Genomic DNA, 72089 nt, shown 5'->3' with positions numbered 1-72089 from the left:
TTGTCAAGTCGGTAGCTCTTAATTACGTCCAATTGAGTTGTTTCGGCGACCTGCTAGGTTGTTTAGAAAGTAGTGTATGATGTTGTATTATCGACAGTTGTTACTAATCTCCTGCCCTTACAGAGTAATTTTGCATTGTACTAGCATGATGCTGTGAGCTACGTGTTGAATGGAATCGAATGGAACATTTGTGATCCTTAGCACTACTTTTTGTACAATTTTATGAGAAAGCTTCGACGCACATTAGATTTGTTATGTGCAGCTTTGTTAGAGGATTCCCGTTTCGTCACTGTTATTGCACTTCATAGGTTTTTCAGTTGTCAACTGCTGCTATTTTGTCACATTACTCATTTCACTAAAACGCTGTCACGTCATCCATACATTACGGTAGGGTAACTTCCAACGTTGACACTTGGTCGCCATTACCTCGCTCGTTGCTTTGCTTCTTCTATGAAGTTGCCAGGCTGGGATGTTATGTTTTCTTGGGAGCGACATCTCATGTTTTAAATGCATCAACCCTGATATCTCAATGAATATACACACTAAATTTTCGCAATAGGTATACTTATTGGTGTGTTGGGTAATACTATGGATACAAAAATCACATGCACAATGTTTGTCATTTCTGGAGGATCCACTCCGCAAGCTCGCCACAGTGTGTATTCACAACAAAGCACATACAAAATAGTGTAACTAGGCTAGGAGCTTACAATTAGATTGCAAGTACAACCGAATTTGGTTCAAATGGCTCTGAGCGCTATGGGACTTAACTTCTGAGGTCATCAGTCCCCTAGAACTTAGAACTACATAAACCTACCTAACCTAAGGACATCACACACATCCATTCCCGAGGTAGGATTCGAATTTGGAAAGCATGATCAGAAGATCACATGACTGGACGTGCTACCATAGTGTAATTATACTGTCCAGTCACATTAATGTCACCACCTACCAGAAGCCTGAACAACCACCTTTTGCAGTGCGGACCACTTTGAGATGTGTAGTGGGCTAACCATAGCGCCATCTGGTTTCCCTCTTCAAGCTAGACGAGTTTCGTTCTTTGTAGTGTTTTCGTCTGATGCTTATTTCGTGAGATATTTGGCCCGGTCACTATCAATGGACCACCCCGTATACTCAATAATTCTCAAGGAGCTGCCTTTACCATTCCGTCCAGCAATAAGTTAAGCACTCCTTGTGAGTATGTGTGATTGTATTTGTGTGTCATTTGAATATAAAAAAATTGAAATGCCGTGTGGCTAGGGCCTCCTGGTGGGTAGACCGTTCGCCTGGTGCAAGTCTTCCGAGCTGACGCCACTTCGGCGACTTGCGTACCCATGGGGATGAAATGATGATGATAAGGACAACAAAACACCCAGTCCCTGAGCGGGGGAAATCTCTGACCTAGCCGGGAATCGAACCAGGGCCGTTAGGTATGACAGTCCGTCGTGCTGACCATTCAGCTACAAGGGAAGACATTTGAATATGATTCAGTTTTAAACAGTTGAAATGAGACAAGCATTTTGCATGCCAGTTTCAACAATAATTACAATATATTTCGTTCTGAAGCAGACAACATAAAAAATCAATGCAAAGAAAATGATTTTGGTGTTATAAAGAAAGGTGACTGGCAGCAGCTCCATACAATTTCCATATCTCTAGTTAGTAGCCTGGTGATAGTTTTTAATGGATTGTGAATGACTATGGGGTGCGTGTGAATGTGCACAGTAGTGGACGTGAGAGAGAGCAACAGTAAATGCTTCGGCCAGGCAGGTCAGTGATGGATGTATGGAACCGAAGCCTGGGTGGCCTAAGATTCTAGGAAGTAAGGTCGTCTCGAAAACCACAGGGAGCAGCAAACATTGTCCTCCCACACGACTGATGGCTGCTAAGGTCCGGCCAAGGGCGGTACGGCGCCATGTGCAAGAGTCAGGGGCGCCTTTCCGTGTTTTCTGACTTATATTGATAACTTTCTTCTGCCGCTTGTAGAAAGCGATGTTAACAGGATGCAGACTGAATCCTTGTAACGGTCCTCCCTGAATTCTTCAAATCCAGTTGCTAGGTTATGAACATTGGTGGGAGGACGTGTGGTTGCCATAAATACACTCCTGGAAATTGAAATAAGAACACCGTGAATTCATTGTCCCAGGAAGGGGAAACTTTATTGACACATTCCTGGGGTCAGATACATCACATGATCACACTGACAGGCACATAGACACAGGCAACAGAGCATGCACAATGTCGGCACTAGTACAGTGTATATCCACCTTTCGCAGCAATGCAGGCTGCTATTCTCCCATGGAGACGATCGTAGAGATGCTTGATGTAGTCCTGTGGAACGGCTTGCCATGCCATTTCCACCTGGCGCCTCAGTTGGACCAGCGTTCGTGCTGGACGTGCAGACCGCGTGAGACGAAGCTTCATCCAGTCCCAAACATGCTCAATGGGGGACAGATCCGGAGATCTTGCTGGCCAGGGTAGTTGACTTACACCTTCTACAGCACGTTGGGTGGCACAGGATACATGCGGACGTGCATTGTCCTGTTGGAACAGCAAGTTCCCTTGCCGGTCTAGGAATGGTAGAACGATGGGTTCGATGACGGTTTGGATGTACCGTACACTATTCAGTGTTCCCTTGACGATCACCAGAGGTGTACGGCCAGTGTAGGAGATCGCTCCCCACACCATGATGCCGGGTGTTGGCCCTGTGTGCCTCGGTCGTATGCAGTCCTGATTGTGGCGCTCACCTGCACGGCGCCAAACACGCATACGACCATCATTGGCACCAAGGCAGAAGCGACTCTCATCGCTGAAGACGACACGTCTCCATTCGTCCCTCCATTCACGCCTGTCGCGACACCACTGGAGGCGGGCTGCACGATGTTGGGGCGTGAGCGGAAGACGGCCTAACGGTGTGCGGAACCGTAGCCCAGCTTCATGGAGACGGTTGCGAATGGTCCTCGCCGATACCCCAGGAGCAACAGTGTCCCTAATTTGCTGGGAAGTGGCGGTGCGGTCCCCTACGGCACTGCGTAGGATCCTACGGTCTTGGCGTGCATCCGTGCGTCGCTGCGGTCCGGTCCTAGGTCGACGGGCACGTGCACCTTCCGCCGAACACTGGCGACAACATCGATGTACTGTGGAGACCTCACGCCCCACGTGTTGAGCAATTCGGCGGTACGTCCACCCGGCCTCCCGCATGCCCACTATACGCCCTCGCTCAAAGTCCGTCAACTGCACATACGGTTCACGTCCACACTGTCGCGGCATGCTACCGGTGTTAAAGACTGCGTTGGAGCTCCGTATGCCACGGAAAACTGGCTGACACTGACGGCGGCGGTGCACAAATGCTGCGCAGCTATTCGACGGCCAACACCGCGGTTCCTGGTGTGTCCGCTGTGCCGTGCGTGTGATCATTGCTTGTACAGCCCTCTCGCAGTGTCCGGAGCAAGTATGGTGGGTCTGACACACCGGTGTCAATGTGTTCTTTTTTCCATTTCCAGGAGTGTATGTATGACGTCAGATTGCAGCGTAGAAACTAATGCATTTTGGTATTAAGGGAGAGTCTCATGTTGTCATTGGAAGGTGGAAAAGACGTGCAATTTTTGCAGGATTCTCTGTTGGAAGGAATCCTCGTGATGGGCCGCAGTGGTTCGTAATTCTGCTATTGTCGACTGGCACATTTTGGCGGCAAGGAATACGCAGGGCGTAAGCAAGCGCCACAAGATAATCAATTGGCGGTAGGAAGCGAGGGTGCCCAGTTCGATATTCCGGTAGGGCGCGAGTGTGTCCTGATCGACTTGGCGTAGCAGCGCAATAGAGGCTGTCATATCTTGGAGTCTCACAAAGGTGCTGAGAACCCCTTCTTCGCGACGGGGCCAGCATGGTTGCAGCACACAGCTTGGCGCAGTCTAGTCACACTTGAGTTGGGCATAATTCGCAGCACTTGGCAGATTAGTCCAATTTGAATTTGCACTTTTGGAATCCAGGACGGACTCCTGTCTCGTCTCCTTTTGCAGTGTTAATGAATGTGTAGACTTCTCTGTTTTAGTCACCAACTTCCACTCACTGTTCCAATCGAGAATGACAGGGTTAAATAGTTATCGGTTATCGTGAGCATCGAGCGTAAGAAGTAATTTACCCGACAGGAGAGTGACACTGCTTTCCATTTCATCTTCATGCAAATTTCGGCAGATATAATTGTCATAGGTTTTTGAGTATTCAGTTTCTATATTGATCCACTAATTGTGTTTATGGATAATTGGGAGTATTGAATTCAATCGTTGTTTCCATTCGATCCCTTCACCTACTTCAAGCTGCAGGCCTGTAATCTATGACTGGGATGGTATTAGCAGTCGATTCAGGTTCAAAACCAACATATTACTCCAGTCAGATAGCGTTAGTCAGAATGAGATATTTGTTTTCTAATTTCCACCCTTTAAGAGCTACGCCTAGGGCCGTAATTTTGGCCTTATCCATGTAACTTTGGGCACGAACATATAGATGTTAGTTCATAAAGAGATGGCCTGCCTGGAGAGTTAAGGGAAATTCTACACCGCGGAGTTTTGCACAGTAGTGTAACAATTACTTGAATTTTGAGATATTTCTACTGGCAACAGTTCTATTGAAAATTGAAACTGAAATACAAAACTAATTATTGCCAACTGCTAAAAAGCAAATTTCACCAACTTTATCACATGTAAAAAGTACCACTTAAATTACACACTTATCCTTGTATGAGGGGCTACCCAAAAACCACGTAATTATTTTTGAAAAGCTATATATTTTCAAATACTCTCCTTTACAACTAATACATTTGTCCCGCCGGTGCTTCCACTGTTCGAAACATTCCCGTAGACTTTTTAGAAATAGCTGACAGCTCCTCCTTCACTTTTTTTTCCCTTGACTTCTTCAATGTTGTCAATTCGGTGTCCTTCCATGTCCTTTCTCATGCGTGAAAATAAGAAAAAGACGCACGGAGCCAGGTCAGACGATTACGATGCGTGGGGCAGCGGAACCATGCCATCTTTAGCCAAAAACTAAGAGAGACCATTTTTCAATCGAGCAAACCACTCGTATTACCGAGCCAAAAATACCAGAATTAATTAGGAAAAACTATGAACTCATGGAAGCAGAAACGACTAAACTTTTATTTGCTGTGCAATGCCAAAAAAAGATGCAGAGACAGAGCGGAAGAGATGATGTGTTTTGTATCCTTTGCACATAAATTACTTTCTTAGTAAATGCAGTATTTATAGCCAGAACAGCTAAGTCATCAGCAAGTTATGAATGGCTGTTTGTATTGTTTCTTTGTCATTCTGCTTTTGACTGCCATTGAAAGCATTTAGTGTTTTGTCAGATGATAATGTGCCACAAAGAGATCCTGCTATGTGTATATCATATTTCCTTTTGTAGTCTTCAGTCTGTTCAAACTTACATTCGACATGATTCTTTTGAAAATTTGGTGCTTGGACTTTTGTCTACCCTGTGTCTTTAATGTTGCCTAACACATCATTACATGTTGCTGTTGTTATCATATTAAAGTGCAATACTAATTTACTTGAAGACTGACTATACTTCCCCTGTGCTTCCTGTTTTCTGTTAACTATATCGAACTGAAATTTTAATTACAAGGATTTTTTAAAGTTAATAAAAGTAGAAACAAATATATCTGCAGATCTTTTAACTCCATGAGAACAGAGCTTGGTTCCTGCTGATTGTTTTGTAATTGTGATATACATTGTTTTGCATCTAGATCTACAAAGTTATTAGCAGTAAGCTTCTGTTGCATGTAGCTGAAATATATGCAGAGATTTTCAAGCGCTATTGTACTATAAGCTTATCGTGATGTAGTAGTGTGGTATGTTCGTTGAAAATGGACAGTGTGTCTCTAGACGTCTACGAAAGATACGAAGGTACTGAAAAAATAAAAGTTGATTAGATATCACAGTTATAAGAAATAGGGCAACTCAGCTTATATCGAGCCTTGTTAACTCTGCCATATTACATTGAATGTTCATACTGCGACTGTGTACCTCACATACCATCATCTTGGTAAGCTGTTTCCGACATTAAAACAGTTTCAGCAGCATGTTTACCGAGTAGAAAACAAAGTTTCACAGCTGCGCGTTGTTCACTTAAACTTGCCATAACAAAAAACGAAACATGAACAAAACAGCGCTAGCAAAAACAATGGCAGCAGATGAAAAGAAAAACCCAGGTCGAAAGCAAAGGTGGCACTAAACTGTCAATGAGATGCAATATAGACGCTTAGTGGCAGAAATACGTACTACATAAGCTCCGCCCACGGCAATGTTATTCGGGCTTTTCCTTGGTTTTGAGGGGGGGGGGGGGGGGAATATAACCTCTCGTATAACTAAAAACTGTGTCTGATAGCGAATTACCGATTTCAGATTTGAATGTCTCGTATGAAAACCCTTTGGAAACATATACTTGAATATGAGAAAATGACCCTTTACAGCAGTATTTTTGCGTGCATGCTCAGTTTTGTTACAGAATAGGGCTATTTCTGGGTACAGTGGTTTGTTTATTCAGTGCAACTGTTCCATAGCACTCAGTGGATTGTACATATTATGGTACTGGTACCTATCTCCAGGTCATAGGAGCAATATAATCGAAACAAACGTTGGTATATTTTCTGCTAGACTGCTTGTGTCTTAATCTGATTTCCTCTTGTATTGTGTTTGAACCCTTGCTTCTGCTGGCTAATGTCGTTATAAATCCCCTTTGAGTACAAAGTCTAAATTATTTTGAGAACTTGTGAAAGCATTTGATCATTTTCTCGTATTTTCAAATTGCTTCGATATTGGTTATACCCGGTAATATTGTTAGTAAATTAAAACTATCTTAATGGCCAGACTGTGTATGTCATAATTTAGTGCAAAGTTCCATGTAAGAGATGCTAGTTGCAATACTTATTTTGAATCTGTTATCTATTTCAGATTCTTTTGATTATCGTACTTATTTTGTCATTTTATTGTTGCAGTTGTTTTAAAATTATGTGGATATCTTTAGGATCTGTTCAATAAGCAATAAAGTGACATTGAACATCAAGAAAACGAATGCCATGAATTTCAGTTTGAAGAGGAAAAAGGACAATGTTAAATTAAATGTAGATGGCACCTCTACAGATTGTGTAACAAATGCAAAATTCTAGGAATGAATATTGATTCTCAGTTGAAGAGGTGTGAACACATAAAGGTACTTGCAAACAGAATGTCATCAGAATATTATGCCCTTAGAATCCTATCATCAGTGTGTAACATGTAGTGTCTTTCAGTTACAGATTATTCATATGTACACTCAATTCTTAGCTATGGCATTCTTTTTTGGGGAACAAATGCACGAAATATGAACACAATTTCAAACTCCAGAAAAGAGCCATAAGAATAATAACAAAAAATACTAGTCGAGTTCATTGTAAAGATCTGTTCAAAACACTTGGGATTTTAACTGCTCCATGTGAATACATTTGCCAGCCATGTGTACACATCAAAACTAACAAATTTCGGAAGGCGTTCGACTCAATTCCTCACTGTCGCTTGCTACAAAAAGTGCGCGATTATGGTCTATCCGATGACATATGCGGTTGGATAGAAAGTTTTCTAACAGACAGGGAGCAGGATGTCGTCCTGAACGGGGTGACTTCAACAGATACAAGCGTAACTTCAGGTGTGCCCCAGGACAGCGTAATAGGTCCCCTACACTTTACGATTTACATAAAGCTTCTGCTTGATGGTATTGACAGCGGCCTTAGACTGTTTGCCGATGATGCTGTAGTCTACAGGAAAGTAGTATCACACGAAAGTAGTGAACAAATCAATGAGGATTTGCAGAAAATAAATGCGTGGTGTAATGACTTGCAGTTATCTCTAAATATTAGTAAGTGTAACCTACTGCGTATAACAAGGCGAAAATCCGCACTAATGTACGAGTACAAAATAAATGCCCAGTCTTTGGAAGCGGTAACGTCCGTCAGGTATGTGGGTGTGACTATTCGAAATGATCTCAAATGGAATGATCAGATTACACAAGTAACGGGTAAGGCGAACCCTAGTTTGCGGTTTATTGGTATAATCCTGAAGCGGTGCAGTCCTTCAACAAAGCAAATAGCTTACAATACGTTAGTTCGTCCAGTCTTGGAGTATTGTTCGTCTTAGTAGGGTCTGATTCAAGGGATTGAGAAGGTCCAAAGAAGAGCAGCAAGATCCGTGCTGGTACAAATCGCGAGAACGTTACAAATCTCATAGAATGTTTGAAGTGGGACACTCTTGCAGATAGACAGAGCGCTAAACAGAAGGGGCTCCTCACTAAATTCCGAAATCCGATCTTTACCGAGGATGAAGAGCATGTATTATTAACACCAACTTTCAAATCGCACAATGATCACGATTCAAAGATAAGGGAAAGAAGAGCTCGTACTGAGGCGTTCAGACAATCGTTTTCCCTCGCGCGATCCGTGAGTGCAACCGGGGGGGGAATATGACTTTGGCGCGAATTATGCCCTCCGCCACACACCGCTTGGTGGCTAGCGGAGTATACACGTAGATGTAGAACATTGGTAATTACTGCACAAACAGCTCTGTCCATGACCATGCAACAAGAGATAGAGTCAACTTACATTTACCAAGAAAAAATAAACATAAAACTCAAAATAGCATTTTCTACCAAGGAATAAAACTATACAATAAATTACCAAAAGAGAATAAAGAAATTGCAAAAATACACTTATTTAAAAAGGTAGCTAAAAAGTACCTGTTATGCAATACATTTTATACATTGAAGGATTACTTAGATGAAACAGAGTAGGGGTTTCATAAAAAATGTTATACAAATAAATAATAATAATTATTATTATAAAACATCCGTCATTCCACATAACACCTTCACTTTATGTTTTTTCCCTTCTTTTCTCCTTTCTAGAAATACTTACCCCCAAGCAATGCATAGCACAATACTAACACCTCTTCCTCTTTCTGAGGTGCACATCTCACTCATTATGGAGGGATGCTGACTCAGTTTTTCAGGATAGCAAATGGGAAGTTGCGGTACAGAAAACGGCCCAGAGTTCATCAATGTGTGTGTGTGTGTGTGTGTGTGTGTGTGTGTGTGTGTGTGTGTGTGTGTGTGTGTGTGTGTATGTGTGTGTGTGTATAGTGAGTGAAGTGTTATGAAATAATGTGTGTATAGCGTGTCGAGTGCCTGATAGTGAGGTATGAGTTAATAGTGTGGCATTACATTATTTAATAAGCTATTTGTAAAAAAAGTATCGTATACCAGGAGTAAATCTAATGATCGTCTCTAACTAGAAATTTGTAAGTATGTGTGTATCAGAATTAGTTTATTTAAATTGATCTAAACTTGTAAATACTTTGACATGTCGTATATCATTGTAATAAGAGATCTATGGCTGAATAAAGCTACTATTACTACCACTACTATTTCTGAATTTTTTCATGTTTATTGTAACATCTTGGAATTTTGGCCTGATTCAGAGACTATTAGCCTATTAACAATGTTGAATGTTACTTGTTAAAAAGCAATGTATTTTTTTTTAATTGTGGAAATTTATTATAAAACTGTTTCGGATTTTTCGTTAAATGGAAATTTTGAATAATGTGCATCACTCACAGATTAACCCAGTCCTACCACCCCCTGTAACAGCACATATAGTATGTTGTTTTAAGAGTCCAGCCACTCAAAGGCTTTGACATCAGTTTTATGCTGGCGGTGACGGTAATTGTTTACAGTGTGGACGTCTTGTGTGTGTGTGTGTGTGTGTGTGTGTGTGTGTGTGTGTGTGTGTGTGTGTGTATTTTTGGTGTTATTTACAGGTCTGCTATGTGTACTCTTACAGTGGCGTTGTAACTTTAGCTCGTTTGTACCTGGATCGAGACAATACAATGAATTAGAGTAATGAATATTAAATATCATACAAACTCTCTGCGCTTGACCATGGACTTTTTTTTTGTTAAATGTCCGTTCTTGTACTTTTTAACCGTGTATCTTCTCTCTGTGTGTTACTACACTCGGACTTCGTAATAAGACAGCACCCAAAAACGACAGTGGATCGAGCTGGACGACTTTTTGCTTAGAAGTACAGAATCTTTTTCCATGCCAAGTCACCCAACAATCTTACAATGACTAAAGATACAAAACAAAACATACATGGGTTAGTAAAAACAGAATACTGTGAAATGAAACACAATTACGACACTCACATTGAGACATGAATTATGCAATTACGAGTGCCGTTTAGTTCCAACTCGCGAATGTATTAATAAAATAAGGTATTATTAATGGCAGTGTGCCAAAATACGTCCTGTTTGGACAAGACCTAGAAAACAAAAGGGCGCCTCTTATTCTGCTAATCATCTGACGATCAAAAACCTTCAAATACTTCCAGCGGGTGCATACAATATTTATACAGTTTTATACAGTTAAGGACCACATCTATGGTTCAAAATGTTTATTCATTTCATTACTCATAACTACGCCAATAAAAGCTCAGCATGCAAATGTGCCTTTAAAGCGTCACACACTAATCATGCAGGAGGATGTTGACTTGGTATTTAGCATGAGTGTATGTTATTAAATAATTCATTTCAGGAATTGTTGTACACTGATGTACCTGTTTTTGGAATACTGAGTGGTCTTCATGCTTTGGAGTGGCTACAGAAAATGCTCAATACTTTGCTGCTAATTGTGTTAATTAAGATATGAAACTTGAAGGCAACCATTTTGGACCATTTATTATGGTAATATTGGCAACCAATTTAAGTAGGATAATATTCTGTTGCAAAATGTGCCTAGAGGACTTATATTTTTACCATTTTTGCAGTTAATGAAATGATGTCATTAATTTATACTAATTCAGTCACACACTGTAATGTGAAAGTCTCTTTCTTCATAAATTATGGTAGTATTTGCCACCATTATTAAGTAAGACAACTCTGCTGCTGGTGATCCACTCACTATGGTACATGGAACTAGAATGCTGAGATTCACATATTTGCTCTAGTTATAAAAGGATGAGGGGGAAGCAGAGCTTGATTCCTGTTGTTGTTGTTGTTGTTGTTGTGGTCTTCAGTCCTGAGGCTGGTTTGATGCAGCTCTCCATGCTACTCTATCCTGTGCAAGCTTCTTCATCTCCCAGTACCTACTGAAACCTACATCCTGCCTAGTGTAGCCATCTCTTGGTCTCCCTCTACGATTTTTACCCTCCACGCTGCCCTCCAATATTAAATTGGTGATCCCTTGATGCCTCAGAACATGTCCTACCAACCGATCCCTTCTTCTGGTCAAGTTGTGCCACAAACTTCTCTTCTCCCCAATCCGATTCAATACTTCCTCATTAGTTATGTTATCTACCCATCTAATCTTCAGCATTCTTCTGCAGCACCACATTTCGAAGGCTTCTATTCTCTTCTTGTCCAAACTATTTATCGTTCATGTTTCGCTTCCATACATGGCTACACTCCATACAAATACTTTCAGAAATGACTTCCTGACACTTAAATCTGTGCTCGATGTTAACAAATTTCTCTTCTTCAGAAACGCTTTTCTTGCCATTGCCAGTCTACATTTTATATGCTCTCTACTTCGACCATCATCAGTTATTTTGCTCCCCAAATAGCAAAACTCCTTTACTACTTTAAGTGTCTCATTTCCTAGTCTAATTCCCTCAGCATCACTCGACTTAATTCGACTACATTCCATTATCCTCGTTTTGCTTTTGTTGATGTTTATCTTATATCCTCCTTTCAAGACACTGTCCATTCCGTTCAACTGCTCTTCCAAGTCCTTTGCTGTCTCTGACAGAATTACGATGTCATCGGCGAACCTCAAAGTTTTTATTTCTTGTCCATGGGTTTTAATACCTACTCCAAATTTTTCTTTTGTTTCCTTTACTGCATGCTCAATATACAGATTGAATAACATCGGGGAGAGGCTACAACCCGGTCTCACTCCCTTCCCAATCACTGCTTTCCTTTCATGTCCCTCGACCTTTATAACTGCCATCTGGTTTCTGTACAAACTGTAAATAGCCCTTCGCTCCCTGTATTTTACCCCTGCCACCTTTAGAATTTGAAAGAGTATTCCAGTCAACATTGTCAAAAGCTTTCTCCAAGTCTACAAATGCTAGAAACGTAGGTTTGCCTTTCCTTAATGTTTCTTATAAGGTAAGTCGTAAGGTCAATATTGCCTCACGTGTCCCAACATTTCTACGGAATCCAAACTGATCTTCCCCGAGGTCGGTTTCTACCAGTTTTTCCATTTGTCTGTAAAGTATTCGCATTAGTATTTTGCAGCTGTGGCTTATTAAACTGATAGTTCAGTAATTTTCACGTCTGTCTACACCTGCTTTCTTTGGGATTGGAATTATTATATTCTTCTTTAAGTCTGAGGGTATTTCGCCTGTCTCATACATCTTGCTCACCAGATGGTAGAGTTTTGTCAGGACCGGCTCTCCCAAGGTCGTCAGTAGTTCTAATGGAATGTTGTCTACTCCCGGGGCCTTGTTTCGACTTAGGTCATTCAGTGCTCTGTCAAACTCTTCACGCTGTATCGTATCTCCCATTTCATCTTCAGCTACATTCTCTTCCATTTCCATAATATTATCCTCAAGGACATCGCCCTTGTACAGACCTTCTATATACTCCTTTCATCTTTCTGCTTTGCCTTCTATGCTTAGAACTGTGTTTCCATCTGCGCTCTTGGTATTCATACAAGTGATTCTCTTTTCTCCAAAGGTCTATAATTTTCCTGTAGGCAGTATCTGTCTTACCCGTAGTAAGATAAGCCTCTGCATCCTTACATTTATCCTCTACCCATCCCTGCTTAGCCATTTTGCACTTCCTGTCGATCTCATTTTTGAGATGTCTGTATTCCTTTTTGCCTGCTTCATTTAGTCCATTTTCATATTTTCTCCTTTCATCAATTAAATTCAATATTTCTTCTGTTACCCAAGGATTTCTACTAGCCCTCGTCTTTTTACCTACTTGATCCTCTGCTGCCTGCACTACTTCATCCCTCAAAGCTACCCATTCATCTTCTACTGTACTTCTTTCCCCCATTCCTGTCAATTGCTCCATTATGCTCTCCCTGAAACTCTGTACAACCTCTGGTTCTTTTAGTTTATCCAGGTCCCATCTCCTTAAATTCCCACCTTTTTGCAGTTTCTTCAGTTTTAATCTACATGTCATAACCAATAGATTGTGGTCAGAGTCCACATCTGCCCCTGGGAATGTCTTACAATTTAAAACCTGGTTCCTAAATCTGTGTCTTACCATTATATAATCTATCTGAAACCTTATAGTATCTCCAGGGTTCTTCCATGTATACAGCCTTCTTTTATGATTCTTGAACCAAGTGTTAGCTATGATGCTTGATTCCTATTAGTCCAGAAAGGGGAGGGGAAGAGGAGGAGGTGGTCTTTAATTACCACATACAATTACTTCAAGGCAGGACAGGAAGTTCTCGGGGGCAGGAGGCTGGGGGTAACTTGCACATATCTCACACAATTGCCTCAGGTGTAACATGATACCCCAGAAGTCTTATTTCTTCCATGACCTTGAAAAATGTCCTCTTTCTCTCACTGTCGTACTACTTGCAGCCGAGTGCATCCAAAATTGTGATCGATTTACACCTGGAGGATGCGTGTAATTACTCGCGAATGTAATGGACAAATGAGAATCGCCTTTTTTTTAGCTGGTAACATCCGTTTGCACGCTATATTACGACGGGACTTGAGAAAGTATGTTACACACCTCATATCACGGTACGACCACTACGCAACAAGAGTGGCGCCTTGTCATAAGAGACTACATGTGGTGGGTTACCTGCAGGGACAGTTGCGCAGTGGTACGGATAGCAGGTGCGGAACAGTGTGCGAGTGAAATACCGTGGCACCTGGAAACGTGTTCCAAAGTTGAAGTACGCGAGACAGCACGATTCTTTCAGGAAAAACGTATAAACTGCACAGATTCACTGCGAAATTCTGGCGGTTTATGGACAGAATGAAATGTTGTGTCAAGCCGCATTAAAATGGTGCCAAAATATTGATCAAGGCTGCGCAGACGTCAGTGATGCCGATAAAGAAGGAAAGCTGTTGACGTCGGTCATGGACTACAACGTACAGGCAGTCGAGGAACTGATCCATAGCACTCACACATTTTCCGATGGTGAGGAAGTAACACCACGATTGTCGAATGACTCTATGACCAAGGAGTGGACTTCTATCGTCGAGGAATTGAACGAATGGTAGAACGTTTCGACCATTGTTTACAGAGACTTGGTGTGTTGGTAGAGCACTTGCCCGCGAAAGGCAAAGGTCCCGAGTTAGAATCTCGGTCCGGCACACAGTTTTAATCTGCCAGAAAGTTTCATATCAGCGCACACTCCGCTGCAGAGTGAAAATCTCATTCTTGAATTTCATACTTAGCTCTGTTATAGATCGCTTCGGATGGTAATCCCAGATATCCTGTGCATAACAACACTTAATTTGCACACTTCCCAGGCGAGAACATATCACTTCCGTTGCATTGACACATTTCACCTGGACAGAAATTTCAGTTGGCAGATCTACTTATCAGTGCTCGTTAGTTCCCACTGGCGACTAATCACAGTGTTACATCTATGATAATACATCGCAGAAATTCCGTTTTAACTTCGCTAGGGACTACTAGTTGTGAATTCATCAAGTACGATTTGAAACTTATCGTATCGCAACTGCAATCGCAGTTGCCGAAAAGTATCATTCACAGGAACTACTGATATTGGAAAGCCACAGTTTAGCCCATCCCTAAATTATCATGCTGTAGAGTGCACTCAGCACACGTGCGTCGAAAGCAGGTACCCAGCGATACAATTAGCAGTGATGTAGCGGAAAACTGACAGTCACTGGTAGTCAAAGATGGAGAATGGTCTCTGTCCTCAACACACGCAGTATTGCGTAATACGACAAATATTGTTACTGAGGGACACCGCAAACAGAAGTAACTGATATGCTGCGGAAAAGGAAGTACACCTACTTGTAGAGAATCTAGAAATAGAACTTCTCGATCCGAAAATTCATTATAAGCACGTAGTAGAGTAACAATGATAACGGCTTGTCGACCCGACAGTTTTGGTCTATTAGTTGTAGTCTATTAGAAGATATTTACTTCAGAAGATATAATATAAACTTATTTACGGGGAAATAAATAATAAGAATAAAATTAAATATGAAAATTACGATAGAACTGTGAGAGACGTCACCAGTCTAAATGTCGAGTAGGAAGAGGAGACAATTTCCTGCAAGAAAACACTATATATACATGCTTGTCAAATAGTTTACATAGGTTTTTTTTGTACGCTTAATTTCCACAATTGTGAATAGCACTAAACACAGTCATTGTCTTGAAGCAATTAAAGTAGCATATAACATTTATATTTATTTTTATGCACAGATGGCGCCCACGCATCGCCGCTTACAAAATTTGTGAAAGATGCTCTATCTAAATATATTGTATTATACTGGTAATATGCTTCCTGATGAAGATGTGTGATGTCAGATACCAGGGGGAATTAGGCTACCCATAGGCAAGAATCTACGAGAGATGAAGGCAACTTCCAGCGGAAACTCAGACAGAAAGTCCGGCGGAGATAGCCGAGTTTGTTGGACTCCTTTGCGTTGCGGAAAGCGTCAGTTCCACGCGCAAAGTTGAACAGAAAATGGCATCGCGTGGACGAGCCTTTTAACGCTGTCATTTGCACTTAGTATGCAACAAACTGACGTAACTGCTAGCTAACGCTCTGTCCAGGAGAGCGGCGCACGTTCGCCCACTCATGCTGCGTCCACGCTTCGTGACGTATGGTATTTACTACTCGAATACTCGACGTCGACCTAATCTTATCTGCTACCCAACCTCGGGCACAGCTAAAGTCGCCGCGCCAGTGCCAGCGCCGAATTAAATTAATTATAGTGTACAAAGCTCTGACGAAAGCACGAAGAGGCGGATACCATACATAAATCGTTAAACTCGTGCTGAGATGTGCGACATCGCTTCAACACAGTCATTTCTTCACTACAGAAAAAAAGCTCTGTTACGAAATGATGCTAAATGGTAAATTTAAACTTGCCACTGGTGGAAGATCGCAAGTAATGAAATCGCAATCGATACTGCGATAAGCAGGAACCGACAGAGCGCGAATTCGATTTTCATCGTTGACGCGTAATGCTTTCATATATGGTGTCTGTTCTTTACAACTCACCTTCCTTTTCTTCAGTATGAGCTAAACATCGTAACCTACCTCGCCCTATGTTTTTACCGATTCTTTACTGAAGCTTTTTTTTTCTTTCTTTTTTTATAGGAGTCAGAACATACGTAAAGAATAGTGAAGAAAGAGACCACACTTCGTACGAAGCCTGACCGTATTGCCTAATGAAAGTATGTGTCTTTTCCTTACAAACATTAAGTCTTTAGTTGTTCAAACTTAGGAGGTTGATTTGAAAGGAAAACAATACTGAGCTCGTAAGTAGCGTACTTCCTAAGAATGGCGAGATCCAGCCACGCACTGTATAGCAGTTACAGTAAATTCAGCTCTACTTTTACAGTGCAGTTTGCAATTGCTGCATTGCTTGCCCATACTAAACTATCACATTATTAAGATTCGTGGTCGGTTAAACAATTGTTCAAGCGTTACGAGGGGACTTCAAAAAGCAGCCGCCCGGGATTAGACGAGCGGTCTCAGGCGCTGCAGTCGTGGGCATGGGTATGTGTGTTTGTTCTTAGGATAGTTTAGGTTAAGTAGTGTGTAAGCTTAGAGACTGATGATCTTAGCAGTTAAGTCCCATAAGATTTCACACACATTTGAATATATATATAATTCTTTTTCAAAAAGTAAGTTACACAGTATTACGGCAGGCCAGATAACTTTTGTTGAATGCTTACGCTACACTTCAAAGGCACACAGATAAAATACACACAGGTTTAATTCCTCCAATACCTCGTCTCCTACCTTCCAAACTTCCCACAAGCTCTCCTGCGAACCTTGCAGAACTGGCACTCCTGTAAGAAAGGATATTGCGGAGACATGGCTTAGCCACAGCCTGGGGAATGTTTCCAGATAGAGATTTTCACTCTGCAGCGGAGTGTGCGCTGATATGAAACTTTCCGGCAGCACAGGACTGCTAGTTCTGCAAGGTTCGCAGGAGAGCTTCTGTGAAGTTTGGAAGGTAGGAGACGAGGTATTGGCGGAATTAAACCTGTGAGGACGGGTCGTGAGTCGTGCTTGGGTAGCTCAGTTGGTAGAGCATTTGCCCGCGAAAGGCAAAGGTCCCGAGTTCAAGTCTCGGTCCGGCACACAGTTTTAATCTGCCAGAAAGTTTCAAGTATGAAATTAATTGTACGAAATACAGATGCTAGACTGAGATACACTGGGAGAATCCTAAAGTGGTGCTCACACGTTGATGTGTACGCGGACTGAACATACAATGTCGCGAGAGACGGCGCCGTCGGTACACAGGAAGAGCTTATTTGGCTCCCAAACCAATCAGTTTCTTTACGAAAATTGACGCGCGTAAAATAGCTGCGTTAACTCTGTTAGCGACTGTCGAAGAAGAGCGTAGAAAATCGCGAAGACAGTTCTGGACTCTACGATGGCTTGAACAGCGAATTGCTGGCACAGGAACAATGCATACTAATGCTGTACAACGATAAGTCATACGTACTAGCAGAAGTTGTTCATTAACGCAATTGAATTTTCATCCCATTTTCAGTTTTAAATTGAATGTAGTTTAGGTATACTGTCTAATGACAGTTTGCGTATGCACGGTAGTCATATTCTCGATGTTGCACTGACTGTCAGCCCTCGGAAATAACGTACTTCATCAGATAGATTTCAGGATCGAGATTCGTTTAGCAGTTTGATTCGAGTGGAAGTGGAGATTTTTTTCTAAGCTGCTCACCTTCATTTAAGAAGACGTTTACAGGCAATATACAAACATGAGCCAGTCCATAAAACCGGACATAGGCTAGATACACGATGTTCATTTTAACTGAAGATGTTGAAATATCTCAAAACTACACGTCAGATCAAAAACAGTTATAATTCCGATTTGCCTGTCTCGGAAGGGGACATCCAATGAATATACAATGACACATGGGATCTCCACCTCCACGCTTTGAGGGTAGGACAGAGCAGTATTTCATAATTTCGAACTGGAAATTCCATTCGCGACGTTGTATTCCTCTGATATGTGGAACAGGAGACTACTGGGTGCGTCACTGTGGCCATAGCTCGAGGCGAAACCTACTCTACTTTTCCAGTTAGAGGAAGTGTTCAAACGCAGAACCGCCAACTTCAATACACTTAGGGACCAGCTTTTCAAATGACCGTACACAGGACAGAAGTATATCTCCGAGAATGTCAGCACAGGCGTTTCTGATGCGGTAGACCATGTTTTTATGGCCTGTTGGCACTTGCTGGTACACCTAATCTTTTAAATATTCCGACAGGAAGAAATCCGGCGACGTTAAATCCGACGACCTAGCGGGCCAATTAATAGGGCTCTTCTGCCGATCGACCGAACAGTGTAATGCGCTGCACAGCCTCGCATTCGGGAGGACGGCGGTTCAAACCCGAGTCCGGCCATCATCAATAGGTTTTACGTGATTTCCCTAAATCGCTTCAGGCCAATGCCGGGATGGTTCCTATGAAAGGGCATGGCCGATTTCCTTCCCCATCCTTCCCTAACCTGATGGGACCATGACCTCACTGTTTAATCCCCTCCCCCAAAGCAACCAACCACATACTTCTAGGGCAAAATTCTGTAGAAGTACCTGTAGTTCCAAAAGCGTTCGACAGTTGCATCCATTCAACGTGTCATCGATAAAATACGGACCAATGTGTTTGTTCCTCACGATGCTACTGCATACGTTAACCGACGAAGGATGTTGATGGTCAACTTGCCGTAACCAGTAGGGACTGTTTACACTCCACTAAAGCATGTTATGCCGGTTAACGCTACGATGGTTTTTGAATGTAGGCTTATCGGTAAACAGTACTTCAGCAAAAAAGTGGGGTTCGTCTGCATTTGTTGACGTGCCCATTCACAAATCACTACTTGGCTATGGAGTTCTTGATGCGGTGACACGTGCTATGGATGGTACTTATGACGATGAAGTATTGTAACAATACTACTTACGGACGTTCCGGAATCCCGGTGTAATTGCCGGGCGCTTATCCTTGCCGGCAATAAACACTGCGCCAGTATTTTAATACTTAGAGAAGGTATTTGCTGTACGTCTGCACGATGCGTGAGCCACGGTCGCAATGCACTACCGCTAATACGGCTATTTCATTAGTTTCTCCTGTAACACGTTTGGTTCGTTTCCTTTTGCCAGTCTGTACGCTGCCATCAGACATAGAGTAGTCCACAACTTTGTAAAAGAACGAACGAGAACGAGTTTTCTCTGGAAAACGCCCGGCATACAAGGCAACGGCAGCCTCAAATCTCCCTAAATGACGGTCATTTCAGCTTTTTCTTCTGTGGTTGCAACATTCATCGTCCACTCGCACGTCTGTTCTCTAAATGATAGGTAGGTGTGCAGGCAATAAGCATTTCGCCAGGATTGTAATGTTCAGAGAGGCTATCTGTTCTACGCCAGCACGATACGTGAGCTCCGGTCGCAATGTTATGATACGCCATATTTCGCTACACGGCCACTGTGGAGGCGTCGAGTACTGCTCTGTTCGATATGTCGGAGGGATAAAGCGTCGCGAATGGGGTCCCCAATCAGAAGTTATGAAATACTGGCCTGTTCTACTCTCGTGGCATGGAGGTGGAGTTCCACGTGCTATTGGATATTCAAGGGCCATTGAATGGCATGTCGTAAATTACGCCTGTGTACCCATTTCTATTCCTCCGATTACAGCGCCATCTTTGGCGAAACCAAGAGACTGCTTCAGGCAAAACGTATGTAGGTTTTGCCGTAGAGTCGTAATCTGCAATAAAAACCAGGGATTTCCACTGAAGATTTCAAAATCGACACACGCCACCCACGCACGGGGCGGTGGGGCGAGTCGAGTGTGGTGTCGTTGCATGTACCCTTCCGAAACAAACAAATTGGAATTATAAAGTTTTTTATCCGATGTGTAGTTTTCGAGATATTTCAATGTCTTCAGTTAAAATGAACATCCTATATATTACAGAAAGTTTCATAATATCAAAAAATTCCAGGGTGTAACTCGTCTTTATTTTCAGACATAGACTGACACTCTCATTAAGATTTATGAATATGGGGAAACATTCCAGTCATTGGCCTTTGCAACAAGAATTGCAGCTGGTACATTATTTATAATAAATAACATCGAATTTTGGGATAATACTTGTATTAAATGAATGAGACAGACGAAGGTGAAAAGGTCACTTTTTCGAAAGAAGTGGACGCGAACCTACAACTTTTGTCTTCCAGCACCAGAACCCACAACGCTATCAACTGTATCACAGCCTTGACGTTCCAAACCATGACCCGGTAAATGACATACTCTGTACAAAGATTGTATCTACAAATGTCATTATTCGATATCTAATACGTAAATTGTACCAAAAAGAGGTGATTTTGATAGATCATCATTGTGCCGCAGCATTGAAGCCGGCATACTTCCGTAGCACGCAAGCTATAAGACTAAGAACATCAAGCGTAGGAAGCTTTCACCTACCGATATGTAGTTCCCTGTAATTTTATTATAACAGACCGTAACTAAAACGATGCGCTTTCGAGAAATCCTCAATTTTCTGATGATTTGAAATGGCTTGTATTCATACCATTTACCCTACGAATAAGAAAACCCTCCAAATACAGGGTTATTATAAATGAATATCGGGATTTTAACGCATTATAATATTTATTATATTAAACTTACAGTTGTAAATTATGTGTCAAGTGAAAGAGCAACTCAAACAGTTTACCAACAGTTTTAATGAGAGCACCATTTGTCACACGCCACACATCAAGTCTATAGGCGAGTCCTACTCAAACGTTGATAAGTATGTCTTCAGTGACTGTAGCAACCGCTGCTTCAATCCGGTTTCTTAATTCGGGGAGGTCTGCTGGTAGCGGAGGCACGTGCACACGATCCTTGATGAAGCCCCAAAGGGAAAAAAATGGCATGGCGTTAGGTCGGGTGAACGTGGAGGCCATGCAAAGCAAGCCCTGTCATTGGGCCCCTTGCAGCCTATCCAGCGCTTGGGTACAGTGAAGTTCAACCAATCGCGTACTTCGCTATGCCAGGGGTCACACTGAACATTTATAAGGTTCTTGGCGAAATTGCTTGAGTTGCTCTTTCATTTGACATAGCATTTACAACTGTAAGTTTAATGTAACAAATATTATAAAGCGTTAAAACCCCGATATTCATGTATAAACACCCTGTATTATGTTTAACGCCATACAATATGGCGGCTCCCGTGTTCTGCTTGTAACACAAAACGATGTAGCATCTCATTGGCCAAGTTCCTCTCCACGAGGCAAAAATGTCACGTGCCAGATTCTTTATATCACGCCCCGCAGTGTAGTGGTACGTGGAATTCCACGCTGTGACGTCATCAGTTCCTCGTCTACGTGCGTTTTCATGTCCTGTGAGAGGAAGTATGAGCTCAACCACGAAAGAAGCGGCTTGCAAGATACTACTTCGAACGATTCTTGATTATCGCTCCTCAATCTGAGACCTTAGAGTAGTTCTGATTAATAGAGGAGATAGAGAAGTTCAAAAGATCTACATCTACATCTATATTCCGCAAATCACCTTACGGTGTGTGGCGGAGGGTGCTTTGTGTACCAGTGCTATATTCCCCTCTTCCTATTCCAGTCGAATATGGTTCGCGGGAAGAACGATTGCTGGTAAGCTTCTGTGTGGCCTCGAATCTAATTTCATCTGCATGTTGCAAATACGTAGATGGAGGCAGTATATTGATTTAAACTTCCTGGCAAATTAAAACTGTGTGCCGGTCCGAGACTCTAACTCGGGACCTTTGCCTTTCGCGGGCAAATGCCCTACCATCTGAGCTACAAAAGCACGACTCACGCCCCTCGTCACAGCTTTAGTTCTGCCAGTACCATGACTTCTACCTTCCAAGCTTCACAGAAGCTCTCCTGCGAACCTTGCAGAACTAGCACTCCTGAAAGAAAGGATATTGCGGAGACTTGGCTTAGCCACAACCTGGGGGTTGTTTCCAGAATGGGATTTTCACTCTGCAGCGGAGTTTTGCACCGATATGAAGCTTCCTGGCAGATTAAAACTGTGTCCGGTCAGAGACTCGAACTCGGGACTTTTGCCTTTCGCGGGCAATTGCTCTACCATCTCACTCTGGAATATATTGGTTGACTAATCTAAGATTGTACGCTCTCGGGAATTTAACAGTTGACCATGAGGTGATGCAGAGTGCCTGGAGTTGGCTAAGCATGTCCGTGACGCTTTCGCGCTTACTAAATGAAACTGTAACGAAATATCCAGCTCTTCTACGGATCTCCTGTGCTGCCTGTACCACTCCTATCAAGTACGGATCCAATACTGAGGAGCAATAGTTAAGTATTAATCGAACGGGTGTTTTGTAAGCTACGAGTACTTCCCTCGTTGATGAACTACATATCCTGAGGATTCTTGCAATGCATCTCAGTCTGGCATCTGCCTCACTCACAATTAATTTCGTTTGAGCGTTCCACTTCAAATAAATATGTACGCATAATTCTAGATATTTTGTGGATTTTGAACATGGCTGCGCTTCATTAACTCTGCATACAAGAGCTTCAGTGGATTGGAAATAAAGGCCAATCAGTTGCAAAATACAGGTTTATCAAACCTTGACCATGACAGTTTTAAAACTGTCTTCTTCCGAAGGTACTGACACTCCGTCTTCAGGCCACATCTGGCCCATCGGGACCATCCGACCGCCGTGTCATCCTCAGCTAAGGATGTGTTTAGGAGGAGTGTGTGGTCAGCACACGGCCGATTTCCTTCCCAATCCTTCCCTAATCCGAGCTTGCGCTCCGTCTATAATAACCTCGTTGTCGACGGGACGTTAAACACTAACCACCCACACCGCTCTCCCGGTCGTTAGGATGGCTTTCATTGACTGGAGCCGATACTATTCGGTCGAGTAGCTCTTCAGTTGGCATCACGAGGCTGAGTGCAAGCCCGAAAAATGGCAACAGCTCATGACGATCAGGATGGTCACCCATCCAAGTGCCAGCCACGCCCGACAGCGCTTAACTCTGGTAATCTGACGGGAACCGGTGTATCCTTTGCGGCAAGGCCGTTGCCAGAAGGTACTGGGCCTATTAACAAATATTACAACATTGTGTGTAAAACAGTTATGGTGTCCTTACAATAAACAAAATTATAGGAAATGTTTACAAATAATTTTAGTGAAGAATACTCACGTACAATAACATATTACGAGGGGCAGTGGTAACGTTTCTAGCCCGAGATACATTTACGGTGACCCTTTGTGGGTACGCAAGTCAAGTTTCACTGCTCCAGCTTCGTTAGTTTTGCTGCCAAGATGCGTTGTACACCATAGTCTAATCAAAATGGAGAATATCGAGAGAATCAAGAACGTGCTGTGATTAAATATCTTCTTTTGAAGAGAATGACACCCAAGGAAAATGCGGAGGATGTGCGGAATACACTTAAGGACAGTACTTCGTCTTATGGAACAGTGAGAAGCAGGGTGTCCGACTTCAAACGTTTGAGAGGTAACGGGCGAGTTGTGGCGCCCTGGAAATATCCTAAGTTCGAATTTGGCGTGGCCGCACATGAGCCGATCAGTGGGCCGCGGCCACTTGGTGCCGAACTTTAGCCGGGATCCAACGGCCGCGTGGCTGGGAATTCCATGGTGACACTGTGTCAATGAAAGAGACTTGTATGCCGAGAGAGCCAAAGATGGCGAACTTTTTGAAACCATCATGGTAGACATTTCACAGTTCGTATAGAAATTAATAGTAGCCATTTGAATCATGGAATCTCAAAAAGAAACATGTACATTATCATTTTTTGCACGACGATTCTGATGGTGTAATCAGATTTTCAATATCTTTATTTGTTTAAAGTTTAGTATCTGACTATAAATTATACAAGTAACAGCTAGCAACGAATTTCTAAAATCTAAACGGTTCATCCGATTTCGTCGATCGACGTGGCTTTAGAAAGCTATAAGTGTAAACCTAAATTGGTATGAATGACAGCCATTTAGCTTGAATAGTACATGAGTTATTGGAGGTCAAAGTGGCCGATTACTATCGATCGCGTCAGGCCGTAAGTACTCCACAGTTAAATGAAAAAACGGTAGCAGCATGCTTATAAATATATTTATTCATCTATGTTTTTGTTTATACCCGATACATGTTATTCATGAAGAAATTGGTCAGTTATTTACTGTGTTTTAGAAATCACAGAGACGTTAGGCTACTGGCCAAATTTTGCTTGCGGTTCCTTTGATACATATGTCTATTTAATTTATTTATGTATTTAATAATGTGTGTTAGAGCGTGTTTATGGTCCAGCCGTAGGAATATTTATTTAATTTCAAATTATTTAAATGCAAATCCAGTATTTCGAAAGTGTTGTGAGTGTGTGTTGCCTTGAAGAGATGGCGGGAGCGCTCTAGCCAATCACAGCGCTCATGAATGGGGAGACTCGATGGAAGTGGGAGAACAGTGAAGGACAGGAGAGGACAGGAGAGCCCGGGACGGTGCAGCGCGGCGGACGCACGGCCATGAGAGATACGTGGAGAGTGTGGAGCGGTTTGCGCGTGGTCACAGGTGATAGAAATACACTCCTGGAAATGGAAAAAAGAACACATTGACACCGGTGTGTCAGACCCACCATACTTGCTCCGGACACTGCGAGAGGGCTGCACAAGCAATGATCACACGCACGCCACAGCGGACACACCAGGAACCGCGGTGTTAGCCGTCGAATGGCGCTAGCTGCGCAGCATTTGTGCACCGCCGCCGTCAGTGTCAGCCAGTTTGCCGTGGCATACGGAGCTCCATCGCAGTCTTTAACACTGGTAGCATGCCGCGACAGCCTGGACGTGAACCGTATGTGCAGTTGACGGACTTTGAGCGAGGGCGTATAGTGGGCATGCGGGAGGCCGGGTGGACGTACCGCCGAATTGCTCAACACGTGGGGCGTGAGGTCTCCACAGTACATCGATGTTGTCGCCAGTGGTCGGCGGAAGGTGCACGTGCCCGTCGACCTGGGACCGGACCGCAGCGACGAACAGATGCACGCCAAGACCGTAGGATCCTACGCAGTGCCGTAGGGGACCGCACCGCCACTTCCCAGCAAATTAGGGACACTGTTGCTCCTGGGGTATCGGCGATGACCATTCGCAACCGTCTCCATGAAGCTGGGCTACGGTCCCGCACACCGTTAGGCCGTCTTCCACTCACGCCCCAACATCGTGTAGCCCGCTTCCAGTGGTGTCGCGACAGGCGTGAATGGAGGGACGAATTGAGACGCGTCGTCTTCAGCGATGAGAGTCGCTTCTGCCATGGTGCCAATGATGGTCGTATGCGTGTTTGGCGCCGTGCAGGTGAGCGCCACAATCAGGACTGCATACGACCGAGGCACACAGGGCCAACACCCGGCATCATGGTGTGGGGAGCGATCTCCTACACTGGCCGTACGCCTCTGGTGATCGTCGAGGGGCACCATTCCTAGACCGGCAAGGGAACTTGCTGTTCCAACAGGACAATGCACGTCCGCATGTATCCCGTGCCACCCAACGTGCTCTAGAAGGTGTAAGTCAACTACCACCAGCATTTCATCATGTTATATGAAAGACCGCAAGGTGCGCCAAGGAGTGGAAGGCCACTGATGTAACAAAGACTGCAATTCACGATACGATTCTGCAGGATCGTCGAACAACGTTGGAGTACATTGAAAGCACATTTGGAATCTCCCATGGGGAGGCTCATGACATTGTTGTGGACATTTTGGGAATGTGGGTAGTTTCATCTCAGTGGGTCCCGAAAGACTTGAATGCAGATCAGAGACGGGAGCGTGTGCAGTGTTGCGAAGAAATCGCCCGCCAATTTGAAGTGGATGAAGAGGGCTTTCTTGCAAGGTATGTGACAATGGACGAAACGTGGGTTCACCACTTTGATGCTGAGACAGAACAAGTCACAACAATGGAAACATCCTTCATCCCCTACCCCCAAAAAATTCCAGGTGCAAAAAGCAGCTGGTAAGGTGATGGAATCAGTCTTCTGGTATACAGAAGGGGTAATTACGGTGGATTACTTGCAGAAGGGCGTAACTCTCAGTGCAACGTACTATTGCACCCTCCTGCGCCGTTTGAGAGAAGGGATAAAGAAAAATGGGCTCGGAAAATTGGCGCATGAAGTTCTTTTGCATCAGGACACCGCAGCAGCGCACAGAGCCCTCGCATCACTGGAAACTCTGCATGACTGCGGCTTCGGATTGTTACGTCATCCACAATATTCTCCAGATTTGGCACCATCAGACTTTCTCTTTTCCCAAACCTAAAAAACGACCTCAAAGGATGATGATTTGACAATGAAGATGCAGTGATTGATGCTATGTACGTTTGCTTGGACTCGAAATGGAAGACCTTTTATTTGAATGGTTTGCAGAAGTTATCTGAGCGTGCCCGCAAGTGTATTAGTGTACATGGGTATTATATTGAAAAATAAATTGGTATTATGAAATTTCTGTCATTCTTTGTTTGTTAGGCTAGAAACTTTTAGTCCACCCCCCCCCCCCCCTCCGCAATCTTATCTATGTCCGATGTGGGAGTCGTGGACTCTGTCTAGTGCATGCGCGTGTCATCCACTTAATCATTAATTAAAACAAACAAAAATGCCACAAATTACGCAGGTGTGAGCTATCAGAAATGTACAAAGAGAGAAGAAGCCTAAATTCCACGTCTTTTCTGAAGTTGATAACTGTCAAAAGTAATGGCCATTTCTAGAGCTGTGGATTTAAATAGCGTTTTATGTGTATCACTAACAAGAAATAACACCAATCTTGCACAGACAATATCAGATTTGAAATATGTATTCTAAATCTAACCAGAACAGTGAAGTATGTCAAAGTACTCGTATAACACGAACTTTTTCTCTTTCCGTGTATTTACCTTTGCACCTGTAGCAACAAAAGTAATTTACAACGCAACAAATACGTGTAATACTGTAATGTTCTAACTCTGCAGAAAGCAGGGGGGGGGGGGGGTAGAGTGTATTTACAGGAAGAGCTCGAAATTTTCAAACACTTAGAGTAAAGCGATGGCTACAATTTCAATGATCAGCTTCAATTTGCTAGTAAATATTTCCTGGAAGGCTTTAAGCCTTTACTTCTGGCCGAGTAGCCAAGTTTACTGCTAGATGCTGGCCCCCGCGTAGTGTATGTTTTCCTCAAAATTCTATGTTCAGTAAGTATATATCTTTTATTATGTAATTTAAACGTACACTTCATCTTCCACGTGTAAGTGGCTTTTCAGCATTTTAGTAATGAATCACCTGAGACCCAACTTCCCCCCTCCCCCTACCTCCCTCTCGGTGCATCTAAGGGGTTAGCAGTACACCCTGGGGTAGGCGTCTTGCAATAGTCGCCAAAACGTCGGAATTTTATAGTTGACAATGCGCCCTCAAACTCAGAAGAATTTTATTGGCTTTGCTATCAGACTTTATCGCGACAGTACACATAATATATCTTCAAGAGTCCTCCAGTTCAGTTCCTTCAGCATCTCTATGACACTGTCCCACGGATTAAACAAACCTGTGGCCATTCGTGATGCCCTTCTCTGTATACGTTCAATATCACCTGCTAGGCCTATCTGTAATGGGTCCCACACACTTGAGCAATATTCTGGAGCCGGTTGCACGAGTGATTCGTAAGCTATCTCCTTTGTAGAGTGATTGCAGTTCCCCAGTATTCCATCAAAAAACCGAAGCCTACCACCCGCTTTACCCACAACTGAACCTATGTGATCATTCCATTTCATATCCCGATTCCAGCAGAGACTCATTAATATTGTAGTCACAGGATACTACGATTTTTTTGTTTTGTGAAGTGCAAAATGTTACATTTCTTAATATTTAGAGTGAGCTGCCAATCTCTGCACCACGTTGACATATTATCAAGATCTAACTGAATATTTATGCAGCTTCTTTCAGATAGTACTTCATTATGGATAATTGCATCACCTTCAAAAAGCCTGATTTTACAATTAATATTGTCTGCAAGGTTATTAATATACAACACGAAGAGCAACGTCCCTACACGCTCCACAATCGTCGGTCCTCTGCAGGTTTTCCTGCATTTCGCTATAATTTTTTATCGCCGCGAATTCTCTGTAAATTGTGCAACAGCATCATCCGCTAAAAGCATCAAGGAACTTCCACTAATATCTTCTAGGTGATTTGTATATATTGTGAAAAGTAATGAACCCTGGGGCACTCCCAAAGTTACTTTTATGTCTGAAGACTTCTCTCCGTTCAGAATGAGACGATGAGTTCTGTTTACTAGAAACTCTTCAATACCGTCGCACAGTTGGTTTAATATAAAGGCGACTTTTTATTACCGCAGCTGAGTGAGTTGCATAAGGAGTATTATTACGAAGTAACGCTGATGAGCTTCCCTCAGTTCAGTTTACTCCCTCCATTAACGTGGTTCTCTATTTGACTCGGATCGCTGTTAATTAGTTCCCAAAGTGTTTTATCGTTTCCAATGAACACAAATCGTCAAAGAGGATGTGTTCATTCCAAGAAAAATTATCAGTTAAATGGTTCTTTATAAAATGCGGGAGAAGTGAGTATGGAGTACAATGTGAAATTTATAAATGTTATGTTTCCATTGTTTACGAGAAAATAGCAGATATTAAGAATCATTCAGCTACCGTAAATCATAAATCAAACGTATACTCCAAAAACACCTCAAAAATGCAGTTATTTTGTATCAAAATTATATATACAGGGCAAATTAGCTACAGCAGCGGAGTGAGTAATGTGCTATCATACCGTTAAACATCATGTGTTTGAAATCATTGAACTGAATTTCTAAGCTAAGGTTCAAACTTTTTAATATCCCCCCCTCCCAAAAAAAGAATGTGACGTAGGGTAGAACAAAGTGAACAACAATTGTGAAATCAATGTTAGCGCCTGGCGCTGTCAAACAAATATCCAATAATCTTTGAAAGATCCATTACTTTGGTATAGTTTCACAAAGCCGAGAAAATATTTCCATTAATTGTTCAGCATTTTACACCGAAAAATGACATTCAAGTGAAATTATTTAAATTAACTTCTCTGTCAAATGAAACTGCCTCTGTAATAAGTCTCTGTTTGTTACAGTAGAAGGACTATTGAAATTATTGATAATCTTACGTCATTCTTCCTCTTGGAAGAAAAAGTGCCTAAATTTCTGGCAACTCTGTATAAGAATTCGAGGAATGAATAACGTTAATGGTTTTTTCACTTTAAGATAAGTATATTTCAGAGACGCGTGTAAATTTGCGAAGACAGATTACAGTATTATAGAAGTAAATGTGGTTTTGCCGGAGTGATAGGGTGACGTAAAGAGGTCACATGTCCATTTCAGTCGTAGCTGCCGATGTCGTGGTGTTGAGTAAGACACGTGCATGGGTTCGCAGCTGAGGAGACCCATCGTTAGGAGTATTCGGCGCACTGTGTGTTCAGACACACTTGCACTCTGCCCAGCATTAAAGTCTGATATTAGTTCCGCCACAGTTCGCTGTCTGTCCTGTTTTACCAGTCTGCCAGCCTATGACGTCCGACATCTGTAATGAGGGATGATCGCCCAACCCCACGACGTTTGGATGTCGTTTCACCTTGGTTTCACCTCACGTTGAAGACACTCACAACAGCACTTCTCAAACACCCGAAAAGTCGTGCAGTTTCTGAAATGCTCGTGCCGAGCCTCCGGACCATCACATTCTGCCCTCGGTCACACTCAGATAGTACAAAGCGACTAAAACACTGTTGTTGCTTCTTAGAATAGGAGGGGCAGTCATGTTTAGCTTTCAACTGAACGCTCTTGCTACCAAACGTGGCGTTTGTTTATGGAAAGGTCAGAGACAACGCTACCTACCGAGTAGGAGAAGTGGAGGAATCTGAATGTAGTTGGCCAGAGACAGTCTGGAGGTGCAGAGCGATTCGTCACATTGGCTGAAGCCTGTAAAGTGTCGGTAGATTGGTGGGCCGACTATAGGAAGAAAGAAATAGTACGCAGCCACACTCCTTTAAAAACCCATTGTTTTGTATCCAGAAAGAGTTCTTAGTCAGATTGTGGGACGCCAACTCCGTGTGCTCATCGCCGGCCTCGAGTAAATTCTGTCTTTTTTCTCATTGGAGTGATGCTCTAAGAGTTTGTACTTTACAATGCTAGTAGTGATTGCTATTTCTGTTGGCTCTCACTCTATGGAGTCAGATAATGATTTCTGCAGTGCAACCATTGCATCCTTTGCTTTCTGTAGCCGGCCGTGGTGGCCGAGCGGTTCTAGGCGCTTCAGTCCGGAACCGCGCGAATGCTACGGTCACAGGTTCGAATCCTGCCTCGGGCATGGATGTCTGTGATGTCCTTAGGTTAGTTAGGTTTAAGTAGTTCTAAGTTCTAGGGACTGATGACCTCAGATGTTAAGTCCCATAGTGCTCAGAGCCATTTGAACCATTTTTGCTTTTTGTAATGTTTAGAATTAGCCTTCAGTAGAGTAGTTAGTCTGATTGCAGATAAACATTGTTAATTACAGTCCTAAGTATCCTTGAAGCTCCTGCTGCGAGCAACCAGCAAAAGTCTCAAAATCCGTGCCTCTTGCAGGTGACAGTGTTTGGCATTGATCCATGCAGGCAACTTGCCAACACTGGGAGTTTGTCTTTCTGCATTTGCTCCTGGCCACTTGGAAGTTGCGAACTAACCTGTAATCCCCTGTCTTCCCTCTGTCCTGTGTTAGGACACGACACACTCGCTTTGCAGGGTCCGTAGCTCGTAGTCCCGGGTTCGATTTCCGGGAGTGTTAGGAATTTTCTCTGGCAAGAAACAGGATGTTTATGTTGTCCTTATCATTCCATCATTATTCATGAAAGTGATTAGATTGGACTGTGTACAGATTGTGAATGCGTGCGGTCGTTGCTGACCGCGCAGCTGAGCGCCCCACAAACCAAACATCATCATCATCATCATCATCATCATCATCCCTTTGCAGTGAAAGGCTAATAAGTGTAAAGTTTTTCACAATGTTTCATAAAGTTCCACAACATCCATTGAATTTTTATCAGGATTTTCGAATGAGCGTTGAACGTTTTGATGTGTTACTTCATATTTTACGTGCATGTTGTTGTGGTCTTCAGTCCAAGGACTGGTTTGATGCAACTCTCCATGCTACTCTATCCTGCGCAAGCCTCTTCATCACCGAATAACTACTGCAACCTACATGCTTCTGAATCTGCTTAGTGTATTCATCTCTTGGTCTCCCTCTACGATTTTTACGCTCCACGATCCCCCTCCCCCCTCCACCCTCCACAATAATAAATTGGTGATCCCTTGATTCCTCAGAACGTCTGCTACCGACCGATTCCTTATTCTAGTCAAGTCGTGCCAAAAATTCCTCTTCTCCCCAATTCTATTCAGTACCTCCTCATTAGTTACGTGATCAACCTATCTAAATTTCAGCATTCTTCTGTAGCACCACATTTCGAAACCTTCTATTCTCTTCTTGTCAGAACTGTTTATTCCCATGTTTCACTTCGATACGCGGCTACACTCCACACAAATACCACCAGAAAAGAATTCCTGGCACTTAAATATATACTCGACGTTAACAAGTTTCTCTTCTTCAGAAATGCTTTCCTTGCCATTGCCAGTCTACATTTTATATCCTCTCTACTTCGACCATCATCAGTTATTTTAATCTCTGTATTCGCCCCTGACACCTTCAGAATTTGAGAGAGATATTGCAGTCAACATTGTCAAAAGCATACTCTAAGTCTGCAAATGCTAGAAATGTGGGTTTGCCTTTCCTTAATCTATCTTCTAAGATAAGTCGTAGGGTCAGTATTACCTCACGTGTTCCAACATTTCTATGGAATCCAAACTGATCTTCCCTGAGGTTGGCTTCTACAAGTTTTTTCCATTCGTCTGTATAGAATTCGTGTTAGTATTTTGCAGCCGTGACTTATTAAACTCATAGGTCGGTAATTTTCACATCTGTCAATACTTGCTTTTCTGGGATTGGAATTATTATATTATTCTTGAAATGTGAGGAGGTTTCGCCTGTGTCATACATCTTGCTCACCAAATTGTAGAGTTTTGTCAGGACTGGTTCTCCCAAGGCTATCAGTAGTTCTAACGAAATGTTGGCTACTCCCGGGGCCTTATTTCGACTTAGGTCTTTCAGTGCTCTATCAAAGTCCTCACACAGTATCATATCTCCCATTTCATCTTCATCTACGTCCTCTTCCATTTCCATAATATTTCCCTCAAGTACATCGCCCTTGTATAGACCCTCTATATATTCCTTTCACCTTTCTGCTTTCCCTTCTTAGCTTAGATCTGGGTTTCCATCTGAGCTCTTGATATTCATACAAGTGGTTCTCTTTTCTCCAAAGGTCTCTTTAGTTTTCCTGTAGGCAGTATCTATGTTACCCCTAGTGAGATAAGCCTCTACGTCCTTGCATGTTTCATTTACTGCATTTTTTATGTTTTCTCCTTTCATCAATTAAATTCAATATTTCTTCTGTTACCCAAGGATTTCTACTAGCCCTCGTCTTTTTACCTACTTGATCTTCTGGTGCCTTCACTATTTCATCCCTCAAAGCTACCCATTATTCCCCATTATTCTTCTATTGTATTTCTCTGCCCCGTTCTTGTTAATCGTTCCCTTATGTTCCCTGAAACTCTCAACAACCTCCGGTTCTTTCAGTTTATTCTGGTCCCATCTCCTTGAATTCCTACTTTTTTTGAAATTTCTTCAGTCTTAATTTACAGTTCAGAACCAATAAATTGTGGTTTGAGTCCACATCTGCTCCTGGAAATGTCTTACAATTTAAAACCTGGTTCCTATATCTCTGTCCTGCCACTATACAATCTACCTGAAAGCTTCCAGTGTCTCCAGGCCTCTTTCACGTGTACAACCTTGTGTTATGATTCTTAAACCAAGTGTTAGCTATGATTAAGTTATGCTCTGTGCAAAATTCTAGCAGGCGGCTTCCTCTTTCATTCCTTACCTGACCAGAAGTCTTGATCGTCCTGCCACCAAATTTCACTAATTCCCGATGTATCTAGCTTTAACCTATCCATTTCCCTTTCTAAATTTTCTAACCTACCTGCTCGATTAAGGGATCTGACATTCCACGCTCCGATCCGTAGAACGCCAGTTTTCTTTCTCCTGATATCGACGTTCTCCTGAGTAGTCCCCGCCAGGAGATACGAAGGGGGGACTATTTTATCTCCGGAATATTTTACCGAAGAGGATGCCATCATCATTTAACCATACAGTAAAGCTGCATGCCTTCGGGAGAAATGGTTCAAATGGTTCTGGGCACTATGGGACTTAACTTCTGAGGTCATCAGTCCCCTAGAACTTAGAACTACTTAAACCTAACTAACCTAAGGACATCACACACATCCATGCCCGAGGCACGATTCGAACCTGCGACCGTAGCGGTCGCGGGGTTTCAGACTGTAGCGCCTAGAACCGCTCGGTCACCCCGGCCGGCCCTTCGGGAGAAATTACGGCTGTAGTTTCCACTTGCTTTTAGCCGTTCGCAGTATCGGCACAGCAAGGCCGTTTTGGTTAATGCTACAAGGCCAGATCAGTCAATCATCCAGACTGTTGCCCCTGCAACTATTGAAAAGGCTGCTGTGCCCCTCTTCAGGAACCACACATTTGTCTGACCCCTCAACAGATACCACTCTGTTATGGTTGCACCTACGGTACAGCTATCTGTATCGTTGAGGCACGCAAACATCCTCCCTCCCCCCCCCCCCCCCCCACCTCCCCACCCTCCCAACGGCAAGGTCTATGGTTCATGGGAGAGGTTTACCTGCATAAACATACAAAAATACGAATATGACGTAGTCTGTCCTAGCACTTGAAAATGTTATTCGACTGATTTGTTCCCATCTTTTAATGTACATATTTATTTCTGAATAATGTAAATTTTTGTCGCGAAGTGCTGGTCTTTTTATCACTTGTATAAGAATGTCATTACCGATGTCGTCTTCGTGCACAGTCACTTTTTGCGAAGACATGGATACCGTGTTTGTGTGTTCCTGTGTCTATAGTCGGAAAGCAAATGGGAGAGAAGAATACTCGGAGAGTGGTAATTTTGTCACTTGTGCATGCTTAGCTATCAAATCCTCGCGGTGTAATTAGCTTTGTCATCGGCTCGCTCGAGAGCCGGCCAGACAGAAGCGTCACCCGGCTTTCACGCCGTAACATGCACGCATGTGTGTATATATCCACAGACTACACAGGAGTGAGGAAGCAATCACCTGCGCACTATCACTAGTACACGTGGAAACAGTGCCGATAGTAGTCGCTAGATTACGGGGCGATAGAAAGTTCGAGCAGATCCCGAGTTTTTTGAGTTGTGTCGTAAGCTGCTTGAGCCGTTCAAGTCGTGCTGAATCACAACACTGCCGATTTTATCGTGTGAGGATTTCATAGGAGGAATACTGAACTCCAAAGTCAGAGAGGGTGTACCAGGCTGTGCTCCTAATTACACTCCTGGAAGTGGAGAAAAGAACACATTGACACCGGTGTGTCAGACCCACCATACTTGTTCCGGACACTGCGAGAGGGCTTTACAAGCAATGATCACACGCACGGCACAGCGGACACACCAGGAACCGCGGTGTTGGCCGTCGAATGGCGCTAGCTGCGCAGCATTTGTGCACCGCCGCCGTCAGTGTCAGCCAGTTTGCCGTGGCATACGGAGCTCCATCGCAGTCTTTAACACTGGTAGCATGCCGCGACAGCGTGGACGTGAACCGTATGTGCAGTTGACGGACTTTGAGCGAGGGCGTATAGTGGGCATGCGGGAGGCCGGGTGGACGTACCGCCGAATTTCTCAACACGTGGGGCGTGAGGTCTCCACAGTACATCGATGTTATCGCCAGTGGTCGGCGGAAGGTGCACGTGCCCGTCGACCTGGGACCGGACCGCAGCGACGCACGGATGCACGCCAAGACCGTAGGATCCTACGCAGTGCCGTAGGGGACCGCACCGCCACTTCCCAGCAAATTAGGGACACTGTTGCTCCTGGGGTATCGGCGAGGACCATTCGCAACCGTCTCCATGAAGCTGGGCTACGGTCCCGCACGCCGTTAAGCCGTCTTCCGCTCACGCCCCAACATCGTGCAGCCCGCCTCCAGTGGTGTCGCGACAGGCGTGAATGGAGGGACGAATGGAGACGTGTCGTCTTCAGCGATGAGAGTCGCTTCTGCCTTGGTGCCAATGATGGTCGTATGCGTGTTTGGCGCCGTGCAGGTGAGCGCGACAATCAGGACAGCATACGACCGAGGCACACAGGGCCAACACCCGGCATCATGGTGTGGGGAGCGATCTCCTACACTGGCCGTACACCTCTGGTGATCGTCCAGGGGACACTGAATAGTGCACGGTACATCCAAACCGTCATCGAACCCATCGTTCTACCATTCCTAGACCGGCAAGGGAACTTGCTGTTCCAACAGGACAATGCACGTCCGCATGTATCCCGTGCCACCCAACGTGGTCTAGAAGGTGTAAGTCAACTACCCTGGCCAGCAAGATCTCCGGATCTGTCCCCCATTGAGCATGTTTGGGACTGGATGAAGCGTAGTCTCACGTGGTCTGCACGTCCAGCACGAATGCTGGTCCAACTGAGGCGCCAGGTGGAAATGGCATGGCAAGCCGTTCCACAGGACTACATCCAGCATCTCTACGATCGTCTCCATGGGAGAATAGCAGCCTGCATTGCTGCGAAAGGTGGATATACACTGTACTAGTGCCGACATTGTGCATGCTCTGTTGCCTGTGTCTATGTGCCTGTGGTTCTGTCAGTGTGATCATGTGATGTATCTGACCCCAGGAATGTGTCAATAAACTTTCCCCTTCCTGTGACAATGAATTCACGGTGTTCTTATTTCAATTTCCAGGAGTGTATACTGACGAGCCAGAGAAACTGGTACACCTACCTAATATCGTGTGGGCAATCCCGAGCACGCAGAAGTGCCGCAACACGACGTGGCATGGACTCGACTAATGTCTCAAGTACTTCGGGAGGAAACTGACACCATGAATCCTGCAGCAGGGCTGTCCATAAATCCGTAAGAGTAAGAGGTGGTGGGATCTCTTCTAAATAGCACGTTGCAAGATATCCCAAGCATGCTCAATAATGTTCGTGTCTGGGGAGTTTGGTGGCCAGCGGAAGTGTTTAAACTCAGAAGTGTGCCCTGGAGCCACTTTGTAACAATTCTGGACGTGTGTCGTGTCGCATTGTCCTGCTGGAATCGCCCAAACCAGATTCCTGATATTCACGGTACACTCGTGAAACGGTCGTATGGGAAAATCCCCACATCATCGCTACCTCGGAGATCCTGTGTCCCATCGCTTTTGTTCCGACTATAAAACCACGTTCAAACTCACTTAAATCTTGATAACATGCCAGTGTAGCAACAGTAAACGATCTGTCAACTGCGTCAGACACCTGTTGTCTTATACAGGCGTTCCGACCACAGTGCCGTCTTCTGCCTGTTTACGTATCTCTGTATTTGAATACGTATGCCTGTACCAGTTTCTATGGCGCTTCAGTGTATTTACGTACTTTGTCTATATTATGCAGTAGCACTGAACACCAAAATAATAATAATAATAATAATAATTTGTTGTGTAAGCAGCAGATAGACTAATCGTGCATAGATCGCAGCGATGGATCGCTTCTAATGCTCAAGCTTTCAAATGAATCGCCTATGATGAATCGCCTCTGCGTAGCAATATGACTGGCTGCGAGCCATTTCTCCACTGAGCGTGGTTTTCGTTTCGGTATAGCCCTGTGGAATAAGGACTTCACTTTACAGAGTTATTCAGGCAGCACGAACCAATCTGCAGAGTTTAGTTAAACTTCGAGTTGTAAAACTGAAAGCAGTCCAAGAAGACGTACAGATACCACAGGCATTGATTCACATTTTGCGATTATCACCGTTTTAAAGTCTCTTTCGTGCAAGTAGAAATTAATCGAAAGTTAAAAGTGATGCTGCAGTCACAATTAAAGGGCTCCAGCTGCTTATATATATATATATATATATATATATATATATATATATATATATATATATATATATATATATATATTTCTGTCACAGATTGACGCTTTTTTTTAAGTTTTTAACTTCTAGAGAGAATGCGGAATATTGAAATAAGATGAGTGGAGGCTTTAATTCTTTTAATCATACCTATTCTAGTGTTGAACTTAAATCCGTTGCCATTTCACATAAACGTCAATCGCTCATACAATTTAAAATAGTGCAGTTGTGGGAACCAGCGTCACTGCTTTTGATAACACTGTTATAGCTACGTGGAGATGGCCAAAGAATAGTGTAAATATTTACTGGACACGGAAACAAATATTTCCTCTACTATCACATTTTACTAGGAGAATATTTGAAACTGGTAGAGGGTGTTTCCTTCAGGCGAAAGCTAATTAAACTAAAAAACTCTGGAAGGTTGCTTGGGATAGTGACAAAAGTATTTGTAATGTGTTTCCCTGTGAGAACAAAACGTTATACAAACACGTTTTAATTCTTTATAACCGAGGGGCAACAACATTAACATAACAAAATTACTTCAATTACAGTAGCTGTTTGAAAATGCCACCATTGACTTGTAAACAGATGTTACACTGATAGATCACGTTCTGTCTAACATGGTCAAAGACTGCAGGAGTCCTACAGAGATTTTGCAAAGAAGGTTGCACATCGCTCGTAATACAAAAAAAAAGTCGAGAGCAGTCAAATAAGGGAACCGAGTAGGCCATGGTACAGGGCCACCACTGCAAACCCACTCTTCTCGAAACTGTCGGCTCAAGAATCGACGCACAGGATGACTGAAATGTACTGGCGCCCCGTCATGCTGAAACCACGATGCGCTCTCTTGCGAGTGGCACATCAGCAACTCTGGCAATGCTCTGGCGAGGAAATTGTAATAATGTCTGTCATTTAATGGCCTAGGCAAGGAGGTATGGTCCAGTTAAATAGTCACCAACAACATCTTCCCACACATTCACATAGTACCGCAAATGCGGCATGTCGATTAGCCTCACTCAAAACGTGTGAATTGTGGATGTTGAAGATCCAGTCCCTCGTGAATATTTCTTGATCTGCAAACAGCACATAGGACGGAATGTCAATCAATCAATCAATCAATCGATCTCTTTATTCATCCGTTAACAATATACATTCTATGGATGTAGTCAATTACAATATAGTTTCTTATCTTTAATTTGTTTCTGAAACTTGGATAATAAATACAAATTTTGTATCAGTATATATAAATAATATTACTTTTCCCTATTCAGATATTCTTCAAAGCTATAAAAACTATGTGTTAGTAAAAATTGTTAAAGATCAACCTTGAATTTATGAAATTCTTTAATTTTTTTTATTGTAGAAGGCAATGCACTAAAAAGTATTTTGGACTGGTAGTTTGCACTTTTTTGGTACAACACTCCTTTGTGAGTGTCTCTGTGAAAATCATCCCTGTTCCTTGTTTCATGGTTATGATCCTGATTATTTAATGTTGAAAATTCCTGATGAGTTTTGAGAAGGCATACACATTCATATGTGTTTAAGCTAGGAAAAGTCAATATTTTAATGTCTTTAAATATTTCCATGCATTACACTCTTCAGGGAACCCCTTTCATTATTGTAATAGCTCTTTTTTGAAGTTTGAAAGCTTGTTTTGCCGTACCTGTATTTCACCAGATCACACCATATCTAAGCAAACTGATCATGTAAGCATAATAGGCACACAGCAATGATTGAGTGTTGCAGTATTCCTGAAGCATTCTTAGCACGTAACAACATTTCCTTAATTTTTTGCTCAAGACTTCTAGATGCTTTTCCCATCTCAAGTGCTAATCCTCCCATATACCGAGGAATTTTGTGTGTGGTGCTTGTGCAATAACATAGTTCCCTAACTCAGCTTTTACTCTTCTTCTAGCTTTACTTTTAATATTACTGAAATTCATAAATACCGTTTTATCCTTTTTTATGATCAAAGCATTATCACAAAACCATTTTCCTGTCTCATTTACAGTCCTAGAGACACTCTGCTGTCCTCAGTGTATCCTTTTATAAAAATGCTAGTGTCATCAGCGAACATCACCGTTTCTGCAACTGTCAGATGGTTTGGCAAATCGTTCATGTACACCAAGAACAACAGGGGGCTAACACAGAACCCTGGGACACTCCATAGCTATTTTTTTTTTTTAATCTGAAAGAAACTCTTTGCCTTCATGTCACATTTGTACTTTCTGTTTTCTATCAGAGAGATAAGACTTGAACCATTTGAAGGCAAGTCCACAGAACCCATAACATTCTAGTTTCATAAGCAATAAGTCATGGCTGATTAAATAAAATGCTTTAGATAAATCTAAGAATATTCCACAGCTTAATTCGTTCTTGTCCAAGGCATTTAGAACCATTTTCATGAATTGGAAGACTGTCATTTCTGTGGATGTGTTCTTTCTAAACCCATTTTGAGGATTAGTCAGTGTTTTATTTTTATTCAGGAAGTTGGCTAGCCTTTCATACATTAGTCTTTCAATTACTTTAATGAAACCTGACAATAATGACACTAGCTTATAATTATTTATGTCAGCTGTACTATCCTTTTTGTAAAGTTGCTTTGTTATGGAGAGTTCATCCCTGTTCTGAAAGAAGTATTAGTAATGTCAGTTGTGTGAGTATCTATACTGGTAGAACTATGTTTGATTACTTTGTCTGGAATTCCGTCAATATCACAAGACACTTTATTTTTTAGTTTATTAATAGCATTTGTAACTTCACATTCTGTTACTGGGTACAGAATCATTGTCTTTTCACAAGTTGGTACTTTTATGTTTTTGTTGTTTGAATTGCACAGACTTTTAATTAGGTTCGGTGCTATGTTCACATAATGTTCATCGAATATATTGGCTACCTGCTGAGCATCTTCTATCGCTTTACCCTCACTTTTAATTTTGAAATTATGGGTCTTGCTTTTGCATTTTCCTATGCTATTGTTTGTAAACTTCCAAATCGATTTTGATTTATTGCTTCCATTATTAATTTATGAATCATTGCTTAGCCTTTTTGGTGCCGGTAAAACTTTCCTATAGACTCTTCTATATTTTCTATAGTATGGTTTTCTTGTTGTATTTATTTTAGCATATTTGCTTAGGTTTCTAAGGGTGGTCGCTGATATTTAAGCCCTTGTGTTACCCATGTGTTTGTCTTCTCGCTGATTTTAATTCTTTTTAATGGGAAAGCTACATCATAGCAATATTTATAGTCAGTGAGAAAACTGTCATACAAAGGTAGGAACCATTTAACACTGTTTCCGGTACCAGTGTGAAAACTAAGCTCTCACTGGATAGTCATCTGTTTCAAGGTTATACACACGCTGTAAGTGACACAGATTAAAAATTGCACATGAGGGACATTTCTAACATTTATCTGATTCGTCCCCAGGTTATGCGCAATTGCATGAGTTGCTGAGGGCGATAATCCTTATAAGATCACTTTGTTATCCATCTGTCTGTCTGTCCAACTATCAAAAACCCTTCTTCTTAGGGATGGGTAGACATAACGAAGTTGTAATTTATGCCACATACTAAGGCCTATGGTTCCTTGGTGGTGTAAAAAATTTAAGCTTGTGAGTCAATGCAATCATATATTTTGCTACTCGCAAAACACACTCGTCAGGACCTATAGGGTACTCCCCATTGACCTAGAATAACAAAATTCGTCAAAGTGCAAGATTTTACACTGTAACTAAGGAAAGAATCCGAATACCGTTCATCTGTAATCATCTCAAACGAAAAAAATATTTTTTGTCATATTTTATTCATATGTCCGTTTGTTAGGACCCATTTTTCTGAAGAATTCGTAGACATATCAAGTGGAAATTAAGGTCTAAGGTCTCTTTGCGGTGTAAAACACTTAAGCTTCTATGTCAATGGAATCAAAAGATGCGGCCTTGTCTGTAACATATTTTGATACTCACTAACACACTCATCAAAAGCTATAGGGTACTTCCCGTTGACCTATAATTACGAAATTTGTGAAGAAGCAAGGTTTTACACCACAAGTAAAGGAAAAAAAATCCGTAGACTGTTAAATTTGTAATTACACCACATGAAAAGTCTTTTTGTCATGTTATCCGAGTGCCTGTCCATCTGTTAAGACCTCTTTTTCAGGATTTGGTAGGCGTATCAGGTTGAAGTGAATGTAACGTATATCGTCCCTTGGTGGTGTAAATAATTTAAGCTTCTATGTCAATACAATCAAAAGATACGGCCATTTATGTCACATATTTTGATATCTTTCCAGAATCGGTTTCAATAACAGCTCAAAATCGTCGAAATTCTCAGTTTCCAGGATGGATGAAGTATCTATATATATAATAAAGATTTTACGGAATCTTTCACCTGCCACTGCTGCTAAACACAGCAGTTCTTTGCCATAGCACAATTTCACGAAACAGTGTCACTTGGAACACTGATTGAAATTACTTTGCAAAACAATCGTGTGTGGGTATGTCGAAGAGAGTGACCGATGGTTAGGCGATATTGCTGCTGTCATTGTCAGCAGTATAACATTCGTTCAAGGGGCCTTCATAATTATAACATCTTCGTCCATTCTCGTGCCATTGATCGTATAACTCCGTGGAAACTGCAAAGCTGCGTTCGCACTACTAGGCGACGCAGACAGTAAGTCTATGACGCAGACGCTCCGAATCAAAGACAACATAAAACCTAAACAGGAACCATGAGAACCGCCTGGTACAAGAAACAAATGACCCGAACTTTTCTGAGCGACAGTCATTTGTCATCGAAATTTTCAAGTGTAACGTCGTCATAAAAGAATTATTAACAACAGTACTCCACGATAAGTCACTATGTCTCGCCCTTTCTTTTCGAAATGTTGTTCACTTCTGAGAGAGGTCCATAAGCACTCTCAGGCAGCTACCCAAGAAACTATTAAACGATCGGTAAGCTTCACCGTCAAAAATCTCACGGAATTCAATGAAAAGGTGAAGAACAGCAAACAACCAGTTATTGTGGATTTCTGTGCAACGTAAGTACGAAATAATTTCTAGATGATTATTTTGCAGCCCTGCAAAACGAGATACTGTAAGTGATTTTTCCATGTACTGTCAATATTTTCATTTAGCAATTTAAAATCATGTTTATGATACCGGTACGAACCATGCGTGATTTATTTAAATACTTCTGCAGCGTCCGGCAGGCTATTTATAATTATCAACACATTAATGTTCATTGTTACACCATATCCTTTTCCTTCTTGCATTCGGTATAAAGATATACGAGCATCCTGTAATAGAACGTGATCAAGGAAAAAAAATGAAAATATGGCATTCATGTATATTACACAGTAATCAGTGTGCTGCTTCAGCGCTGACTGTCCAGTGAACAACCTGTATTATCTAATACCAGTATTGGAAAATCGGGCGCACTGGAGAAATTCGCTACCGATGTATAGACGCAATTTTATGATTTTATTTCAAGATGAGTCTTTCGATCTGTAGTGGAGATCTGGGCCATAGACAGCGCCCACAGAAAGCGCAGGTCCAAATTAGAGGCTCACTCCGACGCTAAGTTCCAGTACCAGGAAGTTTGTAGTGTACACTTCGCTACAGAGAGAAATCAGCATGGGTGAAAATAATCTGTAGACCTTGGCCATGAAATTCTACCTTGCACGCAAAAGGGCATCTGACTCTAAAATAACAGGATGAATTAGAAAGCTGCTCTGCAAAGGCGAAGATTTGGGCCCAAGTAATATTCGCGCAAACTAAGATGACATTCGGTGCTGTGGTAGATGGAAGAGACTGTAAGTGGGAAATTCCTTCACGGTCGCTCACATAAGCCATTGTGCAGAGTGTCGACTTAGTTTGCATGTACAGTACTAGTCCCTTCCATTATTTAAAAATTAGGAATATTCGATACTAGTCGTCAGCTTTGACCAGTGACGTTGGAAACACGAGGCAAACTTCATAAACAACATGCCGACTATAACGTGATATCAGTGGCGGTTTTTTAGGATGGGCTGAGCTCTGTGTCACCACAATAAGGTTTTCTGCTTTCACATTCGATGGCTTCGCCAGCTCTCAACCAAACTGTCACTTACCAACCTAACATAGATCTCGGCCTAAGTTACAGATCAGTCTGTCACCACTACAAGGTTTTTTGCTTTCGCATTTGGGATACAGAGGTATGTTTGATTTATTTCGTCAGCTTTGACCAATGGCATAAGAAAAATAATATGGCGTCTTTAATGTGAGGTTACTGCCGATTTTTTTCAAACGAGGTAAGGTACAGATGAGTCTGTCAACACAATCAGGCCTTTTTAGTACCAATTCCTTAGCTTCTACAACGAACAACCAAACTGTTATCTTCAATCTAACTTTGATCTCGGACAAAGCTACAGATCACTCTTTCACCACAACCACGTTTTTTGTACCACATTAGTGGGCTTCGCCAACTCGCAACCAGATGGTAACCTTCTGACCCATGAGGAAACTCTTCGGTTAGGATTTGAAAGCGTGTGGATTGCAGCTAAGATTTTGTAATTTGTGCGGTAGCTTACTGAAAATGGATGCAGCAGTATACTGCACACCTTTCTGCACAAGAGTTAACGAGGTCTGATCCAAGTGCAAGTTTGATTTCTGCTGAGTATAAACTGGGTGAAAGCTGCTTATTCTTGGGAATAAGTTAATATTGTTAACAAGAAATGACAGCAAGGAATATATACATTGAGAGGCCAATGTCAAACTACCCAGAACGTGAACAGGGGTCGACTAGAGGTTCGTGAACTTACACCACTTATTGCCCAAATCGCCCATTTCCGAACCAAAAATATCCTTTTAGAATGGGAAGAATTACCCCAAAATATAATACCATACGACATAAGCGAATAAAAATAAGCAAACTGGACTAATTTTCATGTCGAACAATCACTCATTTTAGATTCTGTTAGAGTAGTAAAAATGACACCATTAAGTCTTTGAACAAGATCCCGAATGTGGGCTTACCATGAGAGTTTACTATTTATCTTAACACCTAGAAATTAGAACTGTTCGGCTTCACTAACCATATGTCCGTTGTGTGAAATTAAAACTGAGTTTTACTGTGATTTAACGTTGGCTTATTATCTACAAGCAATAAACTTAGGTCATGAACTTCTCTATTTGAAACCGTGCCAGTATTGTACACAACATCCTTTACTACCACGCTAGTGTCATCAGTGAACAGAAATATTTTAGCGTTACCATAATACTAGAGGGCATATCATTTATATAAATAAAGAACAGGAGTGGTCCCAACACTGACCCTTGAGGCATCCCCCCCCCCCCCGTCCCCCCTTTACTGTACCCTACTCAGACCTCACATCACAGCCATTCTCAACATTATGAATAATGAACTTTTGCTGTCTGTTGCTAAAGTAAGAGGTGAACCAATCGTGAGCTACACCCCATATTCCACAGCGGTCCAATTTCTGTAGTAATATTTTGTGATCAACACAATCAAACGCCTCAGTTAAATCAAAAAATATGCCCAGCATTCGAAACCTTTTGTTTAACACATCCAGAACCTCACAAAGAAAAGAGAATATAGCATTTTCAGTTGTTAAATGACTTCTAAAGCTGAACTATGCGTTTGATAGCAAATCAAATCATGTGATATAAAATGATCAATTATCCTCTTTCCATAACTTTATCAAACACTGGTGGCATAGAAACAGGTCTAAAATTGTCTACATTATCCTTTTTTCTCTTTTTATAAAGCGGCTTGACTACTGAGTTCTTTAATTGTTCAGGAAAGTAGATCAGTAAGGTTCTAGATATATTTTTATTTGTTTACAGTCACATTAAAAGAATAGATAATATAATAGAATCCACAAAAGTAACTCTTTTAGCATTCACTGGTTAATGCTTAAAAATCTATTTTTATTGAAGAGTACCCTTCTAGATTTGACAAGAGCAAAATAAATAATCACTTCTTCAAAATCTATGTTTTTGAACATATCATACTCTATGGACATCAGCAATAAACTGGTTAATCTCTCTTGAAGCATTGTACTACTTAATTCATTATTTATTCCTTTCAATTTGGAGAAGGAGCGTTCTGCAATGCAGTTGGTTACCATCATGCTTTAAAAGATTTTAATTGTGATTTCTACATATGGAAATGTGTCTTCAATTTTGTTTTCTTTCGAAAGTGATATATTTCCGATATACTATTAGTTTCCCCATTTTTACTATAAACAATTTTCAAATATTCTGATACATGCAAACATTCTGTTTCCAATTATTGCTCATCAGAGTTTTCATAATAAATTTCAGCAAATTCTTTGCAACTTTGTTTCAGCTCTTCAGAATTCAGAGTTTTCAAGCGATAAAATAAACCAAAATGTTGACTAGTGTTCTCATACAAACGTAATCGCTGGTTTAGATGAATGATCAGGGTATCAATTATCCAATTATGGGAAGAAAGGTTTCTATTTTGAATTTCTCTTTTCGATTTAGTTGGACTGATGATGCAGAGCCACCAAAAAATAAATAAATAAATAAATAAAATAAAATAAAATAAAATAAAATAAAATAAAATAAAATAAACCTCTGGTGTGAGTTCCTACGTTTTGTTTTTTGAGATAGGTCCTTGTAACCAGATTACAGATTTATTTCTTTAGCAAATGATTTGAAGTCATCAAATTTATCCCTGACATTAATGATAAAAGTCATCAACTGAAGTGAACAAGTTAGTTTCAACGTGCATTGTAATAATTGTTTCTTTCTGAAGGTAATTACTTGTTTTGTCAATTCTTTCCAATATAGAGCTCCAAATTTCTGTTAGTATAATAAATTATAACTTTCCCATTTTTGTGGACAGGCTAAGGGCTTCGTCTCTAGTTTCTCTTCCCTGCTCAATATCTTCTGCGATGGGCATCAAAGTTTTTATAATTTGTTGATGACCTTCATGCAAGGCATTACTGCATCAGCTTGGGCTGACTACCTGGCTTGTGAAAGACTTTTAACAACTTTTTTTGAACCTAAATCTCTGTCAATATATTCCATCAGTGGGTAGAGCTCAACAAAAAGTTGTACCCTTTCTGAATCATTTCAAAAAACTTTGTTGCCTCTGATACACACCCAGCAGCTTGGACACCTAACAAGTTTAGTGAATGTCCCGCACGTGGTACAAAGGTGGCAGATTCACATTTTTTCTTTGATTCTTGCTTTTAGACCAGTATACTTCCCCAGCACATTTGAAACATTGTCATAGTTTTGTCCTCTGTAATCCTTTTTGGGAATATCAAGAGTCTCTAAAACATTCAAGATTGTTTCCACTAAATACTCAGTACTGCAACACTCCTGAAGCATTCTTAGCACATAGCAGCATTTACTTACTTTTCAAAACTCGTAGATATTTCTCTCATCTCAAGTGCACACGCATATGCCTAAAAATTTTGTGTATGGAGCTTGAGCAACAGCATAGTTCCCTAACTCAGCTTTTATTCTGTGTCTGTCTTTATTTATAATATTACTGAAACTGATACACACCATTTTCCCCCTTTATTTACAACCAAAGTGTATAATGCTTGTAGTAAGGTGACTTTTATGATTTTCCTTTTGTAAAATCAGTTCTCCCATTGTTAGCTGATAGTGCATTTTCATATTTAGAAATGAAAAACACAAACTTTTGAATGTTCTACAGTAGGCCCTATATATTTTTTTATGAACTAGTTTTGAGTATAGTAATCAGAGACAGTTGCGTGCCACTCAGTGGCTTTGGAAAACTGATATTGTGGCCTAACAGTGTGTTGAATAACTTCCACACTAAAGTTTTGATAATGAATCCATAATATTGGAAGAAAGTATAATGAGTAAGCAATGAACTAAATGTAGGCCAGTGCACAAGGATTATACGTGCTACACCTGAACTGGAATTAATGATGTGAGTTACAAATATACCACTGTCTATACGTATGGATGTAGAGAATAGCCCATAACTGCACTGAGTGAACTGTGATATTTGCTCATGGGACAATTATTAGTAACACATTATTTGTTCTTAAGCAACTATGTAATGTGCTAATATTAACAAAACTATTAAAGCAGTTGTAACAGCACTTCACTGTGCCCCAGTCAACATATTCAGTTGCAATGTATCTATAAAATACAGAAAAGCATGGAAGGATCAGATATTGTGACACTGTCATTAACATTTCAATAACATCCAAGTAGATGAAACTGGTTGCTTGGGATGCTGATAGTAAATTATTGTACCATTCCATATTGCAGTTTACTACTATTGGTGGCATGGCACAATAGTTTAATAAGATAAATGGTATTCAAGCAGGATGCATTATCCAGAACGAATTTCCATGGTGCAGCAGTATGTGCACTGATCTGAAACTTCTTGGCAGATTAAACTCTGTGCCAAGGCAGGACTCAAACCTGGGAGCTTTTACAGACAAGGGCTCTATCAACAAAGCTATCCAAGTACCACATATGACCTGCCCTCACAGCTTTCCTTCCACCAGTACCTTATCTCTTAGCTTCCAAACTTCAGAGAAGATGTCCTGCATATCTTACTAAACCAAGTCTTGCAACACCCTTTCTTCCAGAGATACTAGACGTAAAAGGTATGCAGAACTTCTGTGAAGTTTGTAAGATATAAGATGAGGTACTGGTGGAAGTAAAGCTTGATGGTGGGTTGTTGCACTCACTTCAGCAGTACATATACTAAAATTGGAATGATGCAGAGAAGATTAGTGCCAGCACAGTAGCTCAGCTTGTTCAGTCATAGAGTTAGGTGCCCTCTGAAGTAAAAAAAAACTGAGTGAACACATCAGTGATGGACTTGAACAGGTGTCAAATGCAACAAACAATATTGAATCAAATGAGGTTGGTAGAACACTTGCCTGCAAAAGGCAAAGGACCTGGGTTCAAGTGCTTGTAAAGTTTTAACCTGCCAGGAAGTTTCAAAATGAATTACCTTTTTTTTTTCTTCAAGATTCCAGTCAGTGGAAACAGAACCCTTATAGGATCAATTTGTTGTTTGCCTGTGTGTCTGTCTGACTGCTAAAAACCCTTTGTTTCCATATAGTGAAACTTTAAGGTCAGGCTGGTGAAACATGACCGGATATCTTTTTCCATCTTAAGCAAACTTCTAACTCTTTACACCTGGTACTGTAACCATTAAGGGAGCAGAACTACATCTATGTTTTGTAAACCACTGTAAAATGCTTTGGAGCATGTGCAGATCCAAGGATGAGGGTAGGGTCATGGGGTCCCAGTCACTGAGTGAACTGTGATGAGCTCTTGAGACAAAAACATTTTAGTAAAGCTGTTTATATTTTTACATACCATATATATAATTCCAAATTTCTCTGGTAACTTTCAAAGAATAAAGCAGCATGAAAAATAGGTATCTCCAAAATGGCAGTAAACTATAGAAAATCACAACTATGTTTAATGCTACATACTTTTCAGTTCCTTTCCCATGTGGATGGGCTTGCATCCTGACCACCTGCAGGGAACATTCCAGCCCAGTAAAGCAGCCCATTTGTAGGATGATGGTACTTGCTAGTGGCAATAAATGAGATGCAGTTCTTGTGTCTGACAAACCACAAGAAGTTTAGTGAGGCAAGATAGAAAGGGAAAGATCCTACTGTACGTAATAAACAGTAAGTGAAAAACAACAGACTTCTCTAATGTAGGTGAATACATCTGAAAGACACAGCATTCTGCTCATCACATTTAGTTAACTGAACAGCCATAGTCCACAGACCTCTGTCCATAACATTTAAATGGCAGAAGCAGCAGTTAGATGTATTGTGAAACTTGCACCACAAGGATCTTACAGAAATTATTTTAGGGAACTTAATATCATGATAGTACTGAGTTTACTTATTTATAGTTGCCTGGTCTGTACTAAGGAAAATATAAAACAGTTTAATCTTAACTTCTGTGAACATCAGAATAGCACAAGGAAGGCACATGCAACTGGCATGCCTTACACTGGACTACCGGAAGAGCCACAGCAATTATAAACATCTTGGCATCACATTTTTAACAAACTCCAGTAAAGTGCTGATATAGTGCATATGGAAGGGAAAAAAAAGGATTGAAAAATGAGTTAAAAGTAAAGAATGGTAAACTGCATAAGAATTTCATGACAAAAGGTTTGTTTTTTATGTTGATAAGCTGTTTAAAATAATAAAATGCAATATTGTACTAACACAATGTTAAAACACATTAGTATTTAATATGGATGTAGGTCTAATGTGTAAAAGTGTAGTGTGAAAGTGTAATTTATTACTGTAACAATTAATTAATTATTGTAAATATGCTAATGTAATTATAAAGTCCAATTTATTAACATAAAGTACGGTATATCTGTAATTATAGTTGAATGTAAACTTTGATGACACCAGTTACATGGAAAATGTTCAGAGGTGAATAAATCAGTTATATTCTTATCAATCTTCATTCATATTTAAGGGCAGTCAAACTCTAATAGCCAAACAGAGCTAAATGAAGCAAAATGGGTGAAGAAAGTTAATGTGAGAAGTGTGCAAGGGATTCAAAAGTAAAATATCTTCTAATATGACCAAAACTCCTAATAATTTTTCATCATGCATAGCCAGTAATTATATCAAAACATATATTCATTCACTCAGTGACCACACTGGCACCAAAACCAAAGATGACAGAGAGGCCAAAATACTGAATTCAGACTTCCAAAATTGTTTCGCTGTGAAAAATCTTAATACATTTCCTCCATTCACCAAGTGTTTGAATATTGAAATGGCAGATATTGAGAAGCAATCGTAGAATAGAAAATCAACTGAAATCCCTCAATAGCAAAAATGACTCTGGACTGTTTGAGATACCTGTAAGACTCTACAGGGATTATACATTTATCCGGGATTTTTGGATTGATAAAGAATATCAAGCTATTGGAAAAAAAGCACAGGTTGTTTCCAGTTTCAAGAATGGTCATCAGACAGATGCACGAAATTATAGGCTTATACTGCTAACATCAATCAAATGTAAAATTATTCAATATGCTTTCTGCTAATTACAACATATTGGACGAATGAAAATGTGCTGTATTAAAATTAACATGGATTCCATAAGCAGAGATCTTGTGAAATACAGTTCATGCAAATATATGTGAAATCCATAGTGCCACAAAGGCGCCCAGATCGATGTCCCACTCCTTGACCTCCAGAAGGTATTTGATACAATTCCACACTGATGTTTACTGAACTAACTATGAGTTTAATGAATATTGAACAAGATTTGTTCCTGGATTCAAGATTTCCTCACCACACAATTATTAGTGGGAGAAGTAATTGACAGATGTAAAGGTAATTTGGGGAGTACCCTAAGGAAAAGTGACAGGGACCTTGTTCACAGCATATGCAAGTGTTCTAGTGGATAGCATTTGTTGCTCCATATGGCTGTTCAGAGATGATCCTATTTTCAATAGGAAAGTTGCGTGCCAGGAGACTGTAGTGAAATTCAAGAAGAACTGCAGAGGAGTGGTAACTGGTAGCAGGACTGGTGGTTGTCACTGAGGTTAAATAAATGTAATATACTGCACACAAAGAGGCAATGAGACCCACAGGTGTTTGATTAAGCTTTTGGTGATAAACCTCTGGAAACAGTAAAATCCATAAAGATGTCTAGGATAAACCATCTAGAGCAACCTTAGGTGAAATGATCACATAAAACAAATAATAGGAAAATCAGATGCCAGGCTTCGATTCAATGGGATAATGCCAAGGAAATGCAATTTATCCACGAATAAGTGATTTATAAAACACCTGTAGTACTGATTCTTGAGTATTGCTCACAGTGGTGGCCATTTATCATCTGCTACGGTACACTGTAAATTTGCACTAAAATTACGACATTCTCTTTGAATGTGAGCCAGAAATGGCACTAAAATTACACCATTTCTCTCCCAATGCAAATAAAACGGATGAAAGCATATTTTGTTGCACTCTCTCCATGACACTAGAAACCAGTGTGAAGTACTGAAATGACAGTCATCCACACTACGTTCAACTTATAGAAGAGATGCAGATGTCTATTTTCAACTGCACATGCTCTGCTGTGACATGATCCTTTTCGGCACTATGAGTGCTGTTTCTTGCAACATCAGGTCAGCAATATTTAAAAAAAAAAATTTTTATTTGCATGTAATGTACGACGCAAGTGTAGAGTATGAGGTATTTTTGGCAACGTGGGAGAATGGTCAAGTGCGCTGAGTGGTAATTCGTCATCTCAGGTTCGATTCGCATTACTACTATACCAAAATTTTAAACATGGCTAAAGCAGCATTTACTGTGAAAATTGCTACTATACTTTATTTTATTTTCATTTTATTTCATTTCTCACAGTTTAAACTTTTAATTATAAAATTTAAATCTATTTAAACAGTTCAATGTATATACATAAAATTAACATATTCAACTGAGTTAGGATTACTGCCCTCGTAAGCCAAGAAGCTATAGTCCACTTACAATCTACAGATTGGTAAAATTTTGCATGAATCGCTACCGATTGGTCATCAGTCTGGGATACTTATTTTGTATTAATATGAGAGAGAGATAGAGAGAGAGAGAGAGAGAGAGAGAGAGAGAGAGAGAGAGAGAGAGAATATTCAAAGAGGAGTGTAATATTTGTCACTAGGTAGTGGGGTAAGAGTGAGAGCTTTACTGAGACACTTAAGAAACTCCAGTGGTACACACTACAAGAGACTCTGACTCCATTCACAAACCTGTTTGTTATTTATCTTGTGCAGAAGAATTTATTTACGTAGTGTGGTTCCGAATTAGAAGCTTTAAGGTCTAGAAACATCATTGTCGTCATCGTCATCCTCTTCAGTCTCAAGACTGGTTTGCTGCAGTCTTCTATGTTAATGTAAACCGTGCAAGCCTCTTCATCTCTGAATCACTGCAACAACCTACATCCATTTGAATTTACTTACTGTAGTCAAGCCTTGGTCTCCCTTTTTAATTTTTACCACTCACATTGCCTCCTTTACCAAATTAACTGTACCCTGATGTTTCAGTTTGTGTCCTATCAACCAATTCCTTTGTTTAATCAAACTGTCCCATAAATTTATTTTCTACCCAGTTCAGTGCTGTGCCTCCTCGTTAGTTATCCAATCTCCACATTTAATCATCAGCTTTCTCCTGTTACATCATATTCAAAAATTTCCATTCATTTTTTGTTGGAACTATTTATTGTCCACTTTTCACTTGTACACAAGGCTATAATCCAGACAAATATCTGCAGAAACAACTTTCTATAAAATTTACAAAAGTTGTTTAACACACACACACACACACATGCACACACACACACACACACACACATGCACACACACACACACACACAGTCTAGAGAACCCCACAACCACCAGAAAGGAAGAAATTGGAGGCAGCTCTCTCTGCTGGCAAAGTCATGGTGACTGTCTTTGGGAATAGTACTTCTCATGGATGTGTTGGCCAAAAGGGTCAACTGTTTCTTCAAAGGCATTTGTGTAGGGACTGAACAAACTCCAGAACAGTTTGCGATATTGTTGGTCTCACAAGAGTCCAAACAAAATTTTACTCTAATACACAAATGCATGCCCACTCAAAAGTTTCAGAACTCAGGGAAACGCTGCCAAATTGGGATGGTCATCACTGCCTCATCCACCCTGTACCCTAAACTTGGCAGTCTTGGACTTCATCTGGAGTAATGTCCAGATCAGCAGATTGGAAGGAACGATCCAACACCCTGGCCAACCCACTCTCCCCAGACATTACTCCCCTTGACTCTTTTTCTGGGACAGAGTCTTCATCACACCAATTTCTGATGTCGACAAACTGAAGGCTAGGATACAAGCTGCTGTGGGTACTGTGACAGAACACATGTTAGCAGCATCTGCATGGAGCAATTTAGGTAAATCACGAAAACCTAAATATGGATGGCTGGACATAGATCTGAAACTACCAAACGGATGTCCAGTGTGCTAACCACTGTGTCACCTCTTTGTAAAATGTGTTGGAGACTGTGTAAAAAAGACTGTACATGTAAAAGAAAAGTTGACTGATATTGCCATCAAATTCTAACTCTCAGGTATGAATGTGTACTGAGGAAAAAATTGTGGGGTATTATTTATTGAACAACTCTCATATAATCATTGTTAACAAATGTGTCTTTTTTTAGAAGCATTTTTCTTGCCTTTATCAGTCTGCATTTTACATCCTCTCTCCTTTGGCCATCGTGTTACTCTGTTGCCTAAATAGCTAAACACATCTATTACCTTTAGCGTTTCATTTGCTAACCTAATTCCCTCAGCACCACCTAAATTACTTCATTCCATTATCCTTGTTTTGCTTTTATGTCATTCATTTATAATGTCTTGTCAATGCACTATCCATGTTGTTCCACTGGTCTTACAATGTCATCTTTGCACCTCAAAAGTTTTAATTTCTTATCCTTGAACTTTACTTCCTTTTTCAAAATTCTCATTGGTTCCATTAACTGCTTGCTCAGTTTGCAAATTGAATAATGTTTGGCATAGGTTACAGCCCTGTCTAACTTCCTTCTCCACTACTGCTCCCCTTTTATGTCCTTCAGCTCTAATAACTACTGTCTTGTTTTTGTACTTTTCACTCCCTGTATGTTATTTCTGCTACCTTTAAATGTCAGACTGGATAACTGACTTTGCAACATCAGCCAGTGTGGCCTTGTTGTGCTGCTGCTGCTGCTGCTGCTGCTGCTGCTGCAGTGAACAGCTGAAAGCAAGGGCTAACTTTTGCTGTTACTTTCCCTGAGGACATGAAGCTCCACTTTATCATTAAATGATGATGGCACATTCTTGGCTAAAATATTTCATATGGCATCCACTTGAGGGTAAAATATTCTGGAGGTAATAAGATAGTCCCCTATTTGGATCTCTGGGCAGAGACTACTCAGGCCGATGTCATCATCAGGTAAAACAAAACTGGCATTCCACGAGTTGGAGCATGGAATGCTACTTGCGTGGCAAGATGAATAGGACTTCTGGTCATGTGAGAATAGGGTATATTTATAAAATCAAATAGAACTAATGCAGCAATAGGTATAATAATAAATCAGAAAATATAAATGTGGGTAAGCTTCTATGAGCAGCATCTGAATTGTAACCAAGACAGACACAAAGTCAACAGCTATCACAATAGTACAGCTTTACATGCCAATTAGCTACACAGATGGGAAGAGATTGAAAGAATGTATGATGTGATGAAAGAAATTATTCTCATAGTTAAAGAAGAGGAAAACTTAATTGTGATGGGTGATTGGAATTAAAGAGTATGAAGAGGAGAAAAAATAGTAGCGGAATATGGACTAACTGAAAGGACTAAAAGAGGAAGCTATCTAGTAAAATCTGGCATGGAGCATAATTTAATCATCGCTAACACTTGGTTCAAGAATAATGAAGGAAGAGTGTATACATGGAAGAGACTTGGAGACACTGGAAGGTCCACTCAGATGGAGATTTTGGAACCAGATTTAAATTGTAAGACTTTTCCATTCTGGGCAGATGTAGACTCTAACCATAATTCGTTGGTTATGAACTGTTGATTAAAACTGAAGAAATTGAAAAAAGTAAAAACTTAAAGACATGGGACCTGCATAAAGATGCAATAAGCAATGTCTGATTGACACAAGAGAAAGGAAGACAGTAGAAGACAAATAGGTAGCTCTGAGAGGTAAAATAATGAAGGCAGTTAATATTCACAAGGTAAAATAGTCCCCCATTTGGATCTTGAGGCAGGGTCTACTCATGAGGATGTCGTTATCAGGAGAAAGAAAACTGGTGTTCTATGGATCGGAGCGTGGAAAGTCAGATCCCTTAACTGGGGAGGTAGGTTAGAAAATTAAAAAAAGGAAATGGATAGGTCAAAGTTATATATAGTAGGAATTAGTGAAGTTCGGTGGCAGGATGAACAAGACTTTTGGTCAGGTGAATACATGGTTATAAATACAAAATCAAATATGGGTAATGCAGGAGTATGTTTAATAATGAATAAAAAAATAGGAGTGCGGGCAAGCACCTACAGACAGCAGAGTGAATACATTATTGTGGCCAAGATAGACACGAAGCACATGCCTACCACAGTAGTACAAGTTTATATGCCAACTAGCTTTGCAGATGATGAGATTGATGAAATGTATGATGAGGTAAAAGGAATTATTCAGATAGTGAAGCGAAACGAAAATTTAAAGGTCTTGAGTGACTGGAATTTTATAGTAGGAAAAGGAAGAGAAGGAAATGTAGTAGGTGAATATGGAATGGGGTTAAGAAAAGAAAGACAAAGCTGCCTGGTAGAATTTTGCACAGAGCATAACTTAATCATAGCTAACACTTGGTTCAATAATCATGAAAAAATGTTGTATACATGGAAGAACCCTGGAGATACTAAAAGGTTTCAGATAGATTATATAATGGTACAACAGAGATTTAGGAACCAGGTTTTAAATTGTAAGACATTTCCAGGGGCAGATGTGGACTCTGACCACAATCTATTGGTTATGAACTGTAGATTAAAACTGAAGAAACAGCTAAAAGGTGGAAATTTCAGGAGATGGGACCTGTGTAAACTTAAAGAACAAGATATTGTAGAGAGTTTCAGAGAGGGCATTAGGGAACGATAGTCAGGAATGGGAGAAAGAAATACAGTAGAACAAAAATGGGTTGCTTTGAGGGATGAAGTAGTGAAGGCAGCAGAGGATCAAGTAGGTAAAAAGACGAGGGCTAGTAGAAATCCTTGTGTAACAAAGGAAATATTGAATTTAATTGATGAAAGGAGAAAATATAAAAATGTAGTAAATTAAGCAGGCAGAAAGGAATACAAATGTCTCAAAAATGAGATCGACAGGAACTGCAAAATGGCTAAGCAGGAATGGCTAGAGGACAAATGTAAGGATGTAGAGGCATATCTCATGAGGGGTAAGATAGATACTGCCTACAGGAAAATTGAAAAGACTTTTGGAGAAATGACAGGGGTACAGTCTTTTGCCCCTACTATTCAATCTGTACATTGTAGAAGCAGTGGTCACAATCAAAGGAAGGTGCAAGAGTGCTATCAAAATTCAGGAAGAAATGATATCAATGATATTTTCCGATGACATTGTAATTCTGTCAGGGACAGCAAAGGACTTGAAAGAGCAGTTGAACGGAATGGACAGTGTCTTGAAAGGAAGGTGTAACATTAACATCAACAATAGCAAAACGACAATAATGGAATGTAGTCGAATTAAGTTGGGTGATGCTGAGGGAATTAGATTAGGTAATGAGATATTTAAAGTAGTAAAGTAGTTTTGCTATTTGGGGAGTAAAATAACTGATGATGGTCGACATAGAGAGGATATAAAATGTAGACTAGCAATGGCAAGGAAAGCATTTCTGAAGAAGAGAAATTTGTTAACAACGAGTATTGACTTAAGTCTCAGGAAGTCATTTGTGAATGTATTTGTATGGAGTGTAGCCATGTATGGAAGTGTAACATGGATGATAAATAGTTTGGACAAGAAGAGAATAGAAGCTTTCAAAATGTGGTGCTACAGAAGAATGCTGGAGATTAGGTGGGTAGATCACATAACTAATGAGGAGGTATTGAATAGGATTGGGGAAAAGAGAAGTTTATGGCACAACTTGACTAGAAGTAGGGATCAGTTGGTAGGACATGTCCTGAGGCATCAAGGGATCACAAATTTATCATTGGAGGGCAGTGTGGAGGGTAAAAATCATAGAGGGAGACCAAGAGATGAATGCACTAAGCTGATTCAGAAGGATGTGGGTTGCAGTAAGTACTGGGAGATGAAGAAGCTTGCACAGGATAGAGTAGCATGGAGAGCAGCATCAAACCAGTCTCAGGACTGAAGACCACAACAACAACAACAACAACAACATATAAACACAATCACTGTCTTTTGGCAAAACATTCACAGATAGTTTCATAAATCACAGCTTAATGTGAAGTGGGAGCAGGAGAATTGCCCGAGGTCAACCAAAAATTTGTGAACTATGCATGCTTACAGATTTGTGTATTTTCTTAAATTATTGAGCACAGATATTTTGTTTTGTTCATAGCAGCAGAAAGCCTTCCTGAAGTAGTACTCAGGAGCCTACCATGGACCTAAAATGGGAAGAGAGAATGTGACTCATGGTTTTTTTTTTTTTTTTTTTTTTTTTTTTTTTTTTTTTTTTTTTTGCAGTGAATGAAGAAATATTCTACATCAAATGACTTTAAGTACAGGTCTCTACTAGTCTATATCCAGTACATATTTTGGCTTCCTTCAAACTGCTAATGGGCATGTCTGTCTGGCAGGGCAGGGTGCAGCAGAATGACACCCACTTGACATTTATTCGTTATGCCAACTTGACAAAGCAGACCCCTGATTACAGTTACCAATGGTAGTGTCAGAATGTTGTGTGTTCACATTAAGACATAATGAAGTTAGACTCCACAAACACAATTTTTGCCTCTTCTCATAGGGAAGGCATTCATCTGCCTATAGCATTCAGAAGCATTTGTGATTTCTGGACAATGGATACCAACACAATGAAACGTGTACCACCAGTCCAGTCTGCAGTGAACTGTTAACATTGACAGATTCACACATTTCATTGCTCAGACATAGATCTAAGACAGTGAATTCATGCATTTATAATGTTCCATTGATCACATCATGGAGGAGTACCTTCAGGGATGTGGAATGATTCAAGGCATACATTAAAATGAGATAAAGACATTGTCGAAACATCTGTATACGGTATCCATACATATTATAGAAGTGGATGCACGAATGTATGTTCAACATCTTCTCCTAAACCACTTCTTCTAAATCACTTACTGTCTAGAACAAACCACTGGGGAGGTAGGACCCATCTCTCTGTCAAAGGGTGGAGGGTGAAAAATTGTAATAGCTCAAAATATACAAATAGTGAGGCCTTATTCACATAATATTTGAAAACAAAAGCAGATAGTGATCTCCAACAAACGTTATACACAATATCAAACCTCTACGAGATGTTTTCTTGCTGATCCCCCCCACTGCTTACACACACACAATAATGAATGGAAGATTTTTCTAAAGGCATAACGTGTTAGACAGAGTTTCTTGTTTATCCAGGTGTTGACTCCATTTGAATGTATCTGTACTTCAATCATTATGACCATTTATGTCTGTGGTGAAAAGTTATTATTGCTTGCCCGAAACTGCATAATAGAAATCTTTGTGAGATTATCACTGATAGCTGTGTACCGCTTATAGCCCTAGTCAACTATTATCTGAGTAGTGTCTGCTAGGGATGAGTTTGGACCCTTGATTAGTATGCTTATGTCAGCAGTAAATGTTACAGTTTCTGAACTACCCTTTAAAGTCATAGAAAAATCATTTACGTAGGTTATAAATGTGAGCAAGCATAGTACCAATCTCTGTGGCACTCCACATTTTATGTTCCCCCTCCTGAGGTTATATTCATGGTCAAGGCAGTCTGTTAATGAGATCTTCTGCTTTCTGTTGCGGAGGTAAGGTCCAGTCTGTGCAAGAGCGATGCTATTACTGATGTAACATTTGAATTTGCTAAGTGTAATTTTGTGTACAGTACGAAGGCTTTGACTAGGTCACGTAATATACCAATAGGATAGCACTTCATTTGTTAGGTATTGTATTCCTTTCTGTGTGGAGAACCCTTTATGAAAGATAACAGACGCAGTTAACATGTTCAACTAGCAATTACATTAGTCAATATTTTGTCACAGGCCATTTTCTTTAACACTTTTGAGAAGATGGCGTGGATGGATATAGTTCTGTCATTAGATGTGGTTTGCTTATCTTCAGTTTTGTAGATGATTTATTACAAAGGTAGTTTAAGGGCAATCTTATCAAGTTATCACAAGATTTTAATATTCTACTGAAACACCATCACAGCCAGCAAAGTTACTACTTTTTAAACGGAGTTGTATGGTCCATAGTGGCCATGCGGACAGGATAGACATATTCCTGTATTGTGATTGCACTATGTGGTTCAATACCTGTTCATCAATGCAGTATGTAGCCACCTTTTGTATCCGCTAGTTCCGAACATTCATCACTGAAAAGGCAGCAGGCCCTGCCTGATCCAAAGTGTCACAGTCAGACCACAATATTTTCTGGAGCCCCCCATTCCACCCAGTTCATATTGACTCATGTACTACGATTTAATATTGCACCATTGGAAAGGGCAGTGGCACTTGTTTCATTGTATTTACTTTGTTTGATAGCTTTTTACTGAAAATGATGTTAGCGTATCTAGTTACATAAAAGGATGTATCAGTCAGATAACATATGTGTATACTATCTTCCTACAAGCTTTCTGGTAGGCTGTGCTTCACAGTCTCCTAGCTTTTATATTTAGGACATTTCTTATGGGTATTGCAATATTCCAAATGTTGGTCTATTTCAAAAGCATCAATAAAATCATTAAGTCATTTACAATGTCAAACATATTTTGTATGTTTAGATGGTGCAAACCCTGTGAAAAACTTACACCACGAATTGAATCAGTTATAGCAGAGAAGAAGGGCAAAATACTACTTGCTAAAGTGGATGTTGATGAAAACACTGATCTTGCCATGGACTATGAGGTAATACTGCTTTCTCTCTCTTTTTTAAATGGAGGTAGTCATGTTTGAAGCAGAATGCAGTTCTAACCTTTTTCTTTCACTTTTAGGTCGGCAGTATACCATCCCTCATAGCCATTGAAAATGGGAAGGTAAAAGAAAGGCTAGATGGGCTACAAAACACTGAGAAACTAAGAAGTTTTGTTGATAAAATCTGTAAGACAGAAAAGGCTGATGAATGAAAAATTAAGAGAATTATATATACCACTGCAAGGCTTGAGCTTTCAAAACTTCTAAACAAATCCATGTATAAGTAATTATTAAAAAGCATATTCAAAACATGATACCTTTTCTCTACTACTTTAAAGTGTAGCAACACATCACCTACATAGGTAAATAAACAGTAAATAAATATTTTTTTTTACAAAAAAAGGATAATATTAGTTGATAGATTAAAGTCTGAATACAATATTCAAATTAACCTGAATGACTTCTATGACAGTGAAAGCACAATGTGATCCAATTTACCGTGTGATCAAAAAGTCAGTATAAATTGGAAAACTTAATAAACCACGGAATAATGTAGATAGAGAGGTAAAAATTGACACACGTGCTTGGAATGACATGGGGTTTTATTAGCACCAAAAACAAAACAAAGTTCACAAAATGTCTGACAGATGGTGCTGGACAGCAAAACATCAGTGACTGCACATGAAAATCGTGCATGAAAGGAGCTGTAATGAGAGAGGGAAGCAGATGCACCAGCAGTCACAGCACGTTGATGTTACCTGAAAAGGCGCTTTCAGTGAAGCTGTATTCTCAGAATGAGGAATGTGCTAGTTCAGCGTTATGAACCTATCGCCATAGGTGATTTGAAAGGGTAAAGGTCTGTTGACAAATGCAGCTGTGGCGAGAATGATTTCGAAGACATGGGTTGTTTAGACGATAGACCTCGTAGTGGCGGACCGGGCACAAGGCGTAATGCTGCTGAGACAGTTCAGGAAGAAATGGAGACTGTAGCGGGTTCGTCTATGCACAGGAAAGTCAGCGCTGGTGCAGTCGCACATCTCACCGGCATTCCATACACTACTGTTTGGTTGGCACTTAGGCATACCCCTCCAATGCTATTCGTACCAAATCCATCGGCATCATTAACTGTTACCTGGCGATATAATGAAGTGGAGGGTATTTGTGATGTGGGCGTTTCAAAAGATGGCAGAAGATGACGATTGGTTGAGTAATGTGTAGTGGACCGACGAAGCTCATTTCATGCTCTAAGGATCTGTCAATGTCCACAACTGCAGAATTTGGGCTACCGAAATTCCTAGAACTGTCGTGGAAACTCCATTGCACAACGAGAAAGTCACAGTATGGGTTGGATTTACCACATCTACTGTTATCGGGCCTTTTTTCTTCAAGGAAATGCGTGGTTCTGGTTTTGTAACTGCTACCGTGATGGGTGAGAGGTACAATGATATATTACAGAATCGCATCATCCCCAGCCTGGCTGATAAACACCTGGTGGAATGAACGATGTTTGTGCAGGATGGCGCTCCACCCCATATTGCTAGACTTATGAAAGATCTCTTGTACGCATCTTTTGGTGATCATCATGTGCTCAGCTGCCACTTTCGTAATGCTTGGCCCCCCAGGTCCCCAGACCTCAGTCCGTACGATTATTGGCTTTGGGGTTACCAGAAGTCGCAAGTGTATCGTGATCGACAGACATCTCTAGGGATGCTGAAAGACAACATCTGACACCAATGCCTCACCATAACACCAAACATGCTTTACAGTGCTGTTCACAACATTATTCCTCGACTACAGCTATTGTTGAGAAATGATGGTGGACATATTGAGCATTTCCTGGAAAGAACATCATCTTTGCTTTGTCTTACTTTGTTATGCTAATTACTGCTATTCTGATCAGATGAAGTGCCATCTGTCGGACATTTTTTGAACTTTTGTATTTTTTTGGTTCTAATAAAACCCCATGTCATTCCAAGCTTGTGTGTCAATTTGTACCTCTCTATCTACCTTATTCTGTGATTTATTCAGTTTTCAAATTTATACTGATTTTTTGATCACACGGTATGCTACTTACTAGAGTATGTTGTTTCACCATTTTCCCACTTACTATGAGATAAATTTTCAAATGGTTCCAGTTCCTTCCTGAAACTAAAAAAAAAATCATAAACACAGCAGAAATATGTTTATACATAGCCTGACTAAAGAAACTGAGGCACTCAGAAGACATGGTCAGATATGGTGTAACTTGACACAAGTACACACCATCAACAGGCATGTAAATGATTAGAATTGCAATTCTCTGAGCCAGGTATAAAGGGCACCAGAGTGCATTAGTGTTTTTTGTGTTTAGTATTGTTACCAGGTCTGTAGGATATATAAGGGACGTGAACAGTATCACATGCTGAATGAGTAATCACCAAATGATCACTGACACGGAGACATGTGAGGAGACAAGTGAGGCAGCATTATCAGCACTTAACAAAGAATTTGATATGGGCTTCATTGTAGGTCTTCATTTTGCTGGCTGGTCAATTATACAATACTCACATTTGTTGGGTACTCAGATGTTACATGCACACCCATTGCCAAGTTTCCATTCCATTCCATTCGACTACATCTGACCACCCTAAGGAAGGATCATTGTGTGTATACCAAGCACATCATACCCCTTCAGATCTGTGCCTGCTAACTGAGAACAAGTACTGGACTCCCTGCAACATTCTGTCCCCATCATGGTCTGGAGACTAACAGCACTCGGACAAGGGAATTTGCTCAATTTGCAGGCTGCCATTAACATCAAATGCAAATGGCTGCACTTTGAGTCATGCTGTGGCTGGGAAGAATGGACTTCTGATGAACTGCATCACACTGTGTTCAGTGATGAACCACAGTTCTGCAATACCCTGGATGACCATTGTCAGCAAATATGGCAGAAGCCTGGGCAGAGGTCCCATTCTTTCAAAGTTTTGGAATGGCACAGCAGTGTAACTTCTGGCATCAGTGTATATGGAGACATCAGGTATGACTTGGGTAACGGCCAGTAGTGATGACACAACAGTATGACATGGGCATCTTGCACCTTCGTGTTAAGTCTCATGTGACTGTATGATACTACATTTTTCAATGGGACAATCTTCATCCACACATAGCATGTGTCCCTATGAACTGTCTATATGATGTTGAGGTACTCCTGTGGCCAGCAAGATCCCCAGATATGCCCCCAATTGAGATGAGACCACATGAGACAGAGATCATATATTAATAGAATTTGCAAAGTGCAACAACAACCTACTTGTCGTCAACATATTCTTCCAGACTGAAACAAATAGAAAATATAAGTCTGCAATCTTTATAATTTTTTAAGAATAATTATGTCTAGTTCATTTAATGAATTTTTCATTTATTATAAATAAAAATAAATTAAGTGATCTAGTAGCTGGAAATAGACAGACTTATTTGGAGGAAGTCAGAGATGGAGATTACAAGAGTTTACTTATGGGCAAGGAAAAACAATATATGTTCAGCCTCTACCTGATAATGGCAATAAAATTATCATGCCTTGCATAGAAAAAATGACTTCAATCAGGATAACAAACAAGATGGCTACAGAAATGGGTGAAACACCATCAGTCATTTGCAGGGCATGAACAAAAATGTAGACCTGAGCAATGATTATGGATTTATCAACTTCTGTCATTTTCGTAACTATTAAATTCGAACACTCAAACTGGGTACAAATGTAGCACGCTCCACATTACACAGAGAATTACGTCAGGAGAAATTCAGAATTGAGGAAAGAAGTCAGTAATGAGATTTATTGTGACTAAAGCTTTTCTTAGCTCTGTTTGAGGAAGTTTCCAGCTTTTCAAACAAAGAAAATGAAAAAGGAGTATATGTCAATGGGACAGAAAGAATGGAATGTAACAATATTATGAAAAGGAAAGTTGCTACACACCATAACAGAGATGGTGAGTCGCACTGCGCTGCCTGATACGCTCTCTGCGCTTTTAACTAACGACTCTTCCATAGCGGACTTAGTTTTGCGTTTTATTCGGGCAGGGGGTTTTTATCACTTAATGTAAGTGTGTGTGTTTTTGTGCTGATTCTGGCCTATGGCCTACGATTTGTCTGATTTTTTTTCATGTGTTTCTCAGTGGTTGGCTTTTCCCTTTTTGTTTGTATGGTCGGCCAACCACCGTCACACTCTGTGTGATTTTAGTTCATCTTGTCTTGTCTTTGTCTATGTTTCTCTTGTTTTGTGTCATCTGTCTTCTCGTGTGTTGATCGTTTTTATTCTCTGTGGGTGTTTTTAGTATTTGGAAAAAGGGACTGATGACCTTAGCAGTCTGGTCCCTTTAACCCCCACAAACCAACCAGGGTGAGTCGCAGATAGGCACAACAAAAAGACTGTCACAATATAAGCTTTTAGCCAACACACACATTGTGGCTTCAGCTGTCAGAGGCTGGAGTTGTGCGTGTGTAAGGGGGGGGGGGGGGGGGGTCTATTTTTGACAAGGGCCTTGTTGGCCGAAAGCTTATATTGTGACAAGTCTTTTTGTTGTGCCTATCTGCGACTCAGAATCTCCGCTATATGGTAAGTAGCAAAATTCCTTTTCATAATATTGTTATTCAAATATGAAGTCAGAAAGTATTACTAGTGTGAACTTATGACAGAGAGGTGGATTTTTAATGTGAATACTATGAGAAATTGAGATTGCTCAGCAAGCTTGAGTGATGAATGTTGGGAACTGAGAAAAATAGTGGAAGACAGAGAGTTATGGAAAGAATGGAAGAGAGAGAGAGATGATATACTTGGAAGAAGGGTAGAGAGTGTGTGTGTGTGTGTGTGTGTGTGTGTGTGTGTGTGTGTGTGTGTGTGTGTGTGTGTGTGTGTGCGCGCGCGCTCAACGTCGAGGTCATCAGCGCCTTGACACACATTAAAAAGAACGAATGTGGACAGACCTAATAAAACTGAAGCACACACAAACGGTAGTGCTGGAAGGAGAGGACTGCAGAAGTTTTCTACAAGTTTAGTGGACTATGACTACATTATCATACAGCATCTGAATCATTTCTGTTGTTCATTTCTTGCTACATGTTCATAAACACTGCTACGATTTATTAATTCCTCACTGTAGTAACTTCAGAAATGAATGCATCTGTTGACAGTTATGTGGTCTTGGATCACTCGTTGTAGGCGACTGACTGATTTGGTAAGAATTCTGTTGATCCTTGCAGCTTAATGTATGTGTGAGTAAAGTGGAAGATTACCCAATTTTATGTTCCAGTTCATGATACACACAACATCAATATCTGACATGATCCCAGAGATTTGCCAGGCTGGGGTGAAATCCCTGAAAATCTACTTCAAGTTGATGGCCAATTAATGTTTCTTTCACATGAAAATGAACTACTTAGTTGATGCTTAATGTTTACAGTCAGTAGTGCAAAAATATGTGAGTATAATTTACTTCAGAACATGTGATGCTGTAGAGGTATAGTAATCAACGTACAGTTTATCAAAAGCATTTAATTAGATCATTTGAGTTTGATTTTCATTTACTTTCAGCTTCTGAACATTAGAGGAGAATGGTTGGATGTCGGCGTGAGATTTTGAAGTGAGGTGAATGTCCAGTACTGTTTGGGAACCTTGGAAGGCAAAAACATAGTTCTGCAGCACCCAAACAGCAATGGTAGCAAATATTTCAGTTATAAGCATGATTTCTGTGTTCTTTTATTTTTTCGTGTTGACACAAACTGTTAGCGAATCAAAGTGGCTTTTATAGGAAACAGGATGGCTTTGGCACATGTAGGGCTCCAGAATCATTCCTCTTTTCAACATGTATTTGTCAGGAGTAAAAATGAAGGGTTTTTATTTTGATCAGATTCACCTTCATTGTTCGCAGGTTGTTCTTATTTGTGAGGAACTGTAGACAGCCATTTTGTTTAACTCTGTCTTCATAATCTGCTGAACTAACTGGAACTGCACTACAGTGCTCTTCAAATTCCGTGTTTCTAATTAGCCCTCTAAAGACAAAGTGCTAAGTTGCATGACTGTCATACCTGTCTCTCAGTCATGGCTGCACATGGTGGCTCTGTGTACAAATCCGCACCATTGCATACACTCTCTTGCCTCTTCCTGCAGTGGTCAATCACACCTAATCCATGTTTGTAAGTGCACGTCTAGCATTTTTGTGGTGCAAAGCTTCCAATTATATCATAAGATAAACAAGCTATATAAAGCATTTATGATATTGCTCCAGCAAATCTGAATCCATTATGATCCATAGCAATAACATTTTACTTCATTTTTGTTGAAGGCAACCTGTTACTAACTTCCTGTACAATTTATTCTTTAGACTGTAGCAGACAAATTTTTAATAATAGGATGATCATGCATTAAATATTTGAAATGAATATTAGCGAGCACAGAGGACATGGACAGGGACTGCAGATAGGTGGCACTATTTGGGAGTGTGGGTCATCCAACATAGTTCATACATTTGCAATAAACATTGTGTCCAGGTGGTGCAGCGGTTAATTTAACTGCCTAGTAAGGTAGAGATCCTGGGTTCAAGTACTGGTCCAGCACACATTTTCACTTGTCGCTGCCAATTCTGCAAAAAGTCCTGACGCAGGTAACATTATTAGTTCCTTCCCTTCTTTTCCATTCTCCACCTTCAGTTGCATAACACGCCTTTAAACTGAATCTATGTGAACCTGCTCATTGGGGAATAACTTATTATTAACATCAGAGACTGTCCTTTACGTTCTTCAGTCACCACACAAACAGTAGTTTGCAAGTTATATAATAGCCTTCTCATTTTCATTGATACCTTTACTAGAGTCGATATAAAGGGATTTCACTGATTGATACCTGTTAATTTTTGTTCTTCCATAAAATTGGTAATATTTTTATTTAATTGTTTAAAATTTTTATTTGTAACCCACACAGTTGGCTATATTCTCTCAGTGAGAGATGCCTCAATTTTGTCAAGTGTACTGTCAGTATTTTGAGAAAATTGCTTCATTATTCTCATTGTTACCCTTTCTTATTTCATTCAGCTTACTGTTAGTATCCCTGGCAGATTCTTTCAATTTACTATTAATCCTTGACATTCTTCTTTATTTCATTGTAACTGCATCTATTTTGTAACATCTACCCTTAAAGATTTATATCATTTCCTTCATACTAATGTTTCCTTTTCCATTTCCTACAATTTTATTCCACTTACTACCTGAATATTCTTGTCAACACTAGTTTCTGTTAAAGCTACAGTGCTTTGAGTCCTTCGTTGCTCCTCGCACGTTTCTGCAGTTCACATTTTGCCTCCCATTATTTTTGCTATCCTCAAAGAAAATATATATCACAGTACTTAATTACTAATGTTCAAGCACTCTTGACCCTAATGTAAACCTTGACTTACTTTCTGTAAGTTCTCGCACCTTCCTGATGGCCTGGCTATTTGAAGAATGTGAGGCGTCCACACACTAAACTCTGGACCTCTGCACATGCACCCATAGTGCATCCTTCCACTGCTCCTGTGGTGACTTCAACTGCTTCCCATGCACTTCCTGGACACAATTCTGCCTCCAGATGCACGACCTTCCTCACCACATCTGAAACTGCTGTCTTCCGTCTTCTTCCTTGTGATCATTGTTCATGATATTTCATCACCAAATGTTCATAATCCTTATTTTACAATAAATTGTGATACTGTTTGTATTCTTCATCTACAGCACAGTTATTCCAAAATAGCATCTCCTATGTTCAACAATTAAAAAAAAATCCCCCACAAGGTATGTCATATTGTATCCCCTGTCCTCAACACAAGAAATACCATATTGCAAGATCCCCCATGGTACTAAACCTTCATAGATATTTCCCTATCTATCCATGAGTCTGTAGAAAGTGGACTAGGCAACATATACAGTTGAGACTGCAAAATGTAAGTTATCCTTTTCCTGGATCAATTTAGTAAATAAGCACTTAGAGCTCCTCCCTACCTGTTCTGCGTCTTGGTCTTGCTGATGTAGACCCTTGAAGCAGGTCTCACAGCACACTGGATTCGTTCAGAAATGCAAACAGCCTACCTATATTTGTTTGTTACGTGTTCCATGGATCATTTTGCAAATCGTAATGATGTGGAACGAGTCATTTTACATTCAAATCACAAATTACATATTGAAACTTTTTTTTTACAAGAAAAAAGATATAGGGTTGTGAGTTAGTAATTCCTACCAACACACATTTCAGACTCTCTGGAAAAATGGCATGTGTTAGTGGTGCATTACATATTTCATACAAGATTGGGATTATTATAAGGGAGAAAATTTTTAGTACTCTATTGGAAATGCCAGCAAAACCAGATGAGCTTTTATTTTTGAGAGAATGTACAATTTTCTTAATTTCAGAAGGAGAAGTTGGTGATATATTCATATGATTGAATTTAATGAAAGTTACATTTTCAACATCCTACTGTGATTTTGCTCTTGACCTGTTTGTCCCTATGCTTTCTACTATATTTAAGAAATGATTATTGGAAGCATTTGCTACCTACGACTCATCATTTATAGCCCTGCCATTCAGTTCCATCATGCTGTTGTCTTGTTCTGTGACTGGTTGTCCTGTCTCTTGTTTCACTGTGTTCCATATAACCTTACACCTCTTGTCGGAAGTACTGATTTCTGACATTATGTGCATGTTCTTTGATTTTTTTTAAATAACCTTTCTTAGTAATTGTGTGTAGTTTTTGTAGTGTGCAACTACTGCAGGACCCCTACTTGTCTTTGTCAAAAGGTACATTTCCCTTTTCCTGTCACAAGATGCTTTAATCCCTGTAGTGAGCCATGGTTTTTTATGTGGTTTATTATTGTCCTTTCTGATTAGCTTATGTGGAAAGCTATTTTCAAATAATGATAGGAATTTATTACGGAAAACATTAAATTTTATGTTAGCATTTGCTTCATTATAAGTTACATCCCAGGTTATCTCCTGTAAAGTATTCTCAAAAACATTTGTTCTGGAATCACTAATTATTCTGATTTCTGCTGAGGAGTATCCATAATGTAAGGCCTAACGAACTGTGCATCCTGATCAACGAGAGCACGTGTTACTGGGCAAACAGTTATTTTCTTACTTTGAGTGCTATCGAAGAAAACATTATCGATTAGATTAGATTAGTACTTGTTCCATAGATCAAGAATACGACACTTCTTAATAATGGGGAATGTGTCAGGTTAATAAAAGGTGTCTATACAAGATATTACATTAGACAAAATATTACATGACACTCAATATTTTTAAATTTTTTGTGGGGGTTGGGAAATTACCCACTTACTATATCCAAAAATTCATCTAATTAGTAGAAGGAGTTGCCATTAAGAAATTATTTTTATTTCCTTTTAAATGCCAGACTTTTGATGCTATTAGGTAAGTGACCAAAGACTTTTGTGGCAGCATAATTTACCCCCTTCTGAGCCAAAGATTTAACCTTGAGTAGTGAAGATCATCCATTCTCCTAGTGTTGTAGCCATGTACACTGCTATTACTTTTGAATTCGTTGCAATTGTTAATAACAAATTTCAAGAAACTTCCACATGGGAAAAATATATTAAAAACAAAGATTCCAAGACTTACCAAGCGGGAAAGCACCGGTAGACAGGCAAAGCAAATATGTCTGCTTGTGTCTGTATATGTATGGATGGATATGGCTGTGTGTGTGTGTGTGTGTGTGTGTGTGTGTGTGTGGGCGCGCACGCGCGCGCGTATACCTATCCTTTTTTTCCCCCTAAGGTAAGTCTTTCCGCTCCTGGGATTGGAATGACTCCTTGCCCTCTCCCTTAAAACCCACATCCTTTCATCTTTCTTTTTCCTTCCCTCTTTCCTGACGAAGCAACTGTCGGTTGCAAAAGCTCGTAATTTTGTGTGTGTGTTTGTGTGTTATTTTATTGTGCCTGTCTACCGGCGCTTTCCCGCTTCGTAAGTCTTGGAATCTTTGTTTTTAATATATTTTTCCCATGTGGAAGTTTCTTTCTATTTTATTTACATAATATATATATGATGTAAAACAAAGATTCCAAGACTTACGAAGCGGGAAAGCGCCGGTAGACAGGCACAATAAAATAACACACAAACAAAATTTCTAGCTTTCACAACCAACTGTTGGTTCTTCTTCCTGATGATGCCATATGAAAGCAGAGAATGAAAATAGGTGTGGTAAGCTAATTTACTCAGATGTACATCGCCAAAATTTTCAATGACCCTAATAGCATAAGTAGCTGAACTCAAACGTTTCAGCAGATACCCAGGTTTTTTTTTTTTTTTTTTTTTTTTTTTTTTTCCTCCCTGGTTCAACCCCTCATCAATTCATACACCTAGAAATTTTGAATATTCTACCTTAGCTATCGATTTGTGATCGTAGTCTATATTTATTAATGGGGTCATTCCATTTACTGTGTGGAACTGTATATACTCGATTAGGATATTACTGTCTTTAGTCGCCCGTGTTGGAAAAATTAATTACTGAGACCAAATTTTAGGATCTAAATAAGGTTTCCAGATAATTTTTCCTATCATAATCCTTTAGAAAATATACACTGAAGTGACCACAGACCGTTAACTGCTTGCTGCTGTCTGACAGGTAGCACAGTAAGGAATCCAGATTCCTCACATGTGGCTGAAAATGGAAATGCATGCATCTAATTTATCTCACATTTGTTATTAATGAACACCATAAAGTAACTGTGACAATGACACAGTTTGACACATATAACTTCAAAAAATATGGAAAATCGAGACCAGTGGTGACTGAGAACAGATCTAGAGTGTGTCCTAATGCTGACTGAAGAGATTGAGGTGCAATAGAAATCTTTAGTACACCTCACATAATTTCAGAAGGATTCATACGTTGTTGGTAGAACAAAAATTGTAATTTGTTTGCTGATATAAATAGTTTACTGCACAGTAGCACTGTTGCAGCAAAGTTTTAATTACACTTAGCCCCCCCTCCCCAGCATTTAATGTGCCAAAAGTGAACTCTAATAATAATTATTCAATAAAAAGTGTCTTATTTTGTCACCTAAATGTTGATGGGTCATCATCATTCGGAATCGGATCAACTCTCATGGGTTGTACATAGCTCCTTGCACCACTGCCATATTTACACCACATGGAGAGACGAGTCTTGCTGCCTTTGTTCCGAACATGGGAACGGTTTCTTAACAATTACTATAGCATTTCTACGAGGGACACTCCAAAAGAAATGCACACTACTTTTTTTTAAATCCATCTTTTATTCTTCATGTTTGAAAGTTTTAGTGTGTAGATACATCCTTTAGGAACAATATTTTCATTTCTCCACGTAATTTCCATCCCTCTCAACTGCCTTATGCCATCTTGGAACCAGTGCTTGTATACCCGCATAGTAAAATTCTGGCCCAACCTGTTGGAGCCACTGTTTGGCAGTGTGCACAAGGGAGTCATCTTCAAACCTTGTTCCACGAAGAGTCTTTCAGTTTCCCAAAGAGATGATAGTCACATGGAGCCAGGTCAGGACTGTAAGGAAGGTGTTTCAGTGTGGTCCATGCAAGTTTTGTGATCGCTTCAATGGTTTTTTACCATCATGTGGCAGTGCATTGTCATGCAACGGTGAAACCGTCTGTTTTTGCCAATGTGGTCAAACACGACTCAGTCGAGCTTGAAGTTTCTTTAGTGTTGTCACATATGTATGCATCAAGGATTTATGGTGGTTCCACTTGGTATTATGTCCACAAGCACCACAGTCAACCCTCCTAACTGCAGATGCCTCAGTTTATCAGAGCCATTGTTGGTAAATGATGTCACATAATTACACAAGGGGCTGACAATGGCACCCTCTCTTCGGTTTGTGTGGATACTGTGAAGCGGAAGATTTGAAAGTGATCCGATGTTCGAACTTATTTTATATCCATACAGTACATTTCCGTACCTGAGTTCCTTGCCAAAAATTTATCTGCTAAGCCCCCTTCTCTGACACACAAAACTAATCACACAAGTTGTTTGTGAGAAACAGTTTGTAATGTTCTTATTGCCCTAAAAG

General features: G+C 40.6%; 1 protein-coding gene across 1 annotated transcript; it reads left to right on the top strand.

The window, feature by feature from the left end:
• Positions 1-42113: 42113 nt before the first annotated feature.
• LOC126355086 (thioredoxin, mitochondrial-like) lies at positions 42114-60323 on the top strand. The gene is made up of 3 exons (XM_050005277.1): positions 42114-42372; positions 59880-60003; positions 60090-60323. Exons 1-3 carry the CDS (start codon positions 42194-42196, stop codon positions 60219-60221), a joined length of 435 nt encoding a protein of 144 aa, XP_049861234.1. The 5' UTR covers positions 42114-42193; the 3' UTR covers positions 60222-60323.
• Positions 60324-72089: the final 11766 nt, after the last annotated feature.

The sequence above is a fragment of the Schistocerca gregaria genome, chromosome 3, assembly GCF_023897955.1.
Source record: "Schistocerca gregaria isolate iqSchGreg1 chromosome 3, iqSchGreg1.2, whole genome shotgun sequence".
Classification (NCBI taxonomy): Eukaryota; Metazoa; Arthropoda; class Insecta; order Orthoptera; family Acrididae; genus Schistocerca; species Schistocerca gregaria.
The sequence above is the reverse complement of the archived record's forward strand: the minus strand, read 5'-3'. Positions and strand labels throughout refer to the sequence as shown.

Excerpts from the sequence above, each read along its gene's own strand:
- LOC126355086 (XM_050005277.1), top strand. The coding sequence starts at position 42,194 with ATGTCTCGCCCTTTCTTTTCGAAATGTTGTTCACTTCTGAGAGAGGTC. Across the intron at positions 42,373-59,879 it reads ATTGTGGATTTCTGTGCAAC|ATGGTGCAAACCCTGTGAAA; the intron begins GTAAGTACGAAA and ends TTGTATGTTTAG. Across the intron at positions 60,004-60,089 it reads ATCTTGCCATGGACTATGAG|GTCGGCAGTATACCATCCCT; the intron begins GTAATACTGCTT and ends TTTCACTTTTAG.